This window comes from Pristiophorus japonicus, chromosome 11 (assembly GCF_044704955.1).
Source record: "Pristiophorus japonicus isolate sPriJap1 chromosome 11, sPriJap1.hap1, whole genome shotgun sequence".
Lineage (NCBI taxonomy): Eukaryota > Metazoa > Chordata > Chondrichthyes > Pristiophoridae > Pristiophorus > Pristiophorus japonicus.
This window is the reverse complement of record NC_091987.1, coordinates 182421866-182493954: the sequence shown is the minus strand read 5'-3', so window position 1 is coordinate 182493954 and position 72089 is coordinate 182421866. Positions and strand designations below refer to the sequence as shown.

At 45.6% G+C, this 72089-nt stretch overlaps 1 protein-coding gene across 1 annotated transcript; it reads right to left on the bottom strand.

Moving 5' to 3' along the window:
* Window positions 1-40820: 40820 nt before the first annotated feature.
* LOC139275657 (V-set and immunoglobulin domain-containing protein 2-like) lies at window positions 40821-69748 on the bottom strand (the record flags this gene model as incomplete). The annotated part of the gene is made up of 6 exons (XM_070892824.1): window positions 40821-40948; window positions 46144-46282; window positions 50008-50127; window positions 65916-66077; window positions 67167-67374; window positions 69575-69748. Coding segments are annotated over 6 exons (918 nt in total), but the record flags the coding sequence as incomplete, so codon positions are not given.
* Between the last annotated feature and the right edge of the window lie 2341 nt (window positions 69749-72089).

Genomic DNA, 72089 nt, shown 5'->3' with positions numbered 1-72089 from the left:
CTCATGTTGGAGGAAAGAAGCAAGAAGTAGGTGAAAGTTTGAATGGGATGGCCATGTTGAAAGTACAACGTTTATTTTTGGAGTGAGCTTGGGGATTTTGTGACAATTGTTTCAAACAAAGAAAGACTTGCATTAATATAGTACCTTTCACGACCACCGGATGTCTCAAGGCGCTTTACAGCCAATGAAGTACTTTTGGAATGTAGTCACTGTTGTAATGTGGGAAACGCGGCAGCCAATTTGCGCACAAGCAAGCTCCCACAAACAGCAACGTGATAATGACCAGATAATCTGTTTTTGTTATGTTGAATGAGGGATAAATATTGTCCAGGATACTGGGGAGAACTCCCCTGCTCTTCTTCAAAATAGTGGCATGGGATCTCTTACGTCGACTTGAGAGAGCAGACGTTGCCTCAGTTTAACATCTCATCCAAAAGACAGCACCTCCGACAGTGCAGCACTCCCTCAGCACTGCACTGGAGCGTCAGCCTAGATTTATGTGCTCAAGTTCCTGGAGTGAGGCTTGAACCCACAACCTTCTGACTCCGCGTAGAGAGTGCTACCCATGGAGCTACAGCTAACACTTACAGTGCTGCTTTTGGGATAAATAGGTTTTTCAATGAGATTCTCCACCCACCTCCCACCTACCCTCTCTCCCCCAGCTCTCCACCCTCCTCCCCATCTGAAGTATTGGGAATAAGATGAAAACAAAGGGATTGTGGCAAGTTAAGTTGCACAATTCATGTTCCATGCCAACCTGCTAGTATCCATTTAAAAACAAGGCATACAAAATGGCCAAAATGAATGGGAGGACAGAAGATTGGGAAGCTCTTAAAAGCCAGCAAAGAATGACAAAAAAAATGATGATGAAAGGGAAGATAGACTATGAAAGTAAACTAGCACGAAATATAGCAAGAGTTTCTATAGGTATATAAAAAGGAAAAGATTGGCTAAAGTAAATGTTGGTCCCTTAGAGGACATGGGGAACATGGAGATGGCAGAAACTCTGAACAAATATTTTGTATCAGTCTTTACGGTAGAGGACACTAACAATATTCCAACAGCGGATAGTCAAGGGGCTATGGGGGGGCTGGGGGGGGGAGGAACTTAACACAATCACAATCACTAAGGAGGTGGTACTCAGTAAAATAATTTGACTAAAGGAAGATAAATCCCCTGCACCTGTTAGCTTGCATCATAGGGTCTAAAGAGAAGTAACGGCAGGGATCGTGGATGCATTGGTTGCAATTTACCAAAATTCCCTGGATTCTGGGGAGGTCCCAGCAGATTGGAAAACTGAAAATGTGACACCCCTATTTAAAAAAGGAGGCAGACAAAAACCAGGAAACTATAGACCAGTTAGCCGAACATCTGTGGTTGGGAAAATGTTGGAGTCCATTATTAAAGAAGCAGTAGTAGGACATTTGGAAAAGCAAAATTCGGTCAGGCAGAGTCAGCATGGATTTATGAAGGAGAAGTCATGTTTGACAAACTTCCTGGAATTTTTTGAGGATGTAACGAACAGGGTGGATCAAGGGGAACCAGTGAATGTGGTGGATTTGGACTTCCAGACTGAATTTGACAATGCGCCACTTAAAAAGTTACTGCACACGATAAAAGTTCGTGGGATTGGGGATAATATATTAGCATGGATAGAGGATTGGCTAACTGACAGAAAGCAGAGAGTTGGGATAAATGGTTCATTCTCAGGTTGGCAATCAGTAACTAGTGGGGTGCCGCAGGGATCTGTGCTGGGAACCCAACTATTTACAATCTATATTAACTATTTGGAAGAAGGGACCGAGTGTAACATAGCCAAGTTTGCTGACGCTACAAAGATGGGAGGAAAAGCAATGTGTGAGGGGGACACAAAAAATCTGAAAAAGGACATAGATAGGCTAAGTGAGTGGGCAAAAATTTGGCAGAAAAAAATCAAAGCGCAAGTTATTATTTAAATGGAGGAAGATTGCAAAGTGTTGCAGTACAGTGGGACCCGGGGGTACTTGTGCATGAAACACAAAAAGATAGTATGCAGGTACAGCAAGTGATCAGGAAGGCCAATGGAATCTTGCCCTTAATTGCAAAGGGGTTGAGTATAAAAGCAGAGAAGTCTTCCTACAGTTATATAGGGTATTGGTGAGGCCACACTTGGAATACTGGAGGCAGTTTTGGTTTCCATATTTACGAAAGGATATACTTGCTTTGGAGGCAGTTCAGAGAAGGTTCAGTAGGTTGATTCTGGAGATGAGGGAGTTGACATGAGGAAAGGTTGAGTAGGTTGTGCCTCTACTCATTGGAATTCAGAAGAATGAGAGGTGATCTTATCGAAATGTATAAGACTATGAGGGGGCTTGACAAGGTGGATGCAGAGAGGATGTTTCCACTGATGGGGGAGAACAAAACTAGGGGGCATAATCTTAGAATAAGGGGCTGCCCATTTAAAACTGAGATGAAAAGAAATTTCTTCTCTCAGAGGGTTGTAAATTTGTGGAATTCGCTGTCTCAGAGAGCTGGAACATTGAGTAAATTTAAGACAGAAGTTTCTTAAACGATAAGGGAATAAGGGGTTGTGGGGAGCAGACAGGGAAGTGGATTTGAGTCTATGATTGGATCAGCCATCATCATAATTGTTATGTATGGAGAAAGGGTCAGACTGAACACTGTGAGCTCAAAGTAAAGTGTGACCTTAGTCTTTTATTGCAGGTCTCCAGAGTGCCTCTCCAACATGTGAGGCCTCCTTAAATACCTATGCTCCCAAGGGATTATGGGATCCCTTGGGACTCCAGGGGATGAGCTCTCTGGTGGCTGTACAAAGTAAATACAAGTTTACATATCGAACAACAATCGCCCCCCAAAGTCAATAGTGTAACTATTTACAATGTGATTCGATCTGGGACCCTTCTTTTCCTGGTTGACTGTCTCGGTGTGAAAGCTGGTATTGTTGAATCATTTGATGGGCCCTCGCTGGGCTGCTGTGCAGCTGGCCTTGCTCGGCTGCCTGGTGTGTTGGGTCCTGCTGGGCTACTGTGGAGGATGTGTTTTGCTTCATGGTCAACCGTGGTGCCGGTTGCTACTGGTGTGTATGTTGGGGGATCAAAAAAGGTAGGTTCCAAGGTGGGTTGCTCAGGATAGTCCGTGAATCTGAGTTTGATTTGGTCCAAGTGTTTCCGGAGAATGAGTCCATTTGAAAGTTTGACCCGAAACACCAGGAAGCCACTTGAGACCTTGTCCATAATTCAATACAAATACAGGATCATTGATTTCAATTTCGCGTGACACATTTGCGCTATCATGGTATGCACTTTGTTGAAGCCGCCTGCTCTTTACCTGTTCATGTAGACCAGGGTGAACTAACGAGAGCCTTGTCTTAAGTGCTCTTTTCAGTTCAGCAGGTGGGATCCCAGTGAGCGAGTGGAGTCTCGTGCGATAGCTAAGCAGGACTCGGGATAGGCGAGTCTGCAGTGAGCCTTCAGTTACATAGAAACATAGAAACATAGAAACATAGAAAATAGGTGCAGGAGTAGGCCATTCGTTACCCTCTTCAAGCCTTGCTTGATGGTTTGCATTGCTCTCCCTGCCTGACCTGGTTTAAACGGGGCAGATGTGACATGTTTGATCCCGTTACGGGTCATGAATTCTTTGAACTCAGCACTGGTAAAACGTGGCCCACTGTCACTCACCAGGACATCGGGTAAGCTGTGAGTGGCAAACATGGCCCGCAAGTTTTCAGTAGTGGCAGCGGATGTGCTATCCGACATTATCTCACATTCAATCCACTTGGAATACGTGTTTACAACCACAAGGAACATTTTACCCAAGAATGGGCCTGCATAGTCGACATGTACCCAAGACCATGGTTTGGAGGGCCAAGACCATAAACTTAGCGGCGTCTCCCTGGGTACATTGCTTAACTACGAGCATGTATTACAACTGTGAACGCAGGACTCTAAGTCCGCATCGATACCGGGCCACCACACGTGGGATCATTACGATGCCTGGGTGGGTACTGTGGAGGTCATTGATGAAGGTGTCTCTGCCCTTCTTGGGGACCACTATTCGATTTCCCCACAGAAGGCAGTCTGCTTGTATAGACATTTCATCTTTGTGCCGCTGGAATGGCTTTATTTCTTCCTGAATTCCCCTGGGACACTGGATCAGCTCCTGTGAAGCACACAGCTTTTGACTAGAGATAATAAAGGTCCTGGCTTGTCCAGGTATTGATCTGCTGGGCAGTGACGGGTGATTGCTCACTCTCAAATGCTTCCATAACCATGGCTAGATCTGCGGGCTGCGCCCTTTCCACCCTCTTGGTGGGCAATGCAGCCTACTGAGAGCATCGGCGCAGTTTTCTGTGCCTGGCCTGTGGTGGATGGCGTAGTTGTATGCAGACATCGTGAGCGCCTATCTCTGGATGCGGGCCAATGTGTTGGTATTTATACATTTGCTCTCGGAAAACAGGGATATAAGTGGCTTATGGTCAGTTTCCAATTCAAATTTTAGCCCAAACAGGTATTGATGCATTTTCTTTATCTCATAGACACACGCTAATTCTTCTTTCTCAATCATTCTGTAGGCTCTCTCAGCCTTAGACAGACCACTTGATGCATAAGCAACCGGTTGCAGTTTCCCGAACTCATTAGCTTGTTGCAATACACACCCGTGCCATATGATGATGCATCACATGCTAGCACCAAACGCTTGCATGGATCATACAACACAACCAATTTGTTTGAGTATAACAATTTTCTTGCTTTTACAAAAGCATTTTCTTGGATTTTGCCCTAAACCCATTCGTCCCCTTTTCGTAGCAAGACATGCAGTGGTTCTAACAGTGTGCTTGGACCCGGTATGAAGTTATCAAAGTAGTTCAGGAGTCCCAGAAACGGCCGCATCTCCGTCACGTTCTGTGGCCTCGGTGCATTCTCGATTGCCTCCATCTTTACGTTGGTGGGCCTGATGCTGTCCACCGCAATCCTCCTACCCAAGAACTCCACTTCGGACGCCAGGAAAACGCACTTCGAGCGTTTTAACCTAGGCCCTACGCGGTTGAGTCGACTAAGAACCTCCTCCAGGTTCTGCAGATGCTCGACTGTGTTCCGACCTGTGACTAAGATGTCGTCCTGGAAGACCACAGTGTGCGGGACCGACTTCAGTAAGCTTTCCATGTTTCTCTGGAATATCGCCACCGATGATCGGATTTCAAACGGGCATCTGTTATAAACAAAAAGACCTTTGTGTGTGTTGATGCAGGTGAGGGCCTTCGATGATTACTCCAGTTCCTGCATCATGTAGGCTGAAGTCAGATCCAGCTTCGTGAATGTCTTTCCTCCCGCCACGGTTGCAAGGAGTCGTCAGCCTTTAGTAGTGGGTATTGGTCCTGCAGGGAGAAACGATTGATAGTTACTTTGTAGTCGCCACAGAGGACTGGGGCGATAGGACTGGCCCACTCATTGAACTCGATCGGTGAAATGATGCCGTCTCTTTGCAGTCGGTCTAGCTCCATCTCTACCCTTTCTCTCATCATATACAGCACTTCTCTCGCCTTGTGATTGATGGGTCGTTACCCCGGAATTAGATGGATCTGCACTTATGCTCCCTGGAATTTCCAGATGCCTGGTTCGAACAGCAAATAAAATTTGTTTAAGATCTGGGCACACGAAGTGTCATCAGTGGGTGATAGCGCTTGGACATCGTCCCAGTTCTAGCGTATCTTTGCCAGCCAGCACCTTCTGAGCAGCGTGGGACCATCACCCGGTACCACCCAGAATGTTAGTTTGTGCACCGCTCCATAGAAACATAGAAAATAGGTGCAGGAGTAGGCCATTCGGCCCTTCGAGCCTGCACCACCATTCAATAAGATCATGGCTGATCATTCCTTCAGGACCCCTTTCCTGCTTTCTCTCCATACCCCTTGATCCCCTTAGCCGTAAGGGCCATATCTAACTCCCTCTTGAATATATCCAATGAACTGGCATCAACAACTCTCTGCGGCAGGGAATTCCACAGGTTAATAACTCTCTGAGTGAAGAAGTTTCTCCTCATCTCGGTCCTAAATGGCCTACCCCTTATCGTAAGACTGTGTCCCCTGGTTCTGGACTTCCCCAACATTGGGAACAGTCTATCCGCATCTAACCTGTCCCATCCCGTCATAATCTTTTATGTTTCTATGAGATCCTCTCTCATCCTTCTAAACTCCAATGTAAAAAGGCCCAGTTGATCCAGTCTCTCATATGTCAGTCCAGCCATCCTGGGAATCAGCCTGGAGAACCTTCGCTGCACTCCCTCAATAGCAAGAAAGTCCTTCCTCAGATTAGGAGACCAAAACTGAACACAATATTCCAGGTGTGGTCTCACCAAGGCCCTGTACAACTGCAGTAAGACCTCCCTGCTCCTATACTCGAATCCGCTAGCTATGAAGGCCAACATACCATTTGCCTTCTTTACCGCCTGCTGTACCTGTATGCCAACTTTCAATCACTGATGAACATGACACCCAGGTCTCGTTGCACCTCCCCTTTTCCTAATCTGCCACCTTTCAGATAATATTCTGTCTTCGCATTTTTGCCCCCAAAGTGGATAACCTCACATTAATCCACATTATACTGCATCTGCCATGCATTTGCCCACTCAGCTAACCTGTCTAAGTCACCCTGCAGCCTCTTAGCATCCCCCTCACAGCTCACACAGCCACCCAGTTTAGTGTCATCTGCAAACTTGGAGATATTACACTCAATTCCTTCATCCAAATCATTGATGTATATTATTAAGAGCTGGGGTCCCAGCACTGAGCCCTGTGGCACTCCACTACCCCCAATACCATGTGCTTTGATTTTGCACACCAATCTCTTGTGTGGGACCTTGTCAAAAAGCCTTTTCAAAGTCCAAATACACCACATCCACTGGTTCTCCCTTATCCACTCTACTAGTTACATCCTCAAAAAATTCCAGAAGATTTGTCAAGCATGATTTCCCCTTCATAAATCCATGCTGACTTGGATCGATCCTGTCACTGCTTTCCAAATGCGCTTCTATTTCATCCTTAATAATTGATTCCAACATTTTACCCACCATTGAGGTCAGGCTAACCGGTCTAGAATTATCTGCTTTCTCTCTCCCTCACTTTTTAAAAAGTGGTGTTACGTTAGTTACCCTCCAGTCCATAGGAACTTATCCCAAGTCGATAGACTGTTGGAAAATGATCACCAATGCATCCACTATTTCTAGGGCCACTTCCTTAAGTACTCTGGGATGCAGACTATCAGGCCCCGGGGACTTATCGGCCTTCAATCCCATCAATTTCCCGCCTACAATTTCCCGCCTAATAAGGATATCCTTCAGTTCCTCCTTCTCACTAGACCCTCGGTCCCCTAGTACTTCCGGAAGGATATTTGTGTTTTCCTTCGTGAAGACAGAACCAAAGTATTGTTCAATTGGTCTGCCATTTCTTTGTTCCACATTATAAATTCACCTGAATCTGACTGCAAGGCACTTATGTTTGTTTTTTGGAGTACTGCGTGCAGTTTTGGGCACCTCACTTAAGGAAGGATAGACTGGCTTTGGAGGGGGTACAGAGACGATTCACTAGGCTGATTCCGGAGATGAGGGGGTTACCTTATGATGATAGATTGAGTAGACTGGGTCTTTACTCGTTGGAGTTCAGAAGGATGAGGGGTGATCTTATAGAAACATTTAAAATCATGAAAGGGATAGACAGGATAGAGGCAGAGAGGTTGTTTCCTCTGGTAGGGGAGACTAGAACTAGGGAGCACAACCTCAAAATACGGGGGAGCCAATTTAAAACCGAGTTGAGAAGAAATTTATTCTCCCAGAGGGTTGTGAATCAGTGGAATTCTCTGCCCAAGGAAGCAGTTGAGGCTAGCTCATTGAATGTATTCAAGTCACAGATAGATAGATTTTTAACCAATAAGGGAATTAAGGGTTATGGGGAGAGGGCGGGTAAGTGGAGCTGAGTCCACGGGCAGATCAGCCATGATCTTATTGAATGGCGGAGCAGGCTCAAGGGGCTAGATGGCCTACTCCTGTTCCTAATTCTTATTTTCTTATGTCCTTATGTTTTCACTAATCTTTTTCTCTTCACATATCTATAGAAGCTTTTGGAGTCAGTTTTTATGTTCCTGGCGAGCTTCTTCTTGTACTCTAATTTCCCCCTCTTAATTAAACCCTTTGTCCTCCTCTGCTGAATTCTAAATTTCTCCCAGTCCTCAGGATTGTTGCTTTTTCTGGCCAATTTATATGCCTCGTCCTTGGATTTAACACTATCATTAATTTCCCTTGTTAGCCACAGTTGAGCCACCTTCCCCATTTTATTTTTACTCCATACAGGGATGTACAATTGCTGATGTTCATCCATGTGATCTTTAAATGTTTGCCATTGCCTATCCATCATAAACCCTTTAAATATCATTTGCAGTCTATTCTAGCCAACTCACGCCTCAAACCATCGAAGTTACCTTTCCTTAAGTTCAGGACACTAGTTTCTGACTTAACTGTGTCACTCTCCATCTTAATAAGAATTCTACCATGTTATGGTCACTCTTCCCCAAGGGGCCTCGCACAACAAGATTGCTAATTAGTCCTTTCTCATTACACATCACCCAGCCTAGGATGGCCAGCTCCCTGGTTGGTTCCTTGACATATTGATCTTGAAAACCATCCCTAATACACTCCAGGAAATCCTCTTCCACCGCATTGCTACCAGTTTGGTTAGCCCAATCAATATGTAAATTAAAGTCACCCATGATAACTGCTGTACCTTTATTGCCTGCGTCCCTAATTTCTTGTTTCATGCTGTCCCCAACCTTACTACTACTGTTTGGTGGTCTGTACACAAGTCCCACTAGCGTTTTCTGCCCCTTGGTATTCCGCAGCTCCACCCATACCGATTCCACATCATCCAAGCTAATGTCCTTTCTTACTATTGCATTAATTTCCTCTTTAGCCAGCAATGCCACCCCACCTCCTTTTCCTTTCTGTCTATCCTTCCTAAATGTTGAATACTCCTGGATGTTGAGTTCCTAGCCTTGGTCACCCTGGAGCCATGTCTCCATGATGCCAATTACATCATACCCATTAACTACTATCTGTGCAGTTAATTTGTCTACCTTATTCTGAATATTCCTCTCATTGAGGCACAGAGCCTTCAGGTTTGTCTTTCTAACACACTTTGCCCCTTTAGAATGTTGCTGTCATGTGGTCCTTTTTGCTTTTTGCCTTATGTTTCTCTGCCCTCCACTTTTACTTTTCTTCTTTCTATCTTTTGCTTCTGCCCCCATTCTACCTCCCTCTGTCTCCCTGCATAGGTTCTCATCCCCCTGCCATATTAGTTTAACTCCTCCCCAACAGCACTAGTAAACACTGCCCCTAGGACATTGGTTCCGGTCCCGTCCAGGTGCAGACCGTCCAGTTTCTACTGGTCCCACCTCCCCCAGAACCAGTTCCAATGTCCCAGGAATTTGAATCCCTCCCTGTTGCACCACTCCTCAAGCCACGTATTCATGTGAGCTATCCTGCAATTCCAACTCTGACTCGCATGTGGCACTAGTAGCAATCCTGAGATTACTACTTTTTAATTTAGCTCCGAGCTCCCTAAATTCAGCTTATAGGACCTCATCCCTTTTTTTTGCCTATATACACCACGACAACTAGCTGTTCACCCTTCCTTTTCAGAATGCCCTGCACCCGCTCCGAGACATTCTTGACCCTTGCAACATACCATCTTGGAATCTCGGTTACGGCCGCAGAAACGTCTATCTATTCCCCTTACAATTGAATCCCCTATCACTATAGCTCTCCCACTCATTTTCCTGCCCTCCTGTGCAGCAGAGCCACCCACGGTGCCATGAACTTAGCTTCTGCTGCCCTCCATCATAGGAGACCTTTACGGTAGCACTGCCGATTACAGGAATCAGTTTTTTTGTGTAAGTTCTTAGTTTCGTGTGAACTGGAGTTTAAACTGGCCTTGAGGCCTTGTTGCACCACAATCTTCTGAAAGTCTTTTTGCCCATAATGGACTGGCTCGCGCCCGTGTCCAGCTTCATTGACACCGGGAGTCCATTTAGTTCAACATTCAGCATTATCGGGGGACAATTCGTGGTGAATGTGTGCACCCAATATACCTCTGACTCCTCGGTCTGAGGCTCTGGTTCGTCGTGATCCTCCGTGGATCTGTCCTCCTGTGCAACATGGTGGTTTGCAGGTTAAACAGGATTTGCAACTCGCCTGCACACTCATTGGAGGTGTCCCATTGTTCCACAGCCCTTGCAAACGTACCCTTTGAATCGGCATGAATGGAAACAATTATCACCCCTGCAGCGTCAACAAGGTGTTAATGGCTTTGCATTCATCACCCTTGATGATGGACTCTGAGACATCTGCGGACGTGCAGCTGCAGGTATGTGTGACCTGCGCTGTACGTTATGATTCGAAAACAGCATCACTTTGTTCACAGTACTTGTAGCAGTACTGTGAGCTCAAAGTAAAGTGTGACCTTCGGCTTTTATTGCAGGTCTCCAGAGTGCCTCTCCAACCTGTGATGCCTCCTTAAATACCTGGGCCCCCAAGGGATTATGGAATCCCTTGGGACTCCAGGGGATGAGCCCTCTGGTGGCTGTACAAGTTTACATATATAACATTAATAAATGGTGGAGCAGGCTCGAGGGGCTGTATGGCCTACTCCTGCTCCTATTTCTTATGTTCTTATGTTCTTACCCACAATCCTGCATCTGCAGACAGAGGGCAGTTGCACTGGCTTTGACAAATGATGACTGCATGCGGTGGCTCCAATTCAAGGTAAAATGAATGATATATATTCATATTATGATTTTGTGTGCTCAGGATGTCCCACAGCATTGCATAGGAGATGAAATGTTTTTAAAGTGGTCACTGCTGTTATTTAGCACCAAATTTGTGCACAGTAAAATCCCCAAAACATGAATAACAACATGAATAGCAATACAATTTAATACAATGCAATATAATATGTTTTTGGTGGTCTTTTATAAGGGTAAAAGTTGTCAAGGACACTGGGAGAACTCCATTGCTCTGCACTGAATAGTCCATGGTATCTTTTAAGTGCACCTGAAAAGGCACATATGGACTCTGTTGAAAGACAGCAACTCCATCAATGTTGCAGTCCCTCAGTATTTTCATCATCATAGTACTCCCTCGAAATCGAGGAAGACTTGCTTCCACTCTAAAAGTGAGTTCTCAGGTGACTGTAGAGCCCAATATGGGAATTACAGTCTCTGTCACAGGTGGGACAGACATTCGTTGAAGGAAAGGGTGGGTGGGGAGTCTGGATTGCAACATGCTCCTTCCGCTGCCTGCGCTTGGTTTCTGCATCCTCTCGGCGACGAGACTCGAGGTGCTCAGCGCCCTCCCGGATGCTCTTCCTCCACTTAGGGAGATCTTTGGCCAGGACTCCCAGGTGTCAGTGGGGATGTTGCCCTTAATCAAGGAGACTTTGAGGGTGTCCTTGAAATGTTTCCTCTGCCCATCCGGGGCTCGCTTGCCGTGTAGGAGTTCCAAGTAGAGCGCTTGCTTTGGGAGTCTTATGTCGGGCATGCGAACAATGTGGCCCGCTCAACAGAGCTGGTAGAGTGTGGTCAGTGCTTCGATGCTGGGGATGGTGGCCTGATCGAGAACACTGACATTGGTCTGTCCACCCAGGGGATTTTCAGGATCTTGACCCAACCACACAGCACCGCCCCCCAGTCATCAAGATTCACAGCGCGGCCCTGGACAACGTGGACCACTTTCCATACCGCGGGAGCCTATTATCATCAAGGGCAGACATCAACGATAAGGTTCAACACTGCCTCCAGTGCGCCAGCGCAGCCTTCGTCCACCTGAGGAGGAGAGTGTTTGAAGATCAGGCCCTCGAATCTGGCACCAAGCTTATGGTCTACAGGGCCGTAGTAATACCCGCCCTCCTATATGGCTCAGAGACGTGGACCATATACAGTAGACACCTCAAATCGCTGGAGAAATACCACCAATGATGTCTCTGCAAGACCCTGCAAATTCTTAGTATTTTACTGAAATGTCAGCCTAGATGCTGGTGTGGAGCTTCTGACTCAAGTGTGAGCGTGCATCCATTAAGCCAAACCGACAAGGTGGACTGTGATAATAGGCCTGATACCACAGATATGTGTGAAGGCCTCACTAACCATCATACTGGATGTCTCTACAGAGCGACCCCAATCATAGCATGTCACGCTTTACATCTTACTGCATGAAAGAAGGTATTGCATAGAATGTATAAGATTATGAGGGGGCTTGACAATGTGCATGCAGAGAGGATGTTTCCACTGATGGGGGAGACTAGAACTAGAGGGCATGACCTTAGTATAAGGGGCCAACCATTTAAAACTGAGATGAGGAGAAATGTAAATCTGTGGAATTCGCTGCCTCAAAGAGCTGTGGAAGCTGGGACATTGAATAAATTTAAGACAGAAATAGACAGTTTCTTAAATGATATGTGTGGTGTATGTAGCACTCAAATCACTGACTCCACACTGTCTGGTGTTGTCGTAACTGCTGTGAACTTAGTCCTTTATTGTGTAACTCCAGAGTGCCTCTCAGGTGTGGTGGGCAGCCTTTTATACTCTGTCTTGCAGGTACTTTCAGGTCTCCCACCACAGCGCCCTCTGTGGTGCACCATTGTACTTATACATTTAATGTACCTGGACAATACATAACATCTCACTCCCCCCACCCCCCCCCCCCCCCGCAGTTCCAAGAGCCATGACCAGTAACCTCGGTCTTGTACGTCCTGGTTGGTTTGTGAGTGTGAGTCCATGACCATCCACTTCCCTCTTCCCCCTCACGTAGAGATTATGCTTGTGATCCAGTGCAAGCATGTGGTATTAGCAGTCCTTACATGGGTGATGAAGTCACGAGTATAACCTCCAACAGAAAGCAGGTACACATGGACAGTACATGTATATGGTACATATATTGTATAGTACAGATGTTATGTCAAAAGGTTGCAGGTACACTGAACAGTTATTTAATCCCAGCTCACTGGGTGAGGTATGGTGGCGGTATGCTGCCCCTTTTTGCCTAAGGTAATGGGCTGCACTGAGACAGGGTATCGCAACTAGTGCGTTGCCTCTGTTTTCAGTAGTTGCCTTAGTGGCTCATCTGCAGCCGCTGAACCATTGCATGAATCACGTAAAATCGAAAATTGTCTTGGTCCATTAGGCATGTTAGTCATAGACCCCTGAACCCTTTTACTTGTACCTCATGGTATTACCTCTTTTCGTAAATCATTCATAGCCATCATTTTAAACACAGTACCCATATAGCATCAAAATATTAACTCTTATCCTAAATCACGTCATCATACAAATCACATTACTCAATTAGACTTGCTCTTGCCTTACAAAAGTCTCTTTGTGGAGACTGCCAATGGTGTAAGGCCCTTTTAAGGCTCCTGGGTGCATTTCCCTTTTAAGACGCCATCTTGTGGTTCCCACGAGGCTTCCACTGGGCGCCGCCATTTTAGTTGCTCTGCTTGCCTTTGTTCTGCTGAACTCTGCTGCTCTTGAGCTCACTGGCATGGCATTTTAGGAAGAACTAGAAGGGGTAAAGAAGGAAGAAAGAAGAAAAATGGCCAAGAACGATTGAATCTTGAATCGTGGCAGAAATGGTTCTGTGGATTCGATCAGTCATAGACCCTGTGACCTCCGTAACTGCCGTAACTGTTGCCTAATCCGCCGCTCTGGCTCTTGTGCCCACCCGAGTCGCTGTCGCGTTCTCCCGGGTCATACCTGCCGCCGCTGTAGCCTCCGCCGTCGCTGTAGCCTCCTCTCCTGCTGTTCCGGCCGCCGCCGTCCCGGCCACCACCATAGCCGCGACCGCCGCCCGACTTTTTCTCCGTGGGCCTCCCCGATTTGTCGTCCGTCGATGGATTTCCCGATCAATGTCTGCTCTTCCGGGATCTGCTCGTCTGTGGAGGCTGAGGCTGCAGGATTGCTTGAGGTCAGGAATTCTGGGCTGCTGTCGTCTGTGTGGGGATTTAGACTGCCGATGAATGGCTTCTTTCTCCTCCAGTTCAGTCGGTGCTGCACTTTGGGAACCCAGGGAATAGCAGTCTGTGGAGGAATGAAGTCTTCCCAGCTCCCATGGACCTTCCCCATCCACCTCATACCATGAAGCGTCGGCCCATCGCCTGCAATGACCCACAAAGGTAAACCATGCTTCTCATCCCCGTGAGATACCTGCACATCCGCTCTGCCAAGAACAGGTATCAGTTCCCTGGTGTAGGTGCGCAGCTTCACCGTGATCGGGGCCAGCTTGGGTCGTGCAGCTGGGTTGACCTACAGTTTCTCAAAAGTTCTCTGACTCATCAACAACGTACCCGATCCAGTGTCCACTTCCATACTCACTGGGACTCCGTTGATCTTGACTTTCATAATCACCGGGGCCGAATCGTCGGTACACGTATACAGTCCAAACAACGCCTCATCTTCTTCTGCCTGCTCCTCGCTGGATGATGGATCCTCTACCATCTCCTCAGCCAGACGGTGAGTCAGGTTTCTTTTGCACATACGCTGAAGGTGGCCTTTCATGTGGCAGGTATTGCACGTATACTCTGCAAACCTGCACCAGTGAGCCCCATGGCTTCCTCCGCAGCGCCAGCATGGTGCTACTTGATTAGCCGCCCTTGGCGGACTCTGAGTTCTAAGACCCCGATGTCCGTGCTCCCTGCCCTGGGCAGAGCCACATTCTGCAGTTTTGTCTGTAGCGGGCACTATCCTGTGGACAGTGCCTGCCGGGTTCGAGACTGTGTGGATCATCTGCTTGGTGCTGCACGTCGAGGTCATAAATGCCCTGCTGATGGTGATGGCTGACTTCAGTGTGACTGTGGGTTCAGTGGATAGCAGCTTGTGAAGGAGACCCTCATGGCCAATCCCCATAACAAAGACGTCTCGCAACGCGTCGTCAAGGTGTGTGCCAAAATCACAAGGCGCCGCGAGTCTCCTGAGGTCCGCAGCATATTTGCTGACATCCTGGCTGATAGAGAATTCAAACAGGCTGCATTTAGACAGGCTGTGAAAATTCACAGACAACAAGTCAGAGATGCTACGTGAGTGGTAGCATGTTGCATTAACTCATCAATCAACTTGACATTTTAGGACCTTGGATAATGAGCCAATTAAAAGGGTTAAAAGACTATTGATTGAGCCAATAAGGTCAAAGAAAGCGAGTTCTTTTCTGTAAATTGAACCCGGTATAAATACAGCCATTTTGACCATGTGGTCCCAGTAAGACAAAGGAACTGCCAATCAGCCAGCAGCTTGTTGCTCTCTGCCAAAATTAAAGAAGTTAAAACTACCATCGGAGTTCGTATTTCATTGGAAATTAAGAGATCTAACAATTTTGGCATCACGAACAGGATCGCTGAGGAAAGAAATTGAATTTTGGACATCGGACCTACATATTGAGGTAAGGACACCTCTTTTTAAAAAGTCCTCGGTCAAAAGTTTAAATTTGCCTTTCCTTCTACACGATTCCGAAAGCCTCTGGTTTGCGAACCCTTCGGTTGGCAGTCGGCTCGAGGTCCCATAGACATCTAAACTTCGGCGGTGTGTTAGTTAATTAATCACCGACCTATTGATCGGCTAGAAAGCCTACGACTCGAGACCCCAGTAAAGAAATTATGGCAGCAGGAGATAAGAGCAAAGAATTGCCTACAACTATTAAAGATGGGCAAGCACCACCTGAAGTTTCGCTAGATGAAATCCTCGAACAGTTGAAAGAATACATAGAGCAACAATTCAACTTATCTAAAACCTGTATTAAGATCGAACAAAAGTACGGAACCTCAAAAGGACAATGGTCCTTGGACGAGATTAAAAGGGTCTGGGGAAAAACGACCCGTATGAAAAATAAAGAGCGAACTAGATGGTCCCTAGCGGTTATGGGCCAGATTCGAAACCGGAATGAAATTATAATGCATTCCCAACATGATCGAGAACTGACCAGTACAAAGGATCAATTGCAAACAGTTTGTGCACAGCTGCGACAGAAAAAGCTTGAACTTGAAAAGCTGGAAGCGGAAGTTAAAGATCTTAAAGGTGAAATTAAAGAATGGAAAAAATCATTAGGTCAAGAGACAGTAATAGGAAAAGGAAAATGTATTGATCAATTCCCAGGGTACCCATGTTTGGATAAATTAAAAGCGCAAACCCGAAGACACGACCGAGGAATAGATACGGATTCTGAATCCTCCGACAATACAGTGTCGGAGGATGATGAATTAGGGGTGCGCTTTGCCCTGTTTAAAAAAAGACGAGTTGTAGTCAAATCAGAAGAGACTGCGGATGAGGGCGGAACCAAAAAAACAAAGAGAAGGGTGTACAAAGAATACTTAGTTCATGCTCCGGCAGACCCAGAGAAAATTGATAAATGGTCCAAGGAATTGCCCAATCCAAAGAAAGGGGGAGTAAAAACATGGGACCAATTGGACCGCTTAAGAAATATATATCAACTTCATCCCTGGGACGGAGTGCAAATTTTGACCATAATGGTGCCAAAAACACAGGGAAGAAAATTGCACGACAAGGTAGATGAAGCTTTGGGGCAGAATGAGCAAGAATTAAACGCAGGATGGGAGGCAATTAAACACTGGCTGCAAGCCTTCAGTCCAGCTAAGACAGACTGGGGAAAAATTGCAGCCTGCCAACAGAAAGGAACAGAGGAGGTCCTGGAGTATGATGAGCGGTTTAGATGCACGTGGCTAGAATATTCGGGTATGAATAATACGGATGAGGAAATGGATGAACAAGTGTTTGGACCCCTGAAAGCAGCTTTCGTGGCAGGTCTAAAGCCAGAACTGTCCAAAATGCTTAAGGTAGTGTTACCGGACTGGGAAGGTAGAGGAACTACCTTTGCAGCATTGGTGGATCGATGTAACCAATTAGATCGGGATATGGGAGCGAAAGTCCGAGCTGTAGAGGCTATGGAATGGAAATCCCAGGATTCCGATAAACAGTCATTAGGAAAATTACCCGGAAAATGTCATTATTGTGGGAAAGAAGGTCACTGGGCCAAGACGTGCAGGGCCAAACAGAAAGGTCGTGGCTGGGGAAGAGGACGCAGCCAGGGATACAATTCAGCCAACAAGCCAGGCTTGTCACAAGATAACGACCTCATAGAAGCATTTAAGCGACTGACAATACAACAACAGAAGGAGTTACTTGGGATAGCAAAAAATGATTCGAGCCCACCCTGGCCCCCCTCCTCGCACTAATACAACAAAGGGGAGATGGGCTATATATAACTGTGAGGGTGGGCGATAAGGATGTGGACTGTCTTTTAGGCACAGGGGCGGAATTAACATGCTTACCCCTACAATATAGAAACCTTTTGTCGTTGGATGGTAGGGCACGTATGAATAGAATGTCTCAGGTGACGGTAGCAAGATGGACCCGCTGGACAGCAGTTTTGGAAGCTCCTAATCTCCATATCGTCCGGGCCAGCCCGGTTAATCCCGCAACTATGCTCCCAATGTCAGAATCGAGGGAGCAAGACGGGGGAGAATGTGAAGAGCATGACTGCGTGGAGATTTTAAAAGAAACAGCCTTAGCAGCAGAGGAGTCTCTGCACAACCCAGACCTCTTCCTGTTTACAGATGGTTCCTCCTTTGTTGACAATGGTACCAGAAAAGCAGGATGGGCAGTTACAACCTTATATGAGGTAGTGGCAAAAGGATGTTTACCCTCAGGAACGTCAGGACAACAGGCCGAGTTACGGGCCCTGTCAGAAGCATGTCGAATAGCAGAAGGACAGACAGCTAATGTCTACGCAGATTCGCGGTATGCTTTTGGAGTCGCTCACGACTTTGGTCTGTTATGGCGGAAAAGAGGATTCCTCACTGCTGCTGGTACACCTATCCGAAATGGAAAAGAAGTCCGAGACTTACTGGAGGCCATACAATTACCTCAGGAAGTGTCCATCCTGAAGTGTAAGGCCCATACCAAGAAGCATAGGGAAATGCCCCAGCCGACCAGGCAGCTAAAGATGCCGCCTCACAGGGCGTTCCTCCAGAAGAACCAACACAGATGTGCAGATTGAAAGCACTCATTACATTCCCCGATGGGGAGTCCTGAGTAGCATTGACTCAGATCAGGGAACACACTTCACAGGTGCTGTCTGCCAAGAAGTCTGTAGGTTACTGAACATTACGTGGGATTTACACTGTCCTTATCATCCACAATCATCAGGACAAGTAGAACGAATGAATCGAACTTTGAAACAACGGCTTGCCAAATATCACCAAGAAGGAACACCATGGCCCCAGGCACTACCAATAGTGCTATGTAGCATTAGGGCAACCCCGAACAGAACTACAGGTCGAAGCCCATTTGAAATTATAACAGGAAGACCCATGTCGCTGCCAGGAACTATCGATTTACGGAAAGCTGATGTTCACTTAATGAGTGACACTTTGTTATCATACTGTCAGAACTTAACCAATGCTATTAGTTCTGTTTCCCGACAGGTATCGGCAGCTTGGGGTAATCTACCCGAAGGAGGACACGACATCATCCCGGGAGTCTGGGTGTATGTGAAAAAGTTGCATAAAGAACCTTTGGGTGCCAAGTGGGAGGGACCTTATCAAATGTTATTAGTCACCCAGGCAGCTGTTAAAGTCCAAGGAAAGAAAGCCTGGACCCACACTTCACACGTTAAACGAGCACCCGTAACTGAAGCTGAAATGTAATAAGGACAATTACTTTTTGTGAAAATGTATAAATTTACTGTATTATTGACTATAGGTATTCTAGGCATAGGCCTACTTCTTACTAGCCGACCCTCTGCACCAAAGGGAAATAGTAGGGTAGCCAGGGAATTACATGTAAATACCTTTTTATATATGTCATACATTTATGCCAAACAAGGTAACATTTCTAGTTGTTGGGTGTGTGCGCATATTCCTGTTCACTCAAAGGGAGGGATTCCCTTGAGGCCAGTTCCATTGAATATCTCGGAAATGGCTGAGTGGATAATTAATCAAAACAAAACAGGCAATGCGTTTCAGGATACGGAAAACTGGGCACATAAATGGAAGTCAGCAGGTTACAATCTGACTACCTTTGAAGGGGGATACCAACCGTGCTACAATAATTCCAAACGGCCCCCATTTTTGTTATCACTAATACAACGGGAATAGAAAGACCGGGGGAATCGGTCTGTCTGATTAGAAACATCAAAGGAGGCCAAAATATGGGGTATAGTAACTGCTCCCGGAATTATAATATAATCAAGCCACGGAACCGTCCAAACTGGGCCGATGTGGGAATTTTTAACGTAACGGGGATTCTGAATAAAACAGATGGAAAAGCCTGGACAGGCCCCGGAGTATTGCTGACAAAGAAACAGCTAACATTCATTGCCTATAATGGCACCTATTGGGTGTGTGGCCACAAGGCCTACCCTTGGCTGCCCCAGAATTGGATGGGATCCTGCTATTTAGCCTACGTTGTGCCTTATATGTATCATATAAAGTCACTGTCGGAACATTTAGACTGTCCTAAGAGAGCTATCACAGAAACAGAGAGGTTCTTTGCCATTCTGATCCCTGGGTATGGGACCGCCAAACTGGCAAGGGAATCCATTAACATGGCATCCGTGTGGAACGGGTAGCCAATGATACCTCAGAGGCCCTAGTTAAAATCAATGCAGAAATGGTAGCAATCCGCACAGTAGCCCTACAGAATAGACTGGCCCTTGATTACATCCTTGAAAAGGGAGGTACTTGCACCCTACTCGGAACTGAGTGTTGCACATATATCCCAGGTAGCTCCGAAGAAATTACCCACTTAGCGGAGCATATCCAAAAGGAGGTAGAAAAACTTAAGCAACCCCCATCATTCACTTTGTGGAGTGGAGCCACTGAATGGCTAGGTTCACTAGGAACTTCATTGGTGGAAGGTTTAATTCTATTTGTTGTAATTGTTTTATTTTTATATTGTTTGTTTATGTTGATTAAATGTTGTTGCGACCAGGCGGCTGTAGCTGCTGTCCCGCAGGTGAGACACCTTGCAGGTCCCAGCAGACCGTCTGTTCATGGCACAGGAGTATGTTATGCTTAAGGGAAGGTTGTTTACTGGTTGAATTAAGATATTGATTTGGATTAACTTGGAATAAGGTTAATTAACCTACTAAAACCAGACTTCCATTGTGGCCACGATGGAACTCGGGTTGGTGTAAATTTGTGTGGAAGCTACTAGTGTGATGGCGAAACACATCAACAAATTTTCGAAGGAAACTCTATTAACATGTATGAAATTATTTTGTAGAATGTTTAACCAGTGATACCTGATGTTTTATGATTCAGTTTGTGCAAGAATCAAAGGGGGGATTGATAGAGAATTCAAACAGGCTGCATTTAGACAGGCTGTGAAAATTCACAGACAACAAGTCAGAGATGCTACGTGAGTGGTAGCATGTTGCATTAACTCATCAATCAACTTGACATTTTAGGACCTTGGGTAGTGAGCCAATTAAAAGGTTAAAAGACTGTTGATTGAGCCAATAATGTCAAAGAAGGCGAGTTCTTTTCTGTAAATTGAACCCGGTATAAATACAGCCATTTTGACCATGTGGTCCCAGTAAGACAAAGGAACTGGCAATCAGCCAGCAGCTTGTTGCTCTCTGCCAAAATTAAAGAAGTTAAAACTGCCATCGGAGTTCGTATTTCATTGGAAATTAAGAGATCTAACACTGGCCCGCAGGTCTGCAGTGGTGGTAGAATTTGTGCCGGGCCGTGAGGATGCTCTCCTTCGGTTTCAGTTGGTCACGAATGAGTGTGATTAGCTCCTCATATGACTTAACCCTGGCGCTCGCGGGTGCCAGCAAATCCCTGACGAGACAGTAAACCTCATCACCACAACTGGTAAGCAATAGCGCCTTACGCTTCTCTCTCAGTGCGTCCGTGTCCCCCATCAGGTCGTTTGCTGTGAAGTAGTACTTGAGCTTTTCCGTAAAGGCCTCCCAATCATTGCCCACCGTAAAATCCTTTAGCGAGCCCAGAGTAGCCATGGTTGCGTGAAGTTCGTCCGTGTCCTTGTCGCCAATGTGGTGTATAGAAACATAGAAACATAGAAAATAGGTGCAGGAGTAGGCCATTCGGCCCTTCGAGCGTGCACCGCCATTCAATAAGATCATGGCTGATCATTCGTTCAGTACCCCTTTCCTGCTTTCTCTCCATACCCCTTGATCCGCTTAACCGTAAGGGCAATATCTAACTCCCTCTTGAATATATCCAGTGAACTGGCATCAACAACTCTGTGCGGCAGGGAATTTCACAGGTTAACAACTCTCTGAGTGAAGAAGTTTCTCCTCATCTCAGTCCTAAATGGCCTACCCCTTATCCTATGACTACGTCTCCTGGTTCTGGACTTCCCCAACATCGGGAACATTCTTCCTGCATCTATCCTGTCCAGTCCCGTCAGAATCATATATGTTTCTATGAGATCCCCTCTCATCCTTCGAAACTCCAGTGAGTAAAGGCCCAGTTGATCCAGTCTCTCCTTATATGACAGCCCAGCCATCCCTGGAATCAGTCTGGCGAACCTTCGCTGCACTCCCTCAATAGCAAGAACGTCCTTCCTCAGACTAGGAGACCAAAACTGAACACAATATTCCAGGTGAGGCCTCACCAAGGCCCTGTACAACTGCATTAAGACCTCTCTGCTTCTATATTCAAATCCCCTAGCTATGAAGGCCAACATACGATTTGCCTTCTTTACTGCCTGCTGCACCTGCGTGCCCACTTTCAGTGACTGATGGACCATGACACCCAGGTCTCGTTGCACCTCCCCTTTTCCTGGTCTGCCGCCATACAGATAATATTCAGCCTTCGTGTTTTTGCCCCTAAAATGGATAACCTCACATTTATCCACATTATACTGCATCTGCCATGTATTTACCCACTCACCTAACCTGTCCAAGTCACCCTGCAGCCTCTTAGCATCCTCCTCACAGCTCACACCACCACCCAGTTTAGTGTCAGCCGCAAACTTGGAGATATTACACTCGGTTCCTTCATCTAAATCATTAATGTACATTGTAAAGAGCTGGGGCTCAGCACTGACCCCTGCGGCACTCCACTAGTCACTGCCTGCCATTCGGAAAAGGACCCGTTTATCCCGACTCTCTGTTTCCTGTCTGCCAACCAGTTCCCTATCCACATCAGTATATTACCCCCAATACCATGTGCTTTGATTTTGCACACCAATCTCTTGTGCGGGACCTTGAGAAAAGCCATTTGGAAGTCCAAATACACCACATCCACTGGTTCTCCCTTGTCCACTCTACGAGTTACATCCTCAAAAAATTCCAGAAGGTTCATCAAGCATGATTTCCCTTTCATAAATCCATGCTGACTTGGTCTGACCCTGTTACTGCTTTCCAAATTCGCTGCTATTTCATCCTTAATGATTGATTCTAACATTTTCCCCACTACTGATGTCAGGCTAACCGGTTTATAATTATCCGCTTTCTCTCTCCCTCCTATTTTTAAAAAGTGGTGTTACATTAGCTACCCTCCTGTCTATAGGAACTGATCCAGAGTCGATAGACTGTTGGTAAATGATCACCAATGCATCCACTATTTCTAGGGCCACTTCCTTGAGTACTCCTGGGATGTAGACTATCAGGCCACGGGGATTTAGCGGCCTTCAATCCCATCAATTTCCCGAACACAATTTCCGGCCTAATAAGGATATCCTTCAGTTCCTCCTTCTCACTCGACCCACTGTCCCCTAGTACATTCGGAAGGTTATTTGTATCTTCCTTCGTGAAGACAGAATCGAAGTATTGCTTCAATTGGTCTGCCATTTCTTTGTTCCCCATTATAAATTCACCTGAATCTGACTGCAAGGGACCTACATTTATTTGTCTTTACTTAACTTTTTCTCTTCAAATATTTATAGAAGCTTTTGCAGTCAGTTTTTATATTCCCTGCAAGCTTCCTCATACTCTATTTTCCCCCTCCTAATTAAACCCTTAGTCCTCCTCTGTTGAAGTCTAAATTTCTCCCAGTCCTCAGGTTTGTTGCTTTTTCTAGCTAATTGTTATGCCTCTTCCTTGGCTTTAACACTATCCTTAATTTCCTTTGTTAGCCATGGTTGAGCCACCTTCCCAGTTTTATTTTTATTCCAGACAGGGATGAACAATTGCTGAAGTTCATCCATGTGGTCTTTAAATGTTTGCCACTGCCTATCCACCATCAACCCTTTGAGTATCCTTTTCAGGCTATTCTAGTCAGTTCAGGCCTAATACTGTCAAAGTTACCTTTCCTTAAGTTCAGGACGCTAGTTTCCAAATTAACTTTGTCACTCTCCATCTTAATAAGGAATTCTACCATATTATGGTCACTTTTCCCCAAGGGGCCTCGCACAACAAGATTGTTAATTAGTCCGTTCTCATTACACATCACTCAGTCTAGATTGGCCAGCTCCATGGTTGGTTCCTCGACATATTGGTCTAGAAAACCATCCCTAATACACTCCAGGAAATCCTCTTCCACCGCATTGCTACCAGTTAGGTTAGCCCAATCAATGTGTAGATTAAAGTTGCCCATGATTACTGCTGTACCTTTATTGCACACATCCCTTATTTCTTGTTTGTTGCTGTCCCCACCCTCACTACTACTATTTGGTGGTCTATGCACAACTTCCACTAGCGTTTTCTGCCCTTTGGTATTCCATAGCTCCACCCATACCGATTCCACATCATCCAGGCTAATGTCCTTCCTTACAATTGCATTGATTTCTTCTTTAACCAGTAACGCCACCCCGCCTCCTTTTCCTTTCTGTCTATCCTTCCGAAATGCTGAATACCCTTGGATGTTGAGTTCCCAGCCTTGGTCACCCTGGAGCCATGTCTCCGTGATGCCAATCACATCGTAACCGTTAACTGCTATCTGTGCAGTTAATTCATCCACCTTATTCCGAATACTCCTCGCATTGAGGCACAGAGCCTTCAGGCTTGTTTTTTTAACACACTTTGCCCCTTTAAAATTTTGCTGTAATGTGGCCCTTTTTGTTTTTTACCTTGTGTTTTTCTGCCCTCCACTTTTACTATTCTCCTTTCTATATTTTTCTTCTGACTCCATTTTATTTCCCTTTGTCTCCCTGCATAGGTTCCCATCCTTCTACCATATTAGTTTAACTCCTCCCCAACAGCACTAGCAAACACTCCCCCTCGGACATTGGTTCCGGTCCTACCCAGATGTAGACCGTCCGGTTTGTACTGGTCCCACCTCCCCCAGAACCAGTTCTAATGTCCCAGGAATTTGAATCTCTCCCTTGTGCACCACTCCTTAAGCCACGTATTCATCTGAGCTTTCCTACAATTCCTACTCTGACTAGCACATGGCACTGGTAGCAATCCTGAGATTACTACTTTTGAGGTCCTACTTTTTAATTTAACACCTAGCTCCCTAAATTCGTCTCGTAAGACCACATCTTATTTTTTACCTATGTCATTGGTACCTATATGCACCATGACAACTGGCTGTTCACCCTCCCTTTTCAGAATGTCCTGCACCCGCTCCGAGACATCCTTGACCCTTGCACCAGGGAGGCAACATACCATCCTGGAATCTCGGTTGCGGCCGCAGAAATGCCTATCTATTCCCCTTACAATTGAATCCCCTATCACTATCGCTCTCCCACTCTTTTTCCTGCCCTCCTGTGCAGCAGAGCCACCCACGGTGCCATGAACTTGGCAGCTGCTGCCCTCCCCTGATGAGTCATCCTCCCCAACAGTACCCAAAGCGGTGTATCTGTTTTGCAGGGGGATGACCGCAGGGGACTGGTTCTGGGGGAGGTGTGACCAGTACAAACCGGACGGTCTGCACCTGGGCAGGACCGGAACCAATGTCCTAGGGGGAGTGTTTGCAAGTGCTGTTGCGGAGGAGTTTAACTAATCAATGGCAGGGGGATGGGAACCTATGCAGGGAGACAGAGGGAAATAAAATGGAGTCAGAAGAAAAATATAGAAAGGAGAATAGAAAAGTGGAGGGCAGAGAAACACAAGTTAAAAGACAAAAAGGGCCACATTACAGCAAATTCTAAAGGGGCAAAGTGTGTTTAAAAAAAACAAGCCTGAAGGCTCTGTGCCTCAATTCCTTCCTTGCACTGCTCTTCCTGTTGGTCTTCCATTCCCTATCTGGCTGTGTACCCTTTACCTGCGGTAAGACCAACTCACTAAACATGTTATTCACGTCATTCTCAGCATCGTGGATGCTCCAGAGTTCATCCACCCGCAGCTCCAGTGCCGCAATACGATCCGTCAGGATCTGTAGACGGATGCACTTCCCGCACACGTAGTCGTCAGGGACACCGGAAGCGTCCCTGACTTCCCACATAATACAGGAGGAGCATAACACGTGTCCGAGCTCTCCTGCCATGACTTAACCCTTAGATTAACTTAAATTGGCAACAACAATGTTAAAAGATTACTTCCTGATATAAAAAGAAAAAGAAAATCTACTTACCAATCACCTGCCAATTACTTACCCCGTTGGCTGTGATGTCACCTTTCAATTTCTTTCTACTTCTTTTTTGTCTTCTCCCTGTAGCTGCACCGGCTGGCCTTAAAAGCCTCTGCCGATCCCCGGACTCATACCTCAGTGACCGCGTAGCAATAAGGGGATAAGGGGTTCTGGGGAGCGGGCGGGGAAGTGGACCCGAGTCCATGATCAGATCAGCCATGATCTTATTGAATGGCGGAGCAGGCTCAAGGGGCCGTATGGCCTACTCCTGTTCCTATTTCTTATGTTGTTCTGTTCTTATACAATGTACTGCACAGAAACAGCCCATTCGGTCCAACCGGTCCATGACAGTGTGTGTTCTCCACACGAGCCTCCTCCCAGTCCTCTTCATCTCACCCTATCAGCATAACCTTCTGTTCATTTCCCCCTCATGTGTTTATCTAGCTTCCCCTTAAATGCAGGAATGCCAAGATGTTATAATTTGGAACTCTTTTGCACCCCTCATTCTACATTCTTCTGATTCCCTTTATCTTAGATAACTCTCGTGGGAAAGTCCTAACTTCCCATACTTTCAACAGTGTCTACCTTAACCTCAGGTAAGCTTCCAGTAATGCACCTGAGATAACAATATTGAAACCCCTGCCGGTAATTGCTTTTAGCTACTGGAGTTATCTAATATTTTCAAAGTATTTGTCTCGTATTTGATTAGTGAGTAAAACACCACACTTTCAGACCTTGTTTCAAATTCAACGTCATTAAGCAAATTTATTTAACAAAAGACCAACGAGCAAAAAAGGAACAAAATGATGCAATTATATATTTATAGTTGAAAATTACTTTATGTCACTCCTTAAAAATTGTAAGACCATAATCAATAACTTACAGATACACAACCGTTTCTCTTCCCTTTTTGAATTTCCTATCATGGTGGGAGACGACAATAATCTAAACCGCGATTTGGAAATTTCAGACTGTTTTTTTCTTCTTTCAAGAGTTTCCAATTAACTGATTCCTTCATTTAAAGAATCTCCAGGATGATTCTCAATTTAAACCCCTTCTTTGATATTCGGAGAAAGATTTACCAGACCTGTCTGTAGTTTGAGTATCTGACCTTTCAAAGTTAAATGGGAACATTTCTTCAGTTGTCTACAAACTGACCACATCACATGGAATTGTTTAAGTTTTATATTTCTTCACTCCAGCTGACAACATTTTGTATCATAAGACCATAATAGTCCAAGAATCTGAACTGCCGTAAGAACATAAGAACATAAGAAATAGGAGCAGGAGTCGGCCATTTGGCCCCTCGAGCCTGCTCCGCCATTCAATAAGATCATGGCTGATCTGATCTTGGGCTCAGCTCCACTTTCCTGCCCGTTCCCCATAACCCTTGACTCTCTTATCATTCAAACATCTGTCTATCTCCCCAATTTAAATATATTCAATGACCCAGCTCCACAGCTCTCTGGGTTAGAGAATTCCAAAGATTCATGACTCTCTGAGAGCAGGCTGGGCCATTGAATATATTTAAGGTGGAGGTATATACTTAAGATATTTTAAACTGGTTCTGTGCGGTGACTGGATTTAAAGGAACAGCCACTCAATCAAAACTAGATAAAAATGCCAAATATTTGTCACACATAGCAATCAAGCCTGATTGGCGGCACCCACCATATTTGGGGCCATGGTTGCACCTAATTGGCAATGGCTGTGGGAGAAGTGTCTTCATAGAGTCCTTGTCAGCAGAAAGTCAGATGCAAAGCAGTGCCATCTTGCTGCAAGGTTACCTGCTGCTAACAAGTGACATAGGGCTGGCACAGCAAGTGAAAGAAAAGGAAAGAATTGCATTTATATAGTGCCTTTTATGACCACAGGACGTCCCAAAGTGCTTTACAGCCAGTGCAGCACTTTTAAAGTGTAATTACTTCTGTAGTGTAGGAAATGCACCACTAATTTGTGCACATCAAGCTTCCATAAGCAGCAATGAGATAAATTAGTGATTTAGTGATGTTGGTTGAGGGATAAATATTGGCCAGGACACTGGGGATAACTCCCCTGCTCTTAAAAACATAAGAACATAACAAATAGGAGCAGGAGCAGGCCATTTGGCCCCTCGAGCCTGCTCCACTATTCAATAAGACAATGGCTGATCTGATCATGGACTCAGCTTCACTTACCTGCCCGCTCCCCACAACCCTTTATTCCCTTATCGTTCAAAAATCTGTCTATCTCCGCCTTAAATATATTCAATGATCCAGCCTCCACAGCTCTCTGGCTCTTCTTTGAAATAGTGCCATAAAATCATATACGTCCACCTGAGAAGACAGACAGGGCCACAGTTTAATGTTTCATCTGAAAGATGGAATCTCCAACACTGCAGCACTCCCTCAATATTACACTAGAGCATCAGCCTTGATTTTGTGCTCAAGTCTCTGGAGTGGATCTTAGAACCCACAACCTTCTGACTCAGAGGTGAGAGTGCGACTCACTGATCCATGGCTGTAGCCTCAAGCTGCACATGGGGTTTGCTTTCCTTTCATTGTTAGTGTCACTCAAGGTTCAGGTCGCTGATTGGAGCATGGGCAGGTACTGAAGGAGCGCCGAGGTCGGGGCGAAGGAGCGGCAAGAAATTGTAGAGGGACATGATCGGGGCACAGGAGAGGCGAGAGTTTGGGGCCCAGAAGAGACGAGGGCCCAGGGTCAGCATGGGGTGAGCCCACACTTCGATTGTGCGCACACTAGGTCCGTGCAGCAGAGCTGGTCTCCAGTTGTCTTGGTTAACCCTTGCCACTGGACCAAGACCTAGCTCTGTCAAGCCCGTGTGGTGGCTGGTGTGCAATGGCCACCACATGTTAAAAAAAAATCCAACCACAGGCATCTTCCACCCTTCAGGCTGTAGTTCGGGACCTGGAATTTTAGGTCCATTATTGAAACACCTGTGGACTTTTTGACGTGGAAGCAGGTCATCCTTGATTCGAGAGACATAAGAACATAAGAACATAAGAATTAGGAACAGGAGTAGGCCATCTAGCCCCTCGAGCCTGCTCCGCCATTCAATAAGATCATGGCTGATCTGGTCATGGACTCAGCTCTACTTACCTGCCCTCTCCCCGTAACCCTTAATTCCCTTATTGCTTAAAAATCTATCTATCTTTGACTTGAAAACATTCAATGAGCCAGCCTCAACTGCTTCCTTGGGCAGAGAATTCCACAGATTCACAACCCTCTGGGAGAAGAAATTCTTTCTCAAATCAGTTTTAAATTGGCTCCTCTACATTTTGAGGCTGTGCCTCCTAGTTCTAGTCTCCCCCACCAATGGAAACAACCTCTCTGCCTCTATCTTGTCTATCCCTTTCATGATTTTAAATGTTTCTATAAGATCACCCCTCATCCTTCTGAACTCCAAGGAGTAAAGACCCAGTCTACTCAATTAATCATCATAAGGTAACCCCCTCATTTCTCGAATCAGCCTAGTGAATCATCTCTGTACCCTTTCCAAAGCTAGTATATCCTTCCTTAAGTAAGGTGACCAAAACTGCACGCAGTACTCCAGGTGCGGCCTTACCAATACCTTATACAGTTGCAGCAGGACCTCCCTGCTTTTGTACTCCATCCCTTTCGCAATAAAGGCCAACATTCCATTTGCCTTCCTGATTACCTGCTGCACCTGCAAACTACCCTTCTGGGATTCATGCACAAGGACCCCCAGGTCCCTCTGCACCACAGCATGTTGTAATTTCTCCCCATTCAAATAATATTCCCTTTTACTGTTTTTTTTCCCAAGGTGGATGACCTCACACTTTCCGACATTGTATTCCATCTGCCAAACCTTAGCCCATTTGCTTAACCTATCCAAATCGCCTTGCAGCCTCTCTGAGTCCTCTACACAACCCGCTTTCCCACTAATCTTAGTGTCATCTGCAAATTTTGTTGCACTACACTCTGTCCCCTCCTCTAGGTCATCTATGTATATTGTAAACAGTTGTGGTCCCAGCACTGATCCATGTGGCACACCACTAACCACTGATTTCCAACCCGAAAAGGACCCATTTATCCCGACTCTCTGCTTTCTGTTCGCCAGCCAATTCTCTATCCATGCTAATACATTTCCTCTGACTCCGCGTACCTTTATCTTCTGCAGTAACCTTTTGTGTGGCACCTTATCGAATGCCTTTTGGAAATCTAAATACACCACATCCATCGGTACATCTCTATCCACCATGCTCGTTATATCCTCAAAGAATTCCAGTAAATTAGTTAAACATGATTTCCCCTTCATGAATCCATGCTGCGTCTGCTTGATTGCACTATTCCTATCTAGATGTCCCGCTATTTCTTCCTTAATGATAGTTTCAAGCATTTTCCCCACTACAGATGTTAAACTAACTGGCCTATAGTTACCTGCCTTTTGCCTGCCCCCTTTTTTAAACAGAGGCGTTACATTAGCTGCTCTCCAATCCGCTGGTACCTCCCCAGAGTCCAGAGAATTTTGGTAGATTATAACAAATGCATCTGCTATAACTTCCGCCATCTCTTTTAATACCCTGGGATGCATTTCATCAGGACCAGGGGACTTGTCTACCTTCAGTCCCATTAGTCTGTCCAGCACTACCGCCCTAGTGATAGTGATCATCTCAAGGTCCTCCCTTCCCACATTCCTATGACCAGCAATTTTTGGCATGGTTTTTGTGTCTTCCACTGTGAAGACGGAAGCAAAATAATTGTTTAAGATCTCAGCCATTTCCACATTTCCCATTTTTAAGTCCCCCTTTTCATCTTCCAAGGGACCAACATTTACTTTAGTCACTCTTTTCCGTTTTATATATCTGTAAAAGCTTTTACTATCTGTTTTTATGTTTTGCACAAGTTTACCTTCGTAATCTATCTTCCCTTTCTTTATTGCTTTTTTAGTCATTCTTTGCTGTTGCTTAAAATCTTCCCAATCCTCTAGTTTCCCACTAACCTTGGCCACCTTATACGCATTGGTCTTTGATTTGATACTTTCCTTTATTTCCTTGGTTATCCACAGCTGGTTATCTCTTCTCTTGCCACCCTTCTTTTTCACTGGAATATATTTTTGTTGCGCATTATGCAAGAGCTCCTTAAAAGTCCTCCACTGTTCCTCAATTGTGCCACCGTTTAGTCCTTGTTTCCAGTCTACTTCAGCCAACTCTGCCCTCATCCCACTGTAGTCCCCTTTGTTTAAGCATAGTACACTCGTTTCTGACACAACTTCCTCATCCTCAATCTGTATTACAAATTCAACCATATTGTGATCACTCATTCCGAGAGGATCTTTTACGAGGAGATCGTTTATTTTTCCTGTCTCGTTACACAGGACCAGATCCAAAATGGCTTGCTCCCTTGTAGGCTCTGTAACATACTGTTCTAAGAAACAATCCCGTATGCATTCTATGAATTCCTCCTCCAGGCTACCCCCTGCGATTTGATTTGACCAATCGATATGTAGGTTAAAATCCCCCATAAATACTGCCGTTCCCTTTTCACATGCCTCCATTATTCCCTTGATTATTGCCCGCCCCACCATGAAGTTATTATTTGGGGGCCTAAAAACTACGCTGACCAGTGACTTTTTCCCCTTACTATCTCTAATCTCCACCCACAATGATTCAACATTTTGTTCATTGAAGCCAATATCATCCCTCACAACTGCCCTGATATCATCCCTTATTAACAGAGCTACCCCACCTCCCTTCCCTTCCTGCCTATCTTTCCGAATCATCAGATACCCCTGTACGTTTAATTCCCAGTCTGGCCACCTTGCAACCATGTCTCTGTAATGGCCACCAAATCATACCCATTTGTAATGATTTGTGCCGTCAACTCATTTACTTTATTTCTAATGCTGCGTGCATTTAGGTAGAGTGTTTTCATCCCAGTTTTTAAACCATGATTTTTAGTTTTTACCCCTCCTGCAACCCTTTTATATTCAGTGGCCCTTTTTGTTTCTCTGCCCTCCACTTTTACTCATCTCTTTTCTGTCTTTTGTTTTTGTCTCCTTTTTGTTTCCCTCTGTCTCCCTGCATTGGTTCCCATCCCCCTGCCATATTAGTTTAACTCCTCACCAACAGCACTAGCAAACACTCCCCCTAGGACATTGGTTCCGTTCCTGCCCAAGTGCAGACCGTCCGGTTTGTACTGGTCCCACCTCCCTCAGAACCTGTTCCAATGCCCCACGAATTTGAATCCCTCCCTGCTGCACCACTGCTCAAGCCACGTATTCATCTGTGCTATCCTGCGATTCCTATTCTGACTAGCACGTGGCACTGGTAGCAATCCCGAGATTACTACTTTTGAGGTCCTACTTTTTAATTTAACTCCTAGCTCCTTAAATTTGTCTAGTAGGACCTTATCCCTTTTTTTACCTATGTCGTTGGTACCAATGTGCACCACGACAACTGGCTGTTCTCCCTCCCTTTTCAGAATGTCCTGCACTCGCTCGGAGACATCCTTGACCCTTGCACCAGGGAGGCAACATAGCATCCTGGAGTCTCGATTGCGGCCGCAGAAACGCCTATCTATTCGCCTTATGATTGAATCCCCTATCACTATCGCTCTCCCACTCTTTTTTATGCCCTCCTGTACAACAGAGGCAGCCACGGTGCCATGAACTTGGCTGCTGTTGCTTTCCCCTAATGAGTCATCTCCCTCAATAGCACTCAAAACAGTGTATCTGTTTTGCAGGGGGATGACCAGATGGGACCCCTGCACTACCTTCTTTGTACTACTCTTCCTGCTGGTCTTCCATTCCCTAGCTGGCTGTGGATCCTTCTCATGCAGTAAGACCAACTCACTACACGTGCCACTTCTGTCATTCTCAGCATTGTGGATGCTCCAGAGTGAATCCACCCTCAGCTCCAATTCCACAACGCAGTCCATCAGGAGATGGAGGTGGATACACTTCTTACACATGTAGTCGTAAGGGACACCGGAAGCATCCCTGAGTTCCCACATGGCACAGGAGGAGCATATCACATGACCGATCTCTCCTGCCATGCCTTAACCCTTAGATACCCTTAAATTGGTAATAACAATGTTACAGTTTACTTACTGATATAAAAAGAAAAAGAAAAGCTACTCACCAATCACCAGCCAATCACTTACCCCATTGGCTGTGACGTCACCTTTTGATTCCTTTCTACTTCTTTTTTGCTTTCTCTCCCGCTGTAGCTGCACAAGTACGCCTTTTATAGGCCGCTCCGATGCTGCTCCCGCCTCTCACCAACTGCCGCTGACTCTCGAGCTCCCGCTGGGCCTTTTATAGGCCGCTCCGACGCTGCTCCCGCCTCTCACCAACTGCCTATGATGATGATGATGAGTTGTCACTTCTTAATCCCCGGGCAGTTCATCGTTGGCAAAGGCTGCTATTGAGTTCAGATGCCTTTTAAATCTTTTTAGAAAAAGTGTCTATCATTTGGAAAGCTCCCCTTTAATTTTACCTATCTGTTCAAATTCCTCCTGCTTGCAGTTTTTCCTTCCCACCACTTGTTTGCTCCTCACATCAAGAATTATATAAATGCGCTGACCCAAGAGATTCGGGTGCCATTATCACATTACTGTTCAGTGCTGCAGGAATCACAGAATTTTAGTTCACAGAATGAGGCCATTCGGCCTATCAGACCTGTGCTGGCTCTCAAAAAGAGCTAGCAGTCCTATTACCTGTGTCCCTTACCCGCACCCTTTTAAATTCAAAGAATCATAGGGGGACATTTTAACCTGGGGTGTGCAGGTGCAGGTGAGGTAAATGGGCAAATATTATGAGCACGTTTGGTATCCGGCTTCAATCCTCCGACTTCCAGGTTTACAGAGGCGGGACAAGGGGTGAGCAGCCAATCCGCTCCCAGAAGGCGGGTTGGCATTTTAAATATGTTAATGAGGCTGGAAGCCTCGGACGTAACCTGATTTTCAGGTTTTGCTGTGGCCCGTTGGGTTTCCCTCATGGAGCACTCCTTGTGAGGCAGGAGCAGCAGGAGTGCTTCTTCCCTGGACCCTAAAGCTGCCCCACCATCGGTCACCTGCCCCCCACCCATACAAACCCACCATCCTGCGCCCTAGGATTAGCCCGACTCCCTTTTCACCAGTCCTGAGGCCTCCTCTGGACTGCTCCCCAGATGACTGGAAGCCAAACCTCTCAATCAGGCTGACGCCTGGGGAGGGAACCTGTCAGGGGCAAAAGTTGCTAAAACTCCACAGCATGCAGGAAAACCCATCCGAACTCCACAACCCCCCTGCCCCAGTAAATATTAGAATTTTACAATACTAGAGGATTAGCAGTAACTCTCATACAAAAGTAGAGGATATCAGCTCTATCAAACTTCTATATAAAATACCATGACTGCAGAGTTAGAAACCCCTTTGCTGTATACAATAAACATGTAAATGTACAGATACTCCCAACAGTTGATTGTTCCTAAATCCCCTTCAGCCCAATGTAGATGGCACTCACAGCACGGAGTCAGAAGTTTCTCAGCTCAAGCTCCACTCTAGGGCTCGAGCACGTAATCTTAAGTCCAGGATTTGAGCACATAATCTACCTTTGACACTTCAATGCAGTAATGAGGAAGTACTGCATCAGTGAAGGTTCCATCCTTCATATGTGAATGTTGATTAAACTAAGGCTTGTTTGTGAGCCTGGTCAGGTGAGTGTAGAAGATCCTTTGGCACTATTTGAAGAAGAGCAGGAAGTTTTCCCAGTATCCTGGGCAACATTATTCACTCAACCAAAAGCAGTTTAACTAATTGTTTGTGGAATCTTGCTGTGTGCAAATTGGGTGCTTGTGTGAGCCTGCATAACAACAGTGACTGCATTTCAAAAAGTAAATCATCGGTTGTGAAATGCTGTGAGATGTCCTCGGGACTTGATAAAATGCAATATAAATGCAAGTTCTCCAATTCTAATTTAGGAACAGGCAGTGATAGATCAGATCTTATAATGTGAAATTTCCATACTGAATGCATTCATTATTAATCTGCCTGCTTTATTGTGTTCATTGTGTACCTTTCTGTTTTATCTAGTTTGAGATTTTGTTGTACTTTTTCATAAATTTCCATACTCTGCTTACTTTCCAGAAGCACCAAAGTGTTTAAGAGATTTATAAATACTTCTCTTTTCCTCAAATGAATTCAGGATTTCACCGACATCCTGAATTCAAATTAATAGGCCATGGTTTGAAATTAAGTCAAAGGCTTCGCGGCCCACAAGGCTTATCTTAGTATAATCTTTCGCTGTCGGAGCTTTTCATCAAAGCCTGATGCCCACAGTCAAACACAGTCTAACCTCAATAGATTGCAGATGGGGAGAGGTGCTTTGTTCAGGGTGATTCACCAGGGACGTGGATAAGCATTCAGATTCAATCATTGAGCAAAGGTTTGCAGTTCTCACCCTTCTCCGTCTACAGCATGCTGGGGAGAGTGAGGATATCAGAGCTCTTGTAAAAAGGTCACCTTGTGAGAGATCAGTCGTTATCCCACTGAGCAGCTTTTCTGCAAGTTGGCATCAATGGTATTTTAATGATAACAACCATATTTAACAGCAAATTATTTACTCTCACTTTAAGTCCAGCTACAAAAATTTAAAAAAAGGATGGATGCACAGGAGAAAGATGTGCATGTGGCAGTAGGTGTGTGAGGTTAACAAGTGATTATATCCTTCTGCCCATGGAGCAGCATCTCTTTATTTTGATTGAGTCAACGATGTTACCACTCAGCACTATCTGACACGTAGACAATATATAAGAGAGTGGATCGATACAAAACCACTGAGTTGGCACAGCACAATAGAAATTGTACATACAGCATTAATACATATAGTGCAAATATTTAGAAAATGCCAACTTCTGCAATTATTAAAAGTCAATTGCATTTAGAAAATGTTGCACAAAGCAGTTTTGTAAAAATGTTACCCAGACTTCGCCACTTTCTTACTTCAGTATACTTTTTCATGAAACTCCACAATATTGTCAGGCTTGCAGTACCTCTTTAAACATACAGAAACATGAGCGAAGAATAGGCCATTCAGCCTCTATTACTTGTGCTGAATTAAGGGCCTTTGCAAGAGCTTACTTATACAATCTTAATTTCCTGATCTTTCCCCAGAACCTCATATTCTTCTTAAAGAATCATCATCCAGTTTCTTCTTGAACCTCATGATTAATTTAGCACCAATTCACACTTGTGGCAAAGCATTCCACATTCTAGTCACTCTTTGTGTTCAAAAGGTTTCTTCGAACGGAGTAACTGCTGCCAACGAACCAGATGCTACCGGAAGCTGCACATTACTGTCAGGTCCCAAATTTCAAAAATTAACTTTCACCACAACAGATGGAGGATGTGAGAAGTGCTGAAGCACTGTGGTTAGTGTATTTTATAGTCTTTTGAACACTCTTAGTTCAACTTAACTCTATTTATTTAGGAGAACGCAGACAGCCATGTGGAGCTTAAGATGGCATCCCTTCACTGACTCTCTCTCTCAATACAGCTTCCTATTCTTCCTAGCTAGAGGGCGCTATACATTATCTCGTTATAGTTAGATTAACTTAATTTTGATTCATTAATGTTACTATAGTTTGATTAATGTTACTAGGTTGCATTAATGTTATTAGGTTGGGTTAATGTTACTAAGTTGGATTAATCTTACTGGTGATTTTGCCAGTTTAAGAACCGCTGTCTTGAAAGACAAACAACAACTTTAAAAAATAAACTCACAGTTCAAATTTTATTTAAAGTGAACGGCTCTAACAAAATTCTCTAAATCTGCTTCTTTATTCCTCATTTTGGGAAGTGTGGCGACAACAAACAAAAAAACACTAGAACTGCGCATGCGCAACTACTTCGGTTCGTTGACAGCAGTCATGTCTTCCTTCTAATCTCCGAGCAATTCTTGCCAATTGACAGTGGCAGCAGACCTCAGTGGAACATCTGCCCTCCTTGGTTGGGGCCATGACACCAAGGCATATCCTGGGCAGCACTAGGATGGTGAGGTTCTGTGCAATGGTGGTGCCAGCAAAGATGAAAGGGAAGTAGTTTTGGCTTTCTATTGTTCCAGATGGTCATTACCTGGTACTCATGTGGCACAAGTGATACAAGCCACTTGTCAGGCCAAGTCTGACTGTTATCCAGATTGTGTTGTCGGCTGATATACACTGCTTTATTATCAGGGAAGTCGTGAATGGAGCTCGACACTGTGGAATCATCAGATCATTGATGAAGCAACTGAAGATGGTTGGGCCAAGAGCACTTACTTTTTATTTATTCATTCACGGGATGTAATTGTCGCTGGCAAGGCCGGCATTTATTGCTCATCCCTAATTGCCCTTGAGAAGATGGTGGTGAGCTGCCTTCTTCAACCGCTGTAGTCCGCGTGGTGAAAGAAAGACGATATATTTCCAAGTTAGATTAGTGCCTGACCTGGAGGGGGATTGGAGGTAGTGATATTCCCATGCACCAGGCCTCTGGATTACTAGTTAAGTAACTTAACCATTATGCTACCATACCCGTATAGACTGTATGGTAGCATAATGGTTAAGTTACTCTGGGAGGTGTGATGTTTGGCCTCCAACAACCACAACCATCTTTCTTTGGTTGGTAAGGTATGACTCCAACCATTGGAGGGATTTCCGCTTAACACCCCACTGGCCAGTTTTGCTCGGGCTCTTTGGTGCCATTTCCAGCTGAATGTTGCCTTGATGTTGAGGGCAGCTACTCTCACCACTCCTCTGGAATTGAGATCTTACTCTATGTCTGGATAAATTCTATGATGAGGTCTGCAGCCAAGTGGTTCTGACAGAACCCAAACTGAGCATCAATGAATAGGTTATTGGAGAGCAATTGTTGCTTGATGGCACTATTGATCACTCCTTCCATCAATTTACTGCTGATTGGGAGGAGACTGTTAGGGCAATAATTGGCTGGCTTAGATTTGTTCTGCTTTTTGTGCACAGGACAATGTCATCGCTGTATTGGAACAGTTTGGCTGGGGGTGTGGTTAGCTCTAGTGCATGGGTCTTGAGCACTACTTGTTGTCACGGCCCATTTCCTTTGTTGTATGCACTGCAGTCAGCCACTACTTAATGTCACGTGGAGTGAAGCAAATTGGCTGCACACTGGTATCTGTGATGAAAGGGACTTCAGAAGGAGGCACTTTTGGCCGAAGATGCTTTCAAATACTTCAGTCTTGTGTTTGCACGCACCTGTTGAGTTCCACCACCGCCGAGGATGGGGATGTTTACGGAGCCTCCTCTTTGCAGAAGTTGCAGGTTCTCCACCACCATTCTCCATTGGATATGATAGGCCTAACAAGCTTTCCACTGATCCATCGATCGTGGGACTGTTAAGGTCGACCTATAGCCTGCTGCTTTGAGGTTTAGCATGCAAGTAATCCTATATAGTAACTTCAGTATGTTCGTACCTCATTCTAAGATATGTCTGGCACTGCTCCTGGCATACCCCGCTACATGACACATTGAACTAGCGTTGGTATCCTGGCTTAATAGTGATTACAGAGTGAGAGATATGCCACACCTCGAGGTGACAAGCTATGGCGGTATACAATTCTGCTGCTTATGATGGCCCACAGCACCCCATGGACTGTCAATTTTAGATCGGTCCCACTGCACAATGGAGTATGCCCCCCTCCCCCCACCCCCGCCCCCCGCAGTGGAGACAAGACTCTGTCTTCACAAGAACTGTGCGATGATTACTTTTTCCAATGTCACTGTGCCACTGTGCACAGATGTGTCTGTGACAGTTAGGGTATATTATAAGGCTGTCGTCACCTCTGGTGGAAAATACCAAAACTAGCTTCAAAAAATGTGGAGAACACAGATTGGGGAATTATAGCTACAATTTTGTATCTCTATTTTCAATCTAAACTCGGTGCAAGTGGAGCTCCCTATTGGGAGCAAGCAATCACCCTAAATATGCAAACATTCATGCAATAGTTCTAGCATGTCGTAATTTCAAGGCCTAAATGTGTTTTATACAGTTCATGAAAGCGCAGTTCATCCATTGCCCAGAAATTTGCTCAGAACTGCTCCCACTCCAGGCCGGAACTTCACCAGAAGCGCGGCAAAGTTATGAATTTCTGGCGGCAGAACGCAAGCAGCTCCAAGGAAATTCCTGACCATAGTCTGTGAGCAGGGCAGGCTCGTGACTGAACACACGTTTCTTATGTTCTCAGTTATGCTTCTGCACATCTCAAAGTGTCCTGCAAGCATTATACAATGATGTCATTGAGCTCTGTTGAAACTCTAGTCTGTCCCTCCCGCACAAACTCCCTTTTTCTAACAGAGTTCAAATGGAGTGCATGACATAGCTGCATAAAAACAAATGAGTTTATTAAGACACAAAAAAGTAAGTTATCATTCATTACAGCACAGACCACACTTCAAGCTCTAGGTCAGCCCATACAAGGTGCCAGAAGCAATCTCAACCACCATTTAATTAGTCCTATTACAGCACAACATACTGTAAAGCATTCAAGTTTACGAAACAGAAGTATTTATTGATTCATATTGCAACAAATTCTGCTGTTTAGTGCACATACCTCCTAAATTAATAAAGGCATACTGTGGTAGAAAATGCTGAACCTGGTAACAATATATATATACAAAAGCAAAATACTGCGGATGCTGGAATCTGAAATAAAAACAGAAAATACTGGAAATCTCAGCGTGGCTGCCTAACCTGCTGAGATTTCTAGCATTTTCTGGGAATGATATAAATCTACTTTCTGATGAAAAGTCGTTGACCTGAAAAGTTGACACCAATATTTCACAAGCCGCGCACACGCTCAGAGTGGAGGGGAGGAGTGAAGGATGGGAAGCCCGGAAGTAATGGTTTCCTGAAGGTCCTGGAGTTTGTAAACTGCGTGACGCATTTAAATTTTTTTCCTGGTTTCCCGCCTGTCTGGCAGGAATACCTGCAGCAGAGGGATGTAGCGGAGGAGCACGTGGGTCTAATGTTGCGGGGGGGTAGAGGTCGTGGGGGCTAGAACGTGTTCGGTGGTGTGAGATTGTGGCCGCGGGAGGTTAGAAGGATGGTGGTCATGGGGGAGGGGAGAGATCATGTTCGGGGGTGTGAGATTGTGGTCATGTAGAGTAGAGGTCGCTGGGGTACAACGTTATCGCGGGGTGGGGATGGGGGTTACAGGCAAGATTGTTGGTCCATGGGGGAAACACACCTCCTCCTCCTGGCCTACAAGCAGTGCTGCAAATGCACTTACCTTATGGATTCAGCCCTTCTTCCCTCCTTTTACCTGCCAGGTTACCCGAGGCCAGGGAAACCCGGCCAACATGGTTTCAAAAATTAAAATTGTTAAAATGGAGACACACAGCCTTATTAAAAGCTTTCAATGGTTGACCTGCCTCCTTAGAGCAGATTGGTTCTTGCCGCCCTCCCCCGCTCCCCCCGCCCCATCCCGCCTCCGTTAAAACAGGAATTGGGTAGGTTTGCAATTTTAAAAATGTTAACTTCCCTCCCAACTGAAACCCTCCTCTTTTTGGGGGATAAAGCAACGGTTAACTCTGTTTCTCTCTCTCCTCTGATGCTGCCTGATTTGCTGAGTGTTTTCAAGCATTGTCTGTCTTCTAGCCACTATCTGCAGCCTCATGCCATTGTGTTGGCGTACTACCTGGTAACAGCTATTGAGCCAAAGAGTGAAAGACACGTGAGAGGCCCAAACATGGGTCTCATGCAGCCGAACACAACCCACCTTTTCAGAGCTCAGCAAGACCAACAAGATGAGATAGGAGGGAAGGGAAATGCAGATCTTGCTACAGATATGCTTCAATTAGGACAATAGGTTGATCTGGACAGCAGACCTTTCCATGGCCACCATCAGCTATCAAAGCTACTTTAAGAATGGTTGACAGGCCATATTGTTTTGCAGAGCTAGATTAATTATCACAAAATGTGCTTTCCGCTGCCCAAATTTCCCTCTGCAAAAATGCTCCACCTTGTAACCCAACCAAGAGCTGAAACCAACATACTGAAGAGAAATAAGTTCATAAGGCTACCCAATTAAAACTTCTGTTTCAACATAAGTGTTGAGCCCATTAATAGCTCATGTTTTAGGTTTATTCCTCATCCATTTTCATGGATGTGCATTTAAAATAGTTGAACATTTGTCAGGTTCACAATCAGTAACATTTAGCTTTATAATAAGTGACAAGTTGTCGTAAAGTGGTACCAATATAAAATGGACAATAAGACAATTTTTAAACTTCAGCCTCTTCAGCCCTGAATTTTGTGGAGTGCGATGCTTGAGATTTGAGTGGGATTTACACAATAATATTATATTTTGAGTTCATGCTGTTTGAGCTGGCTTCTTGATTGTGTACAGATGATGCCAGTAGATGGGAGTTCGCTTCGTTACCTGGAGCCACTGCATCCTCTCTGCAATCAACACAAGATTAGACCATTGAAAGAAGTTGCAAATACTTAAATACCATGCTGTATTCTATCTGTGGTTAGGTGTCAGTAATGAAGTTGTCATTTAATAGATGAGATCGCAAAAGCAAAGTTCAAATGGTTTGTTGACATCATCTGACCTTAGGGTTAAAGTTCAGCCTTCATCATCATTCCCAGACATCCATTATTTTATGTAACATGTTTACTGTGATCTCCGTAAAATGAAAACCATTTAGAGACAGATGATGTAAATGGAAGCAGACTAATGGACTTCAGACTGTGAAGCCTACACTCGAGGACACAAGCTTAAGATTAATAAGTTTCAATAGGACTAGTAGATGTAAGAAAGGTCTTCGACACAATGTGGATCATACATGGAGCAGAGTGCCAGCAAAAGCAACTGAGGCTGAGATAATTAGAATCATAGAATGATACAGCACAGAAGGAGGCCATTCGGCCCATTGTACCTGTGCCCACTCTTTGAAAGAGCTGTCCAATTAATCCCATTCCCCAGCTCTTTCCCCATAGCCCTGTAAATATTTTCCCTTCAAGTATTTACTCAATTCGCTCTTGGGTCTCTCTGTTCCTACACCCCTTTAAAATTATACCATTTAGTTCTTTTTGCTTCTCCTTATTCTTCCTACCAAAATGTATCACTTCACATTTCTATGCATTAAATTTCATCTGCCTTGAGTCCACCACACTTGCAGGCAGGACATTCCATAACACAACAACTTGTGTAAAAAAATTCCTCATGTTCCCTCTAGTTCTTTTGCCTGTCACCTTAAATCTGTGTCCTTTGGTTACTGACCCTTCTGCCACTGGAAATAATTTCTCCTTATTTACTCTATCAAAACCATTCATGATTTTGAACACCTCTATCAAATCTCTTAACCTTCTCTGCTGGTACCATTCTCGTAACTCTCTTCTACACCCTCTCTAAGGCCTTGAAATCCTTCCTCAAGTGTAATGCCCAGAATTGGATACAACACCCAGCTGAGGCCTAACCAGTGTTTTATAAGTAATTGCATAACCTCCTTGCTTTTGTACTCCATGCCACTATTAATAATGCTAAGGGTCTCATATGCTTTTTAAACATTTTCTCAGCTTGTCCTGACAACTTCAAAGATTTGTGTATATACACGCCCAGGTCTCTCTGTTCCTACATCCCTTTTAAATTGTACTATTTAGTTCATATTGCTTTTCCTCATTTGTCCTCTCAAAATGTATCACTTCACGCTCCTATGCATTAAATTTCATCGCCATGTATCTGCCCATTTCACCAGTCTGTCTCTGTCCTCCTGAAGTCTGTTACTATCCTTCTCATTATTTACTACATTACCAAGTTCTGTGCCGTTTGCAAACTTCGAATGACAAATTAACTCCATTAAAAAGAATATGGGCAAACATCTAGTTGGAAATGGGATTGGTGTTTATAAGGATACTCTGCTCTGGTAAGAGAAGGAATGACTGTCTGCAATGGATGGATGAATATTATGCATTAGGAGATCACAAAATAGATATACACAGTTTTTCCTTAGAAAATAAATAATTGGGCTTCAATCCTGGATAGTGTAAATTATATGTCTGTTGAGAGGAGAGGGTACAATGGGTGAGTGGCCCTTTGTCATTACTTATTAGTCCCAAAATTGTGAATTCCATTCCTGGCCCGGAGTCTCACTTGGTGGAATATTGGAGAATCGGGGATAGGTGCTGGGGCCAAGGTCACCCCGCCTAATTCCCTGATGGCCCCGATTTTCCAGTTATTAAAATCATTGGCAAGAAAATAAAGAGCAAAGCCAGTTGGGCATGTTAATCTTCATGGTCGATTCTCATTTGGTGCTCTTGCAGATCAATACTCTGCGAGGGGCACAAAATCTCACACTTTGGGGCAATTTTCTTCTAACTGGTATTGTTCCCGCACAGATACTAAACACTTTTGTAATAATTCGTCAGAGTGCTTTTTCCGCACAGGTGCTAACCCAAGTATTTTAAACTGGTTAATGCAGGTGTTAAAATGCGCGCAAAGGAATTTAGTATGAGTCCACTAAATATTAGTCTGAGAAAAACGCTGGCCAGAAAATAGACCCCAGTGAGAGGTTGCCATGAAGGCATATTCCTGTTGTGCTGCAACCCATTTCTCGGGTAGTGCAAAATACCAAGGAGAGAAGCATTTATCAATGTACCTGTCAAATGCCCAAGAGCAGTCATTTAGGGTACAGAGGCATAGCGTACAGTAGCATAGCAGTTATGTTACTGGACTAGTAATCCAGTGGCCTGGACTAATGCTCAGAAACATGAGTTCAAATCCCACCACGGCAGCTGGGGAATTTAAATTCAGTTAATTAAATAAATCTGGAATAAAAAGCTAGTATCAGTAATGGTGACCATGTTGTTGTAAAAACCCACTAATATCCTTTAGGGAAGGAAATCTGCCATCCTTAATTGGTCCAGCCTATATGTGACTCCAAACCCACAGCAATGTGATTGACTCTGAAGTGGCAGCTCACCACTACCTTCTCCAGGGCAATTAGGGATGGGCAATAAATGCTGACCCTGCCAATGATGCCCACATCCCAGGAACAAATAAAAAAAAATTCAGAGAGCGGAATCATAAAATATATTTTGTTAAATTGAAATACAAATTTTAAAAAGTCAATTTTGAAGAGAGACTCTCTTGAGCAATGGCAGTAAATAACATTTTTATTTTAAAAGTTAGATTTACTGTGTTCCACTACATCATAAAGGGTCACAGGTTTTATTCCCACACTGCTAGGCTGCCAATATCAGGTCAAATAAAAAAGAGAATCTATCTCATCATTGCATTGGCAGAGGACTAGGAGTGCGTTATCTTGCAAACCAACCTCCCCCCCCTCCTTGGCCACAGAGAAAGAAAAGGGAAAAGAAATTCTCCAATTCTGTACATCGATACTATCATAGAATCATACAGCATGGTTGGGGGCCATACCTGTGCCGGCTCTTTTAAAGAGCTATCCAGTTAGTCACACTCCCTTACTTTTTCCCTACAGCCCTGCAAATGTCTCCTTTTCAAGTATATATACAATTCCCTTTTGAAAGTTACTTTGAATCTGCTTCCACCGCCCTTTCAGGCCGTGCATTCCAGATCATAACAACTTGCTGCATGAAAACAAATCTCCTCATCTCACTGCTGGTTCTTTTGCCAATTTGTAAAAATCTGTATCCACTGGTTAACAACATTTCTGCTAATGGAACAGTGCCTCCTTATTTACGTATCAAAACTCCTCATAATTTTGAACGCCTCTATTAAATTCGCTCTTAACCTTTTCTTTAAGGAAAGAAATCCCAGCTTCTCTCGTCTCTCCACATAACTGAAGTACCTCGTCCCTGGTTTCATTCTGGTAAATCTCCTCTGCACTGTCTGCAGGGGATAGACATCCTTCCTGTCAAGGCATACAAGATCCATAATAACATAAGTAAGTGGCAAAGCAATTAGATATTGCTTGCTCACACTTTACTAGTTTGCACCTATGCAGCTTTTACAGCTCATTATCTCTCTTCCTCCTCTCTTTTCATTTTGCTCAGTCATAAGAACATTCAAAACATAAATAGGAGTAGGAGTAGGCCATTCAGCCCCTCGAGCCTGCTCCACCATCCAATAAGATCATGGCTGATCTTCTATCACAACTCCACCTTCCCGCACTATCCCCATATCCCTTGATTCCCTTCGTGCCCAAAAATCTATCGATGTCTGTCTTCAATATATTCAATGACTGGGCATCCACAGCCCTCTGGGGTAGAGAATTCAAAGATTGACAACCCCTTGAGTGAAGAAATTTTTCCTCATCTCAGCCCTAAATGACCGACCCCTTACTCTGTGGCCGACCCCTTATCCTATTGCGAAGGAGCTTATCTAACAGTTTTCTGTTCTGATAAAAGATCCACACCCAAGATGTTAACTTATCTTTTCTCATGACAAATACTGATGGATGTGCTCTGTATTTCCAGTATTATGTTTAATGGTTGATATTGCATGCGTTGTTTTTAAGAAATATGTAACCATTTGCACAGGTTTAAAAATCAGCAATGGAGGTACTTTTGGAGCCCTTCTGACTGACTACCCTAAAATATAAGACAAAGGTATGAATGTCGATGGTGGAGTTAGGGACCACAGTTGCTGGTTTATGGCACCAAGATCCATCACCCTCCTGACATCTCATCCAATTAGCCATTCTTCATATGTGATCTGAGATGGTGAGTGTGCAGACTCTTCAGCCATGGAAGGCTTCATAGCAGAGTCCAATCCTGTCCTCACCCACTGTCAAAATACACACACTTTCCAGCAGGGGTTATTCGATATCAATTGAAGGATTTGAATTTCTTCCATGCTAAACCCATTGGCATCAAAACCCATGTCTGTGCTAGTTTGAGGCAGTTAGGGGCAAATGTTAGTACACTGGCTTAATGGTTTAGTAACAAATTAGCGGCTGTGCAAAAATTAGTGCAGACAGGAATTTAACGCATGCATGGTAGCCTCACAATGATGGAACTGAATTTGCTGGCATACTAACGGCAAGTTAAAGGCGCATGCCGTTATCATTATGTTAAAAATTCCAGCAAGGATTGTGAGGAAGAGATAGTGTGAGCTACGAATCACCACAAATTGATGAGATTAATGTTCCTGCAATACAGCTTTACCTCTCCGGCCCAGAAAGTGAACAATTAAAACTGTGGAGTCTGATTCCTGCATGTAGCAAATTGTTCCTTGAGCTTTTTTTAAATGTTAAATTTAAATTTTTTTCTTACTTTTCTTTTCTGTTTCTTTTGTCTCTTAATCTTAATCCAATCATTCTTTCCCTCTCTTTCGGTATCTAATTTGATTCTAATTCACCCTATTTTCTTCTGTCGTTTGCTCTGTTTCTTTCTCTATCCTTAAATCCCATTAGAATTCTGGTCCCGTTGTTCACCTGGACCCCAGATGCCCCTTCGACCTCGCCGCTGTATTCAGCTCACACATCCAGAAATTTGTGGTGCGGAAATATTTTGAGCTGAAGGGTGAGGAAAAAAATTCAACTCACAGGGCATGCCGCAGGATGCCCTGCTCCAGCAAATTCTGGCCCAAAGTACAGAGGAATTCCCAAGAGAGGCTGATTTCCCCTTCCCTAGCCCAGAATGCCGAGGCCAGTCCTAAATATCCAAACCTCAATTCATTCCCAAGAGCAGGAACCTTGGGATTCTTCTGCCCGTGACGCAGCAAGTAGTATGTGACGACGGCAATCAGAAGTAGGGCCACAAGGATACCAAACACAGCTCCAACAATCACTCCAGCCTCGTTGTTCACTGTAACGGAAGAAGAAAGACCAGTTTCAAAATTAATTTATACTCAAAGGAACAGGTTGCACTGTTAACTAGAACACTGTATCTGATTCAGATCCAACTCAGACTGATGGGATGAAAGTCACTTGGCGCTCTCTTGCAGCTGTAGAGTAATTCATTTTCAGTATTTTCAAAAGATTACAAGCTACTTACAGGTAAGGAAGGCCATTCAGCCCATCTTAATTCATGCACCCAGATATCAACCCTACACTCCACCATTGTTCAACCTTATTGTTTTTTCAACTGTTCCAAGTTTTTACCTTCACATTCTGCCCATTCCAAGTGTTGCTCACTCTTTGCATGAAAAAGAATCGGTGTATATCAATCCTAAAATTGCCTCTTACTAGTTCGAATCCCCTCGTCCTACTCGCAATGTTTAATTGAAAATAATATTCCAGATTCTGCGCCATTATACATCTATAAGGTCACCTCTCAGATGCCTTCTCTCCAAAATGAACAACTTGCGTTAACATAGTGCCTTTAATGTAGAAAAATAACCCAGGGCAATTCACAGAGGCGTAATCAGACCAAGATCGATGCCGAGCTTAAAAAGGGAGATAATAGAAGGTGTGATCAACTGCTTGGTCAAAGCAGCAGGATTTAAGGAGGAGCATAGAAATTTTAGGAAAGTTTAAATTAAATTAATTTCAGCTGATTGATAATTACACACTTATAATTACAGTTGAGAACATCTGACCATATCAATGTAAATGTGCATATATCACCCTTTCTATGTCACAAAAGAGGCTACTTTATATTTTCTAAGATGAAGGGGCTGAAATTGCCCCTTATTTGCGCTCCATTGGGAGGCGCTAACGGGGCGCAATGATATTTTCGCTCGAGGGCGGGTGGCACTAGCCGACCGCTTTGCGCCCCGCGGGGGAAATTGCTATGTGGGCCGTGAGGCTGGCACGAACCAATGTCAGCCCCAGCTTCATGGGGCACTGACATCTGCCCGGGGCATCCCTTAAAGGAGGCCGCGTGTGCCCTGGGCCACCATTTTATTTTGTCGGCCGACTATTCGGTTGGCCCGACAATGATGGCCCAAGCCTCAACCGGGCCGCCATCATGCAGCCCAGCAATCCCTTTTGGCTGCCAGGCCACTGGCCCGGTCAAGCATGACCCTGGTGGTCCAGTGGTGGCCACCAAAGAGCCTGCAGAGTGCGCAGCCGCCCCCACCTTTAACTGAAGGGGAGGGGCGTTGTAGCGCGTCAGCCCTGCGTGGAGCTTCCACATAGCGCTGAACTCAGCAGCGCGTTGAAGCCCCGCAAGCGCCCCTCCAATGAGGTGCAGTGCCTGAGACAGCTCTCCGCCTCGTTTGAGGGGCGCAAAGCCCAATTGCACGCCAGGCACGGGATCTCCGGTCTGGGAGGTAAAAGTCCCATTCCAGATGGTTACCGCCCTCAAACGGGCCATGGGGCAATTTCAGTCTCGAAGAGCAGAGCTCCATGACAAGTAGCAGAAACAATATTTGAAAATCAGAGTCAATTTTATGATCCATTATTTGCTATATTGCTGAAACAGTTCGTACTTAGAAATAGTTTGCAGGACAGACTGAATGCCCATGTTTCTCCGATACTTGGAGTGCTGTGGAGTATGTACAAATATGGTACGTTTCGGAGAAAATTGCAGCAACCTCTATGGAAAGATATCATCATCATCGAAACAAGGATGACCTGCTTCCACACCAAAAAAGGATGAGTTCACATGTGTTTCAATGAAGAACCTAATATTCCAGGTCCTGAACTACATAGTGTAGGGTGGAAGATGCCTGGATTTTTTTAACATGTGGTTGCCGGGCTTGACAGAGCTAGGTCTTGTTCCAATGGCAAGGATTAGCCAAGACGACTGGAGACCTACTCTGCTGCATGGACCTAGTGCGCACACATATCGTAGTGTGGGCTTGCCCGTGCTCCCCCTGGGCCCTTGCCTTTTCTGAGCTCCAAACTCGCGCCACTCCTGGGCTCCGATCATGTCCCTCTACAATCTCTCGCCGCTCCTTCACCCCGACCTCGCCGCTCCTGCTGTATCTGCCCACGCTCCAATCAGCGACCTGGACCTCGATGACGTCCCTTTCCGCTGCCGTCACCCTCCTGCACCAGCTCGCGCTGTACATTGCAGTGGTACGCCACCACACTGCCCATGACCGCCACTCACTGCTCCTTTTATGGCCCCGACCTGCTGCTGATGGTCTCTCGCAGGTCGGGTTGGCCACAATATGAACCAGCTGATGTCAGTAGGAGGGCCATTTTTCTCAACTGATTGTCTCCCCAACACTCTGCTGATGGTGTTGACCCCTTGCTGTGCTGGGGGCAATTCTTTGCATGTGAGCTCTGAACTCACGGAACACCGGCTGACTTTCCTTCCCTAACCCAGGGCACTGAGGTCGCATTGTGGTGCCCTCCTTCTGCCTGATTGAAATCAGATAACTCATTAGCTCAGTGCGGATTCGGACATGAACCTGGGATCTTCCCGGCCTGTTGGCCTCAGCCACTCACCGAGTGATCAGGGAACATCAAAAGGTGGCATTGTCTCACTAGTGTCAGTGCCATGCAGTGTCCGTAATACAACATCAGCATCAAATGAGCTGAATCGATTGGATTTTCTCCGAGGGTAAGAAGCTTAGCCTATGTAAAGCATTCCCTGTGAACTCGCAACACTTTTATGCTTTCATGGATTATGTGCTGAACAAACTATTTTCCCCTGTGTCAGCATCAAGAACTCCCAGGTCAGACGCAATACATATCTTATGTCATATAAATTCCCCGTTAAATAATGCCAACAGAATATCTCTATCTAGTCTCGTACAAGCATTCCCTACTGGACCAACATGCCATTTCTATTTATCTCACTGTCTATCCCACTCTGAGTGAGATTGGCCATTAAGTCATCAATTATAGATAGCGCTGCTCACTATACACTCGCATCCACCGGTGATTAGATTTGAATAACACAGACTAAGTGCACTTAATTAGCCGTTAGAAAGAGGACGCTTTCATCTCTATCACATTGAACTAGATTCAATTGAAATCCCAGAAGTGGAAGGACTAATTCACTGCAACTGTTCAAAATCTGATAAAACTTAACATATTTATGCTTTGCAGAGGCGTGACATTAGATCGTTAGACTCCAGTCAAGTGCAGGTGGAATAGAATCAAATCCCAGCCATCGAGTTAACCCTTTCATGACTTGGTTCTAACCATACAGATAATCTCAGATGGCGTTAAGTTCTGAATTAACTAATACACGGATAAGAACTCCTCTGCTTATTAGATGTTACCACATCATCAAACCTATTTGTGAAGATTTCCTCTCCTCCATTTTCAGGGAAAATCAGAAAAAAAAAATTTTTTTTTGGAGCAGAGCAAACGTTCAAAACAGTGTTTATAATACCATTACACCTGGTGACAAGACGAATTAATATCACATTATCGCTTTAATTAGCAAAATCATTTTTCCCTCATTTTGCTAATTCCCTGCTGAATCCCACCCATACCATTCACAAGATGCCACAGGGCTATGAAGTGTTTTTTTTTTGTTCAAAACAAACGAAAAACTGACAGCTAGAATGCAAATTGAAATATAGTTCATGCCATCTGTTCGAAGTGGAGTTTGCTCAAACCTATATTTAGGGCTATTTCTCCGAGAAGATTACAAGGCTAAACTCTACAGAAGAAATCTAGCCTTACCTGTGACTGTGAGAACCAGCTGGCATGATCGTTCCCCAAGGACGTTGGATGCCACACATTTGTAGGTTCCTGAATACTCCATTGTCAGGTTCCTCAAAAATAGGGTGCCTTTTTGGGAATCTATAATCATGGAAGAGAAGAAAAAAAATGACTTCGATAAAACTCAAGATGCTTCCAATCAAGGAGGAATCAGGTAAATTAACAAGGATCTGTTACGACAGTAACTGCAATTTAGTGGGCCCAGTAGCCGCAGCAGTAAACCACTAGACTCCCACTCAGAAGATTCCTTAGCTCCAGATAGGCAATGCTGGAGTCTCACTGGCAACCTATTTTGCTGGCATGTGGCTTGTCGGCTGCAGCTCAGTGGGTAGCACACTCGCCTCTGAGTCAGAAGGTTGTGGGGTCAAGTCCCATTCCAGTGACTTGAGTACATAAATCTAGGCTGACACACCAGTGCAGTGCTGAGGGAGTGCTGCACTGTCGGAGGTGCCAACTTTCAGATGAGATGTTAAACCAAGGTCCCGTCTGCTCTCTCAGGTGGATGTAAACGATCCCGTGGCGTTATTTCGAAGAGGAGCAGGGGAGTTATCTCCGGCGTCCTGGCCAATATTTATCCCTTAATCAACATGACAAAAACAGATTACCTGGTCATTAGCACATGCTGTTTGTGGGAGCTTACTTAGCAAATTGGCTGCCACGTTTCCCACATTACAACAGTGACTATACTCCAAAAGTACTTCATTGGCTATAAAGCACTTTCAGACATCCGATGGTCCTGAAAGGCGCTATATAAATGCAAGTCTTTCTTACTTTCTTTCTTTAAAGAGAGAAGAGCCATATGGAGAATATTAAAGGATTAGGAATACATGGGCCAAAAATTGTGGTCCGCAGCATACCTCAGGAGTAGACCACCAACCTGCGAAAACAATACCCGCTAACCTGATGGTGACCCTCTTTCATAAACTAGCGGTCTGACGCTATGGGTAGGAGTGCAGCGTAATGGCCCACGGATCCCAGGGATGCAGCCTGTGTGGAAGTGTACCTGGGATCATGTGGACCTGGTCCTCCAATCAGAAAACAGAATTCGATTTTACATAATTTCAGAAGGGAATCAGATTTAATGGAATCCTGTAATAAGATTTAATTACATTTTACATGATTGGAATTTAATTCCTAATTAACCTCATCACAACAACTTCAAAAAAATTAAATTTTGCTGATAATTATCAACATCATTAAAATGCCAATCTTTGCAAAAACAAGAAAACCTCATTTGATACAATTCAACTATCCAATTTACGAGCTGAAAATGTTTAAAACATGCTGGAGGTATGCCCTTACACAGACCCTTTGCCTACTTGCATCAATTGTAAAATTCTCGTACGCAATTTTTGGGCAGGTGATGGGCAAATAGCTAAATTCTGTGGCAGCAATTGTTATTTCTTTGGCTGTGCAGATGGCTTGTCAACTCATACATTGACAGACTGTAAGTTCAGGATTTAGCACGTGCACAAGCACAGGTGGAAATCCTAAACTTGTGGTGTATTTCAAAGAAAGTATGACGGCATACTCAGAGAGTATGGTACCATGCCCAGTGGAAAATCCTTGCCATTAATATTGTTTGTGGGTAAATTAATTCCTGTAACTCAATTCTCTACAAAATGATAATTTTCACATGTGGTGATTAGCACAGAAATACTAACTCTAATTTCTCCCTTCCTCTCCAGAAGGCATGCCTGCTGGCATATAGTTCAGTGGACGCTAGTTGTCTTTGGGTACCGTTAGTTCGATGGGCATGGGCTGCTTTTCTGTACCATTAGTTCGATGGTGTTTGATGGACCATATACAGTAGACACCTCAAAGCACTGGATAAATACCACCAACGCTACCTCTGCAAGATCCTGCAAATTCACTGGGAGGATAGACGCACCAGCGTCAGTGTTCTCACTCAGGCCAACATCCCCAGCATCGAAGTACTGACCACACTTGATCAGCTCCGTTGGGTAGGCCACATCATCCGCATGCCCAACATGAGACCCCCAAAGCAAGCGCTCTATTTAGAACTCCTACATGGCAGGCGAGCCCCAGGTGGGCAGAGGAAATGTTTCAAGGACACCCTCAAAGCCTCCTTGAGAAAGTGCAACATCCCTACCATCACCTGGGAGTCCCTGGCCAAAGATCGGCGTAAGTGGAGGAAGTGCATTCGAGTCACGTCGCTGAGAGCATGCAGAAAGCAAGCACAGGCAATGGAAGGAGCATGCGACAAACCAGACTCCCCGCCCACCCTTTCCTTCAACCACTGTCTGTCCCACTGTGACAGAGACTGTAATTCCCGTATTGGACTGTATAGTCACCTGAGAACTCATTCTTGGAGTGGAAGCAAGTCTTCCTCGATTTCGAGGGACTACCTATGATGATGATGATGAGTTTGATGGGTGCTGGCTACCTTTGGGTGTTGTTAGTTTAATGGGTGCTAGCTGCCTTTGGGTGCTGTTTGCTGATCTGAGTTGGAGCAGCAATAATTATATTCTAATTGGCCTCAGTGCCCAATGGCAGGAGAGCAGAACCATCATCCACAGTATCTGTTTGGATTGTTATCCAATGACTCCTGTTGGAATGTGTTTGCCAGGTGAGGATAGGATCTGGTCAGTGAGGTTGCCCCCCACTGTCAAATAACAACTCAAATATGATGAATGGCTGCTTGGAACTGCACTCACCACAACCAGTGCCTTTAGAAGTTAGGGGAAGACATTTAAAAAAATGAAACAGGCTGGGTTCGTAATTTTTGCTAATATATCAACAAATGGCAAAGAAATTGGTACAATTGACTGTGTAAATATATTTATTGAGAAGAGATTGGTTAAAGCCTAATAACAGTCTCCATACTTTTTACAATTCAGTGACACAGCTCTCTCCCTTAAGTAAGAAACAAGATTGTTCCATAGTTCTGCTGTATAGACTTCTAACACCACCTGTAAGTATAATGGCTGACTAGAGACTTAAGTACACAGTGCCTTGCCTACTTGTTCAATGGGTTCTAGGTACGGAATAAAACATTCATTTAAATTCAAAGTGATTCATGTGCTGACAGAACAAATATGAAATAGCTGTGCACACCTGTGGAGGTAGGTGTGGCCGGTGGAGAGATAACACCTGGGGCTTTACGTTTGGCTGTCCAAAGAACATGATGAAATGAAAAGCATATTTGCATTTATAAGTCACCTTATCACAATTGACATGTCTCAAAGCACCTCACACAATGAAATACTTTCAAAGTGCAGCACAGATAGGATACACTGCAAACACCAGTTAATCTACTTTGTCCATGACTTTGAGGGAGGAAGATTGGTCAGATGTCACCAAAATGAACAGCCAGGACCTTGGGGAGTGGTGTAATTTAAACCTAACTAGCCGAGACTGAATCTATTACAATCAGTTAGGCCAGCAATTCACACTCCCCCCAATTTTACTGGCAAGTAGACTCAGGTAGGAGTGGGACTGAGCAAGTACTGGGGGAAATGGGTGGCAATGAGAGACAGAGAATATGAAGGAGATGGAAATTGAAGGAGAGAAAAGGAGAAATGGATAGTAATGAAAGGGAGAGGGACAGGGAATATAAAGCAGAGGGGAGGGGAAAAGGGAAAGTGAGCAATAAAGGAGAAATGGCTGACAGTGAAGGGAAGAGGACAGGCACTGGGATCAATGATTTGGGGTGAAGAGGACAGAATCTGGGACCAATGCTTTGAGGTGTGGGTGAAAGGAGAGTTCCTTCACTAATTGAGAGGGAGTGAGGAAAGAGAGTTACAGCACACCCTAGGGCAGTGGAAGAAAAACTGTGTTGGAGGGGATGAAGAGTGTCAGTATGAACTGAGAAGGTTGGAGGAAAAGGGAGTGTCTCTGTGAAAGGAGGGGGATTTGGATGGGCGCAGTGTCTCAGTGGGTCTGGGGTGGGTCGAGTGCCTTTGTGAACTGAGACTGTGCGTTGTTGGATTCCGGAGAGTAACTGTTGAGGTAATTTTTGGTTAAGTGATGGCCTGGTTGGTTTGCTGAAAATCCAAATGTCACTTTGTTTTTCTTTAGATGTCAGCTGTGGCTCAGTGGGTAGCACTCTTGCCCGAGTTAGAAGATTGTGGGTTCAAGTCTCACTCCAGAGACTTGAGCACAAAGGAAAAAATCTAGGCTGACACTCCAATGCAGTGCTGAGGGAGCACGCACTGTCGGAGATGCCGTCTTTCGAATGAGACATTAAACCAAGGCTCCGTCTGCTCTCCCAAGTGGACGTAAAAGACCCCATGGCACTATTTCAAAAAAGAGCAGGGGAGTTATCCCCGGTGTCCTGGCTAATAATTATCCCTCAATCAACATAACAAAAAAACAGATTATCACATTGCTGTTTGTGGGAGCTTGCTTGTGCATAAATTGGTTGCCGCGTTTTCTATATTACAACAGTGACTACACTCCAAAAGTATTTCATTGGCTGTAAAGCATTTTGAGACATCTGGTGGTCGTTAAAGGCGTGATATACATTCACGTCTTTCTTTCTTTCAAGATTAAACTTCCATAACCGTGAAGTATAAAAATGCTTAAATGAACCAGAATACATCACCAATTTTGGGCTTTCAACATTTGGTTTTCGTCTTCAGGCTATCGTGTATTTAGTTTTTTTCACCCTCAACACAAGTGAAAGAATGTTGTGTACATTCACAGCTTAAGTTACAAAGCCCATATAACTATTGGTTTTCAAATGTCAGGGCCTTTTCGGAGATGGTGTCGGCCTTTGTCAGTTTTAAGAACATAAGAACATAAAAAGTAGGAGCAGGAGCAGGCCATACATAGAAACAGAGGGCCCAAGTTTCCACACGCGCCTAGAACGGTGCAGTCCCGACCTGGATGCCCATTTTTCGCGCCACAAAGTGCGCCCAAAAAAAACATCCGTATTCTCCACCTCCCTGTAGGTCCTCTGGCCCTCGGCGCAGCGCAGCACGAGCTGTGGGGGGACGGAGCCAGGTCCCTGCGCTGAAAACAGTGCCGGGACCTCTGCACATGCGCGCTACAGTGGGCATGCAAGTGCAGTAGCTCCAGGCGCCGAACTGTGTGGGAGGGGCCCAAAGAACGCAGCCCCTAGCCCAGGCCAAATGGCCTCACTGGGGCTGCGTGAATAAGGCTCCTCCCACGGCCAGCTCCTGCTTCCCCCCCCCCCCGCCCCCGGACCAGACCCGACACCCACTCCCCCCCCCCCCCGACTGGACCCGACCCGACCCGCGCTCCTGTTCCCACTCCCCGCCTCCCCGACTGGACCCGACCCGACCCGCGCTCCTGTTCCCACTCCCCGCCTCCCCGACTGGACCCGACCCGACCCGCGCTCCGGCCCCCCGACTGGACCCGACCCGACCTGACCCGCGCTCCTGTTCCCGCTCCCCGCCCCCCCGACTGGACCCAACCCGACCCGCGCTCCTGTTCCCGCTCCGCCCCCCGACTGGACCCAACCCGACACGCGCTCCTGTTCCCGCTCCCCGCCTCCCCGACTGGACCCGACCCGACCCGCGCTCCTGTTCCCGCTCCCCGCCTCCCCGACTGGACCCGACCCGACCCGCGCTCCTGTTCCCGCTCCCGCCCCCCGACTGGACCCGACCCGCGCTCCTGTTCCCGCTCCGCCCCCGCCGACTGGACCCGACCCGACCCGCGCTCCTGTTCCCGCTCCCCGCCTCCCCGACTGGACCCGTCCCGTGCTCCTGTTCCCGCTCCGCCCCCGCCGACTGGACCCCCCGCGCTCCTGTTCCCGCTCCCTGCCTCCCCGACTGGACCCGACCCGTGCTCCTGTTCCCGCTCCCCGCCCCCCCGACTGGACCCGACCCGCGCTCCTGTTCCCGCTCCGCCCCCGCCGACTGGACCCCCCGCGTTCCTGTTCCCGCTCCCTGCCTCCCCGACTGGACCCGACCCGACCCGTGCTCCTGTTCCCGCTCCGCCTGCCCCCCCCCCACCGACTGGACCCGACCCGAACCGACCCGACCCGACCCGACCCGCGCTCCTGTTCCCGCTCCCCGCCTCCCCGACTGGACCCGACCCGCGCTCCTGTTCCCGCTCCGCCCCCGCCGACTGGACCCGACCTGACCTGCGCTCCTGTTCCCGCTCCCTGCCTCCCCGACTGGACCCGACCCGTGCTCCTGTTCCCGCTCCGCCCGCCCCCCCCCCCACCGACTGGACCCGACCCGAACCGACCCGACCCGACCCGCGCTCCTGTTCCCGCTCCCCGTCTCCCCGACTGGACCCGACCCAACCCGTGCTCCTGTTCCCGCTCCCCGTCTCCCCGACTGGACCCGACCCGACCCGACCCGCGCTCCTGTTCCCGCTCCCCGTCTTCCCGACTGGACCCGACCTGACCCGCGCTCCTGTTCCCGCTCCCCGTCTCCCCGACTGGACCCGACCCGACCCGACCCGCGCTCCTGTTCCCGCTCCCTGCCCCCCCGACTGGACCCGACCTGACCCGCGCTCCCGCCCCCTGACCCGACCCGACCCCCCCCCCCCCACTGGACCCGACCCGACCCGACTCCCGCTCCCGGACTGGATCCGACCTGACCTCCCCTCCTCTCTCTCCCTCCCCCCATCTCTCTCTCTCTCCCTCCCCCCCTCTCTCTCCCTCTCTCCCCCCCTCTCTCTCCCTCTCTCCCTCCCCCCCTCCCCCGACCCGAACCGAACCGAACCGAACCTCCCCGACCCGACCCAACTCAACGCCACCTACCTGTAAATCTGGTGCTGGGGACGGGCCCTGCCCGAAGTCTCGGGCCGGCCCGTTCAGCCTTCGGTCCCGAAAGGCCTGCCTGAAGCATTTTCACACAGGTAGGAAGATAGTTTATTTAATCTTTTCTTTGCTTATAAATGTTTATTCAGGTTGGATTTATTTGTATAATATTTGTATAAGTATAAATAAGGATTTATTATAGAATTTAATGACTTCCCTTCCCCCCCCCTCCCCCCCGCCCACCTCGTTCTGGACGCCTAATTTGTAACCTGCGCCTGATTTTTTAATGTGTAGAACAGGTTTTTTCAGTTCTACAAAAATCTTCACTTGCTCCATTCTACTTTAGTTTGGAGTACGTTTTCACTGTGGAAACTTTCAAATCAGGCGTCAGTGGCCGGACACACCCCCTTTTGAAGAAAAAATTCTGTTCCAAAGTAGAACTGTTCTACCTCACTAGAACTGCAGAAAAAAAAATGTGGAGAATTGCGATTTCTAAGATCGTCCGTTCTCCACCAGTTGCTCCTAAAAATCAGGCGCAAATCATGTGGAAACTTGGGCCCATAGAAACATAGAAAATAGGTGCAGGAGTAGGTCATTCGGCCTTTCGAGCCTGCACCGCCATTCAATGAGTTCATGGTTGATCATGCAACTTCAGTACCCCATTCCTGCTTTCTCGCCAAACCCCTTGATCTCCCTAGTAGTAAGGACTACATCTAACTCCTTTTTGAATATATTTAGTGAATTGGCCTCAACAACTTGCTGTGGTAGAGAATTCCACAGGTTCACCATTCTCCGGGTGAAGAAGTTTCTCCTCATCTCGGTCCTAAATGGCTTATCCCTTATCCTTAGACTGTGATCCCTGGTTCTGGACTTCCCCAACATTGGGAACATTCTTCCTGCATCTAGCCTGTCTAAACCCATCAGAATTTTAAACGTTTCTATGAGAACAATTCTCATTCTTCTGAACTCCAGTGAATACAAGCCCAGTTGATCCAGTCTTTCTTGATATGTCAGTCCCGCCATCCCGGAAATCAGTCTGGTGAACCTTCGTTGCACTCCCTCAATAGCAAGAATGTCATTCCTCAAGTTAGGAGACCAAAACTGTACATAATACTCCAGGTGTGGCCTCACCAAGGCCCTGTACAACTATAGTAACACCTCCCTGTCCCTGTACTCAAATCCTCTCGCTATGAAGGCCAACATGCCATTTGCTTTCTTAACCGCCTGCTGTACCTGCATGCCAACCTTCAATGACTGATGTACCATGACACCCAGGTCTCATTGCACCTCCCCTTTTCCTAATCTGTCAGGAAAAGTAGTCTGTCTCTCTGTTTTTACCACCAAAGTGGATAATCTCACATTTATCCACATTATACTTCATCTGCCATGCATTTGCCCACTCATCTAACCTATCCAAGTCACTCTGCAGTCTCATAGCATCCTCCTCGCAGCTCACACTGCCACCCAACTTAGTGTCATCCGCAAATTTGGAGATACTACATTTAATCTCCTCGTCTAAATCATTAAGTACAATGTAAACAGCTGGGGCCCCAGGACAGAACCTTGCGGTACCCCACTAGTCACGGCCTGCCATTCTGAAAAGTACCCATTTACTCCTACTCTTTGCTTCCTATCTGACAACCAGTTCTCAATCCACGTCAGCACACTATCCCCAATTCCATGTGCTTTAACTTTGCACATTAATCTCGTGTGGGACCTTGTCGAAAGCCTTCTGAAAGTCCAAATACACCACATCAACTGGTTCTCCCTTGTCCACTCTACTGGAAACATCCTCAAAAAATTCCAGAAGATTTGTCAAGCATGATTTCCCTTTCACAAATCCATGCTGACTTGGAACTATCATGTCACCTCTTTCCAAATGTGCTGCTATGACATCCTTAATAATTGATTCCATCATTTTACCCACTACTGATGTCAGGCTGACCGGTCTATAATTCCCTGTATTCTCTCCTCCTTTTTTAAAAAGCGGGGTTACATTGGCTACCCTCCACTCCATAGGAACTGATCCAGAGTCAATGGAATGTTGGAAAATGACTATCAATGCATCCGCTATTTCCAAGGCCACCTCCTTCAGTACTCTGGGATGCAGTCCATCAGGCCGTGGGGATTTATCTGTCTTCAATCCCATCAATTTCCCCAACACAATTTCCCGACTAAGAAGGATTTCCCTCAGTTCCTCCTTTTTACTAGACCCTCTGACCCCTTTTATATCCGGAAGGTTGTTTGTGTCCTCCTTAGTGAATACCGAACCAAAGTACTTGTTCAATTGGTCTGCCATTTTTTTGTTCCCCGTTATGACTTCCCCTGATTCTGACTGCAGGGGACCTACATTTGTCTTTACTAACCTTTTTCTCTTTACATATCTATAGAAACTTTTGCAGTCCGTCTTAATGTTCCCTGCAAGCTTCCTCTCGTACTCTATTTTCCCTGCCCTAATCAAACCCTTTGTCCTCCTCTGCTGAGTTCTAAGTTTCTCCCAGTCCCCGGGTTCACTGCTATTTCTGGCCAATTTGTATGCCACTTCCTTGGCTTTAATACTATCCCTGATTTCCCTTGATAGCCACGGTTGAGCCACCTTCCCTTTTTTATTTTTACGCCAGACAGGGATGTACAATTGTTGTAGTTCATCCATGCGGTCTCTAAATGTCTGCCATTGCCCATCCACAGTCAACCCCTAGAGCCTGCTCTGCCATTTAATACGATCATGGCTGATCTGGTCATGGACTCAGGTCCACTTCTCTGCCCGCTCCCCATAACCCCTTATTCCCTTATCGGTTAAGAAACTGTCTATCTCTGTCTTAAACTTATTCAATGTCCAGACTTCCACAGCTCTCTGAGGCAGCGAATTCCAGCTCATCTCAGTTTTAAATGGGCGGCCCCTTATTCTAAGATCATGCCCTCTAGTTCTTGACTCCCCCATCAGTGGAAACATTCTCTCTGCATACTCCTTGTCAAGCCCCCTCATAATCTTATACGTTTCAATAAGATCACCTGAATCCCAATGAGTTGAGGCGCAACCTCCCCAACCTTTCCTCATAAGTCAACCCCCTCATCTCCCGAATCAACCTAGTGAACCTTCTCTGAACTACCTCCAAAGCAAGTATATCCTTTCGTAAATATGGAAACCAAAACTGTACACAGTTTTCTAGCTTGTATGAAAGCAATGGTGGTGGAGCGCAGCCAAATCAAACATGGGCTGAGGACTCGCAGAAATGTTCATATCAGGAACCCAGAAATGCTGCACTGAAGGAGTATGGACTCAGTGGTGCAGAACGGACTTGCTTAGTAACCAAATGCCTGAAGGTATGAGGCGTGAATTGGCTGAGATGGATTGGCGAATGATACTTAAGGGGTTGACTGTGGATGGGCAATGGCAGACATTTAGAGACCGCATGGATGAACTACAACAATTGTACATTCCTGTCTGGCATAGAAATAAAAAAGGGAAGGTGGCTCAACCGTGGCTATCAAGGGAAATCAGGGATAGTATTAAAGCCAAGGAAGTGGCATACAAATTGGCCAGAAATAGCAGCGAACCTGGGGACTGGGAGAAATTTAGAACTCAGCAGAGGAGGACAAAGGGTTTGATTAGGGCAGGGAAAATGGAGTATGAGAAGAAGCTTGCAGGGAACATTAAGACGGATTGCAAAAGTTTCTATAGATATGTAAAGAGAAAAAGGTTAGTAAAGACAAATGTAGGTCCCCTGCAGTCAGAATCAGGGGAAGTCATAACGGGGAACAAAGAAATGGCGGACCAATTGAACAAGTACTTTGGTTCGGTATTCACGAAGGAGGACACGAACAACCTTCCGGTTATAAAAGGGGTCGGGGGGTCTAGTAAGGAGGAGGAACTGAGGGAAATCCTTATTAGCCGGGAAATTGTGTTGGGGAAATTGATGGGATTGAAGGCCGATAAATCCCCAGGGCCTGATGGACTGCATCCCAGAGTACTTAAGGAGGTGGCCTTGGAAATAGTGGATGCGTTGACAGTCATTTTCCAACATTCCATTGACTCTGGATCAGTTCCTATGGAGTGGAGGGTAGCCAATGTAACCCCACTTTTTAAAAAAGGAGGGAGAGAGAAAACAGGGAATTATAGACCGGTCAGCCTGACATCGGTAGTGGGTAAAATGATGGAATCAATTATTAAGGATGTCATAGCAGTGCATTTGGAAAGAGGTGACATGATAGGTCCAAGCCAGCATGGATTTGTGAAAGGGAAATCATGCTTGACAAATCTTCTGGAATTTTTTGAGGATGTTTCCAGTAGAGTGGATAAGGGAGAACCAGTTGATGTGGTATATTTGGACTTTCAGAAGGCGTTCGACAAGGTCCCACACAAGAGATTGATGTGCAAAGTTAGAGCACATGGGATTGGGGGTAGTGTACTGACATGGATTGAGAACTGGTTGTCAGACAGGAAGCAAAGAGTAGGAGTAAATGGGTACTTTTCAGAATGGCAGGCAGTGACTAGTGGGGTACCGCAAGGTTCTGTGCTGGGGCCCCAGCTGTTTACACTGTACATTAATGATTTAGATGAGGGGATTAAATGTAGTATCTCCAAATTTGCGGATGACACTAAGTTGGGTGGCAGTGTGAGCTGCGAGGAGGATGCTGTGAGGCTGCAGAGCGACTTGGATAGGTTAGGTGAGTGGGCAAATGCATGGCAGATGAAGTATAATGTGGATAAATGTGAGGTTATCCACTTTGGTGGTAAAAACAGAGAGACAGACTATTATCTGAATGGTGACAGATTAGGAAAAGGGGAGGTGCAAAGAGACCTGGGTGTCGTGGTACATCAGTCATTGAAGGTTGGCATGCAGGTGCAGCAGGCGGTTAAGAAAGCAAATGGCATGTTGGCCTTCATAGCAAGGGGATTTGAGTACAGGGGCAGGGAGGTGTTGCTACAGTTGTACAGGGCATTGGTGAGGCCACACCTGGAGTATTGTGTACAGTTTTGGTCTCCTAACCTGAGGAAGGACATTCTTGCTATTGAGGGAGTGCAGCGAAGGTTCACCAGACTGATTCCCGGGATGGCGGGACTGACCTATCAAGAAAGACTGGATCAACTGGGCTTGTATTCACTGGAGTTCAGAAGAATGAGAGGGGACCTCATAGAAACATATAAAATTCTGACGGGGTTAGACAGGTTAGATGCAGGAAGAATGTTCCCAATGTTGGGGAAGTCCAGAACCAGGGGTCACAGTCTAAGGATAAGGGGTAAGCCATTTAGGACCGAGATGCGGAGGAACTTCTTCACCCAGAGAGTGGTGAACCTGTGGAATTCTCTACCACAGAAAGTTGTTGAGGCCAATTCACTAAATATATTCAAAAAGGAGTTAGATGAGGTCCTTACTGCTAGGGGGATCAAGGGGTATGGCGAGAAAGCAGGAATGGGGTACTGAAGTTGAATGTTCAGCCATGAACTCATTGAATGGCGGTGCAGGCTAGAAGGGCCGAATGGCCTACTCCTGCACCTATTTTCTATGTTTCTATGTTTCTAAAGATACATTATTCATATAGAACAATAATCCAATTTTTTTTTGTGTCGACAGGGTATTGTTTTGCTTGCATGTTGCATATATGTTTTTTGTATATACATGATATTTTCAAATTCATTTGGAATTAACTCATAACTGTGTAGGAAGAGTCTCCATGCCGTGTTACCAAATACAGGTCACTAACTGGATGGCTATCCATCCGAATGATCTGTAAATCTGATGCTGCACCTTGCAAAAGAAGTGTGCCTTACAGTTAATGTCTACTTCCTCTAAGTATTTACAAGAGAAAACTTGTGCAACATGCCCTCTCCAGACAAAGATGTCTAAATAAAGTCAATGGGCTGGATTTTTGGTCTTTTGCCGTCCCTGTTAGCACCCTGGAGGGGCGACAATGGTGGCAGAAAGAACTTCTGAGCAGACGGCTAGCTTCCAGCGCCTCACCGGGACATTCGGTGCTGGGTTTGAGGGGGCACGGAGCAGTACCACCCAGGGAAGGCGAGCCAGTGTGCAACGCTCTTGGTTGTGATACCGGCTCGAAATTGGAAACTCAACCAATCCATAGCTCCCCATAGCGCCCCCTAGTGGGACCACCTGTGAAAGCTGGCGGTCCGAGCTGTACCGGCTACAGTGAGTGAAGTAACGTGGACCTGAGGTAAATGTGATTGTTTTTTTTAAATTTTAGCGATTTATGTTGTTATGGCATCAGTAATATATTGGAAATGTTTTTGGTGGTTTTATTCAGATTTTTTTTTCCCAGGGAAACCCCTGTTAGGGGGTTCAGAGTTCGACTGTTTAGCTCGGGACTTTCAGTTGCTCAGCCATGCTAGTGCCATAAGAGAGGTGTGCAACGCCTTCCTTTGCGTCCCACTCCACACTCAGGGCTCAGCTGGTGAATTTTGCGGCTGGAGACGCAAACCATTTCCCAGCGCAAAATTTACCACTCCGCCTAGGTTAACAATGCAACAGTGGCGTGACCAAATTTCCACCTCAATGACTTCATTATGAATGAGTTAAAATTCAAGACAGGCTCAACCTGCTCAAAACAAAAACATCTCCAGGGATTGATGGTATTTCGGTCAGAATGTTGAGAGACTGGGGAGTAGATTTGTGAGACATATACAGCCATTACGAGGGACTCTGTAGATACTGCCCAGGTACCAGTAGATTGGAAACAGGCTAATAGGGTGCCTGAATTCAAAAAGGGTTGCAAAGCAGACATAGGCCACTACAGACCCATTAGTATTAGTTTCATCACATGCAACATAATGGACTTTATTATCAGGAGTAAATTTGTGGATCATCAGATCAGCAATAACTTAATTACCTTGTCAGCATGGATTCAGAAGGGGTGGAGCCTGCCTGATGAAGCTATTCGACACATTATGCTAAACCTGTATCGAACCTTGGTTAGACCACGCTTAGAGTATTGCACAGAGTTCAGGTCACCATATTATAAAAAGGATATAGAGGCACTAGAGAGGGTGCAGAGAAGATTTACAAGGAGGATCTCTTTTATCTTGAAAAAAGAAGGCTGAGGGGTGACCTAATAGAGGTCTTTAAAATTATGAAAGGTTTTGATAGAGTGGATACAGAGAGAGTGTTTCCACTTGTCAGGAAGCGCATAACTAGAGGCCATCAATATAAGATAGTCACCAAGAAATCCAATAGGGAATTCAGAAGCAAATTCTTTACCCAAAGAGTGATGAGAATGTGGAACTCGCTACCACAGGGAGTGGGAAGCGAATAGTACAGATGCATTTCAGGGGAGGCTAGACAAGAATATGAGGGAGAAGGGAATAGAGGGTTATGCTGATAGATTCAGCTGAGGAAAGACAGGAGGAGGCTCGAGTGGAGTATAAACGCTGGCATGGACTGGTTGGGCCGAATGGTCTGTTTCTGTGCTGTATATCCCATGTTTGAGGAAGTGACAACCCAAGAAGACTGGTATGTGCTGATTTGATGTGCTGCATTTCGACCATCAAAAGACTTTTGATAAATTACTACTTGAAAGGCTATTAATTAAACTTAAACCTGTGGAGATTTAGAGTAAACCCTGTGAATGAATAAAAAACTGACTGATGGGTAAGAAGCAACGAGTACTCTCTATAGTTATGTCAGACTGGGCAAAGTACTGAGTTACGTACCTGAGGGTTCAATGCTGGGTGCCGCTACTGTTTTGAATTTACATCAATGACCTGGTTCAGACACAACGCAAAGTGATCAAATTTGCAGAAGATTCCAAACCAGGAGGACCAGTGGAGTCAGAGCAAACAACTCAGAAATGGCAAATTGAATTGGACAGAACAATGTCAGATGAAAATTTAATGTGGACAAATGTAAAGTGTTACACAATGGAAGGAAAAATAGACAACACACGTATTTCATGGAGTTGAAATACCCAAGGATGAAGCTAAAAGAGATCTAGTAGTCTTAGAAGACTTGATGCTAAACATGTCCTACCAATTCAGAGCAATGTTCAACAAAGTCATTAAGATGTTGAACTACAGAGCCCAATACAAGTTAGAGGAAGTCATGATCAAACTTTCTATTGCTCTGGTCAGACCACACCTTGAATACTGCATTCAGTTCTGGTTGCTAAGATATAAAAGAGACCTTTAAGTGCTTGAGGCAGTGCAATATAGAGGTACAAAACCGTTCATCAGTGTCAGGGGCCTGAGTTACATGAAAACATTGGAGAAACTTCGGCTTTTTAGCCTAGAAAGGAGGGAGTAGATTTTCATCTGCGGCCACCTGTGAAGGCAGTGCACGCCTGAAGACAATGGCCCAAGGACTGCTGGAAATTGGTCCTTGGACCTCCAAAGGCAGGTTGCCTGAGGGGAGAATTCAATTTAATGAAGTTACAAATCTATCCCAAGAAGTCAAAGTGGAGAACAAGTTGTGCAGTGGTGATGTTCTGGACTTCATGTCTTTACAACAACTTGTATTTATATAGCACCTTTAACATAGTGAAACATCCCAAGGCGCTTCACAGGAGTATTCTGAGATAAAACAATTTGACACTGAGCCGCACAAATAGAAATTAGCGCAGGTGACCAAAAGCTTGGTCAAAGAAGTATGTTTCAGGAGCGATTTGAAGGAAGGAAGAGAGGTAGAGAGGTTTAAGCAGGGAGTTCCAGAGCTTGGGGCCCAGCAACAGAAGGCACAGCCACCAATGGTTGAGCGATTATAATCAGGGATGCTCTAGAGAGCAGAATTAGAGGAGCGCAGACATCCTGGGGGTTTGTGGGGCTGGAGGAGATTACAGAGATAGGGAGGGGTGAGGCCATGGAGGGATTTGAAAATTAGGATGAGAATTTTGAAATCGAGTTGTTGCTTAACTGGAAGCCAATGTAGATCAGCGAGCACAAGGGTGATAGATGTGTCGGACTTGGTGCAAGTCATGGGCAGCCAAGTTTTGGATCACCTCTAGCTTACGTAGGGTAGAATGTGGGAGGCCAGCCAGGAGTGCGTTGCAGTAGTCAAGTCCTGAGGTAACAAAGCAACAGTGACACTTTGCTGGCCTTAAAGTGCTTTGGGATGTGCTGAAGATGTGAGAGGTACTATATAAGTACAATTTCTTTCTTTCTAGTATACTAGAGTTAAGAATTGAGTAAGTGCCTAATGATGAGAGACAACATCCTGTATACCTTTTACCATAACTCTTGGAGAAGATTTTGCAGTGCCAGGGCTAACCTCTGACCAGATGTAGCGAGGGACTGGCCGACCCACTGTTGAGCTGCACGCTAACGTCACATTGTTTCCGATGTAGGGTTTTCCAATCACTTTACACTCTGGAGTGGATGGAGGTACTGTCCAATTTGAAAGAAATGACATGCATCAGTATCACTACCTAAATATATTGCAGAATTTAACAATGAATTCATAAAGCAATGACTGTCGGTTTGATTATTGGGCGTAGAGGAACACAGGTTCAAAGGGACCAAGACACAAGCAAAACATGAGATATTATCAATTATCTTTGTATCCTAACCAGTCTACATCTTTGTTTTCCACTGTTTGAGCTCAGCATCCACAAATTTCCTGCACCATGCACACAGAATGTAGCTCATTACTATGTATTCTAAAAAGGATGAAATGGCTCTTATTGAAAAATAGATTTGTTTTCTCAGAAATCCCACATCTTCTAGCAGTGAGTCCCCAGAGTTTTGTTAGCAGGTCAATAATTATGAGAATGCAGGCATTTTTAAGTGCAATTGGAAATTTGTCTCTCAGTGTTCCGAATTAAGTGCTGCGATACAGGATGCACACTCAAGCCCAGCAAGCCCCCGAGGCCACTCAGGCCATTACAGGGAACTACGGAGTGACAGGAATCGAGGAATCAATCAGAGTGCAGTGCAGACACCTGCCACAAAGCCCTCTGGCCTGTCACTATTGGCCAGGAAATGGTGTGTGTCTGTGAGGGATCCTAAAGATAGGAGAAAATCATTCCACAAAATGGTCACTGACTGTCAGCGCGATTATATCGATTGCAGCACACCTTCATCCTCACTTCTCAGTAATAGTCGTCCAGGGATCCATTACCTTCACATTAAAATATTTTTGTTAGGTAAATATATATTTATAAAGATAACAAGGCCAACAATGAAGGAATCATTTATATAGGAAAGTACTTGCTGATTTCACTCTCCATTTCCATTGAAGCTATTGCATCTATTTATTAAACATTAATTCTAAGGGTCATTTTGTTGAAATATTGCATTTTTCTACATTATATACTTTTTGTTTAAAGACATATCTAATGCATTTAACAAAAAAAAATGTTTTAGTTTAAAAAATATTTAGCAATTAAATATTCCCAGCACTAAGGAGATGTAATGGTGGCCCAGTGGGTATAGCTGAACAGGAAAAAAACAAGCAAAGTATCAACTGCTCCTTACCTTGGACTATTAAATTGACAAATGCCTCGCTGGACCCAGACAAATCTGGAGGATTGTTTATATCACAAGTATATCTGCCAGTGTCTGATGACTTGGTGCTTGTAATTTTAATGGACGCGACTCCACTGGTTGGACGCTGATCTATCAATTGGATTCGATTAGCTTGAGGCCCAAGTTTGTAAGTGTTTCCATCAGTATAGTAAAGAATCTAAGCAGATAGAATTGTGTTAAAAATTTATCAGTTAGAAAAGAGTGAAAGATAGTACCTTAGGGCTTAAAATTGCCCGTTTAGTGAGGCATGTCAACGCCTCCTGGGGGCTCTAATGGGGCGCGAAAAAGTTTTCACCGGAGGAGTGGAGATCTGCTGGCTCCCTGTCGGTAGCGCCCCGAGCCGCTGCACAACCAGCGATGACATCATTGCTGTGCGCGGTGACCCCTTTGCGCCCCGCAACGGATATTGCCCCGCGCCTCGGGAGGCTGACGCGAGCGGTGTCAACGCCAGCCTCACGGGTCGCGAACCGGGCCGACCCCCCCGCTCGCGGGTTGGAAGTTAAAGGGGACGTCAGGAGTGCCCTGCTTGTCGACTCACCAGTCGGCTCGACTTCTGCCTCCCTTGCATGATCCGGGCTGCCGTAGTCCAACCTGGAACTCCATTTTGCACCACGCCGCCCTGGTGGCCCAAGGGAGGCCATCAGAGGCCGTGCACAGTGCACAGCGCCCCTCCCCTTTAGCCAAAGGGGAGGGGCATTGAGCCGTGACAGCGCTACGTGGAGCAGCTGACCAACGCGCACCAATAGCCCCCCCCAGAACCCGCCCCAAGAGGAAGTAGTGCACACGAGATTACGCTCCACTTCCTCTGAGGGGCAGTAACCGCAATTTCGCGGCCGGGAGCAGAAACTCCTGCCACAAGTCGGTTACCGTCCCCAATCGGGGCACTGGGAAATTTCTCCCTCTTAGTTCCTTAAATCTGAGCTACGCACGTGTGATATCACTAAGCCAGGCTTCACCCATGCCTATCAGGTTAAGGAATCTTCTCCCAAGCTTCTGCTCCTAAGCAATCACAGCAGCCTAAAGCTTTCCCTTTGATAGTCCCTCCTCTTTGTAAGAGTTTTCCAGTCATTCAATTAGTGACTTTCCATAGTAGGTTGGAATAGAGAACTCCAACAGATTAGGAACCAGGCTTGTGCCTTCCAACAAAAAGTAGAATTGTGGATTTTAACTCCCTCCATCCGACAGGAACCAGGCAGTGCGGAGGTTAGACCAAAGCAATCTATTTACCGCTCTTTTCCACAGGGAGGTTACCAAAAAGCCGGGAAGCTGAGGCACCCACCAGACTCATGCAGGAGCCTAATAACTGTATGCTAATCAGAGTCCTAGTATGTATTTCGGACCCCAAAGTCTCCTTTACAGCTTACTGAGCAGAGTATCTACAGCTCTGCGCTTAGTAGAAGCTGATGGGCCTGAAGTGGAGGCCCTCCTACGTCAGTAAAAAAACTCATTATTGTGGGGCCACGAGGATCGGAAGTGATCCTCTGCTCACCATAAAAATAGTTTACGTCGCTGCCACCCACGGGCTCCGTGCCAACACCTCACGCACCACCCCCCCACCTCCTCACATTCCTGAAATTCTCCCGAGCCCCCCACCATTCCCGATGGCTTACCTTACTGGCTGGCTGGGAAGCTGCTGAGACACCCAATATTGAACCAGCACTAGTCTGCCGAGCTGCCACTGATGGACAGGCAAGTAACGGGCTCCAGTCAAATCAGTTTCAGCCATGAAAAGGGACTGATTCTGCACTGCACCTACCGGACAGTCTTCCCATGCATTGCAACAGCTGACCACACAAGACTTGAAATTCCCCGAGAGTAACTGGTCACTCGTCTCTTTGTTTGTGGGATCGTATTGTATACAACATGACTGCTGCTTTTGCCTACGTAGCAATCACTACACTTCAAAAATAATTCACTGTATCTGAAATGTTTTGAGATGAAAGAAAGAACTTGCATTTATATAGTGCCTTTCATGATCTCCAGACACCCCAAAGTTATTTTCAGCCAATGAAGTACTTTCTCACTGTTGTAATGTAGGAAATACAGCAGCCAATTTGTGCACAGCAAGCTCTCACAAACAGCAATGTGTTAATGACCAGGTAATCTGACTTTAGTGATGTTGCTTGAGGAATGAATATTGGCCAGGACACCAGGGAGAACTCCTCTGTTCTTCTTTGAAATAGTGCCATGGGATCTTTTATATCTCATCTAAAAGACGGCATCTCTGACAGTGCGGTGCAAGAGCGCTACCTGAGCTGACCCCTATGAGTGAGAGACAGCATTACTGCAGAATGATTTGTGAGCAGGAAATAAGTACATTTTAAAATGTCGAGAAATGGAGCACCACCAACTCTTACCTTCTCTGCTTCTGCATTTGCTGTTGGGCCTGCTGTAAAACGCCATTCAAGGGAAAAGTAGGACTCAACATTTGTGCTGTAAGTGCAGTCAAGCGTAGCATTGTTGCCAATGTTCACTACCACAGTTGGCTGATCTGTTGTTACATACATTGATTGTACTGCATCTGTGAAAGTAAATTAGAAAGAATTATATTTCAAAGTAGGTTTTTTAAAAATATATTAATTCTCAGGATGTTAGTGTAGTGTTGCTGGCAAGGCTGGCATTTATTGCACATCCCCAGTTGCCCAGGGAAGCTTGTGGTGGGGGTGGGCTATCTTCTTGAACTGATAGCAGACCACCTGGTATTCATCTTGGCAGTTTGATACAACTGACTTGCTTACTAGGCTACTTCAGAGGGCTATTAAGAGTCAGCCATGTTCGTGTGAGTCTGGAGTCACATATAGGCCAGACCGACTAAGAAGAGCAGGTTTCCTTCCCTAAAGGACATTAGTGAACCAGATGCGTTTTTACGACAATCCGACAACTTCATGATCTCTTTGTTCTAATGCTAGCTCTTTTCCCCCAGACATTTTAAACAGAATTAAAAATTCTTAAGCTACCACAATGGGATTTGAACTCATGTTCGGTGGATGCCTAGTTCAGTAACATAATCACCACACTGCCGTACCCCTATGACTCCAATTGCCTCCTTAAAAAAGAATTAAAAGTACTCGATAGAGCCTACATGATGAGGACCATCTATAGAGACCGTCAAATATTCCCAACAATTGACAATTCCCATTCCCTCAAAACAATTTGAGGAAAACATATCACACACTTGTACAACTCATTGTCTTTCTTGTCACCAATGGAAGCACCAACAATAATCAGCCATGTTTAGAATGTTGTGTTCTTCCACTTTCAGCTACTAATCAATGGCCAAACTTCAGTTGTTTCTGAAGTTGATTTTGAGCTCAATTTCCACTCGTTAAAACTACGGAACCAGGTGGAGTAATTTACCCATGATCCTGGTTAGGAGCCGCCATTGTTTTGAGATCCAGCGCATGGATCAGGTGCATTGATTGGACTGCTAGCATGAGGTTACCTACACCCTCTCCACTTACCCATCAGGGATCAGATGACCACACCATTAAGACAGGGCTGCATCGCTCATTCCAATATGATTATCAGGAATCGGACATACACATTGTATAACATTATGGGGGAGAATGCGGTGTTAATCCAGGCGGAGTGGTACCTTTAGTGCCTCCCGCCCAGAAATTCATCAGAATCGGTCGAAGAGCGGATGGGGCACTAAATCAGCCATTGCACACCAGAGCTGGGGGACGCTAACAAAAGTTTGGTCGGTACATTTTGCAGACCCACTGCGTATACGTGGCAATCCAAATCAGATCCCGGGAAAAGCTGAGTTATGCACCCATTAAAGTTTTCAAAATCACTTGTTTTCAAGCTGTACTGTTATGTCTGTCTGCCACTGCAAACTCAGAGTCTCACGCACCATGCTGTGTGTGAATATTGCACTGACTGTGACCCCCGAGGGAAGCGCTTCCTCATCCCTTTAAGTAGCCACCAGGTAACGACTCTGCAAGCCTGGACCGACTGTTTCTCCAGTCGTTGTTATTGGCGGGCACTCAATGAGGCGCACACACCAAATTTACCAACCGGGGCACAAGCGTGGGTGTTGCACCGGGAATACGTCATGATCGGAGTAATCTTCAGCAGCCAGGCGCAAATGGTTTGCACCCCCGGTGAGCCTGGAATGAATTTTCGGTCGGGCTGCTAAACACTGTGCTCCCGGTCGGTATACTCTTACGCTTCCATTAATGCCCCCACTGCTGCTTACTGAGGTGTTAGACAACCCAAAATCCAGCCCATTCTCTTTAAGTTACCATTGACTGGACATGCAGATCATGGATTTGGATGTCTCTCACCTGCGGGAGTGCTAGCTGTCACATCAGTTTATGAAATAAATCGACTTATGATGCAGAAATTCCAGCTGTGAATGGTCACTGAACCATCACAGCACAGAACCTTGCAGCCATTTGCTAGCTACCTGGATCTCCGATTTTGCTTTCAGTCTTGAAGTGGTAGACCAGTATCCCATTTCTTAGCAACCATTGCTCTGTTATGGCTTCGAGCTTATTCCTTAGTGCTCAATTTTCACAGAAGAATGGAGCAGTGCCTTCCCTTCAAGTGCAATGTACAGAAGCAGTGAAGCATCACAGATTGATGACATCATGTGAAGTGGCCCACAGTTCGTGGGAAAATAGATAAAAAAATCTTTTGTGAAATTTATTTGATTGGAGGGTATGGAGTGCATTTGCATCATCACCAGGTTTTGATATCCTGGATTTCCATTTTATGACAAGATCAAATGAATAAGGCCCTTTAGCAAATTATTTGTATTGTTTCTCATGACGTGCACGATGCTGGCAAAGGCCCATTCCTAGTTGTCCTGAGAAGCCTTCTCCTTGAACCGCTTCAGTCTTTGATCTGAACCTTGCAGAATACCAG